The sequence below is a fragment of the Jaculus jaculus genome, chromosome X (genome assembly GCF_020740685.1).
Source record: "Jaculus jaculus isolate mJacJac1 chromosome X, mJacJac1.mat.Y.cur, whole genome shotgun sequence".
NCBI classification, from domain to species: Eukaryota; Metazoa; Chordata; class Mammalia; order Rodentia; family Dipodidae; genus Jaculus; species Jaculus jaculus.
The window spans coordinates 66,338,475-66,410,563 of record NC_059125.1 but is presented as its reverse complement, the minus strand read 5'-3'; the positions used below and the strand labels follow the sequence as shown (position 1 = coordinate 66,410,563).

At 41.5% G+C, this 72,089-nt stretch overlaps 1 protein-coding gene and 3 pseudogenes across 1 annotated transcript; 1 reads left to right on the top strand and 3 right to left on the bottom strand.

Moving 5' to 3' along the window:
* Positions 1 to 548: 548 nt before the first annotated feature.
* Positions 549 to 891, bottom strand: LOC123453225 (translation machinery-associated protein 7-like). Its single transcript, XM_045140065.1, has one exon. It carries the CDS (start codon positions 889 to 891, stop codon positions 697 to 699), a length of 195 nt encoding a protein of 64 aa, XP_044996000.1. The 3' UTR covers positions 549 to 696.
* A 17,256-nt stretch (positions 892 to 18,147) lies between these two features.
* On the top strand, positions 18,148 to 21,847 carry LOC123456533 (annotated as a pseudogene).
* A 7,411-nt stretch (positions 21,848 to 29,258) lies between these two features.
* Positions 29,259 to 30,390, bottom strand: LOC101604876 (annotated as a pseudogene).
* Positions 30,391 to 56,812: 26,422 nt separating this feature from the next.
* On the bottom strand, positions 56,813 to 57,926 carry LOC123456532 (annotated as a pseudogene).
* Positions 57,927 to 72,089: the final 14,163 nt, after the last annotated feature.

Genomic DNA, 72,089 nt, shown 5'->3' with positions numbered 1-72,089 from the left:
TTTTCTAGGTCGACTTTAACTTACATAGAGGATTATTGATAACAACAAAATTCTCTCTGAGGTGGTGACTTATAATTTGCCAGGTATTTTAACAAAGATTGTAATGTCCTGTTACTTAAAAGGAGGAGGCAACTGACCTGATTACTAGGCCAGCCTGCCTCAATAGAGAAACAAAATTTGCCTTAGTTACTCCTAATAAAATCATTTCCAAGTGTGTTACAGGTACTAATGCCATAAAATTGTCATTAACCTAAACTACTTGCCTGTCAGCGAATAACGGGAATAATCAATTTGGTGTAGTTTTTCTTAATAGTCTTATAAGAATGATGGTTAATTATGGGGTGAGATGAGTGGATTGAAGGAACTGGGAAGAAAATTTTCAACGTTGGTCATAGATTGCTCATTAAAAATGCTTTTTGAGTGGAACTTAGATCAAAATGTTAATGTACGTGGATAAAAGTATGTGTGTGTAGGAAAGAATTTTCAGGCATTGTAAACTTAAACACCATGCCTAAAGTAAAAGACTTTTTCAACTATTTACAATTTTTTAAAAAAGTTTATTGTAACGTGCACCAGACCCCAAGACAACACTTCATTCTAGTTACAGGTAGCAAAAGATGTTAACAATGACAGGAAATCCAGATGTTTAAATAGGAATGGATAAGGGGCACCATATTCTCAAGACTTTGGAACAGCTTACTTTTTGCCAGATTTCTTAATTCCACCTGTGGCCAGGGGTCCTTTCCCTGAAGCCTTTGCTTTCAGCTCCTCAAGTTTCTTCTGTTCCTCCTTCTGTTTCTGCTTGAAAGCCTTATCCTCCTCATCCATCTCCTTGGTCTGTTTCTTGGGATGTTTCAGGGGCTTCTTCTTGCCACATTCATGGCCCAACATGGCGCCACCCGTATTTACAAATTCTTAAAGATGCTTTAAGTAATTTAATTTCAGTCACTATAATGTTGACGCTCAAGTTAGGTAAAATATGCTGGGATAGCTTGCTTAAGCTTTATCAAATTTAAATTATGGGGAAAACATAAAATTGTTTTATGTTAATAAAAATTTCCCTGGTACATATAATCAATGACTATCAAGATTAAGCTAAAATCATTGGAGATGCAAAAAGTTACCAAAAATCTCCCAACTATAAAAAGTCCAGGCCCAGATGGATTCACTGATGAATTTTACCAGACCTTCAGGGAAGAACTAACACCATTACTTCTTAAGCTTTTCCATAAAATAGAAGAAGGAATCCTACCAAACTCCTTCTATGAAGCTAGCATCACCCTGATACCAAAACCAGGCAAAGATAGAACAAAAAAAGAAAATAACAGACCAATCTCACTCATGAACATAGATTTAAAAATTCTCCACAAAATATTGGCAAAAAGAATACAAGAATATATCAGAAAGATCATGCACAATGACCAAGTAAGCTTTATCCCAGAGATGCAGGGATGGATCAACATACTCAAATTGATAAATGTAATGCATTATATAAATGTACTGAAGGACAAAAATCACATGATTGTCTCATTAGATGCAGAGAAAGCATTTCACAAAATCCAACAAGGATAGGATGGGGGTACTTAATAGGATTGTATTGTATATATATACATAGAAGAATAGGTTGAAGGGGGTAAAAAGGCCTAAAGTGAGGTCAAGGGAAGAGATTGAGTAAAGGAAAGGTGGAAGGAGGGCTAATCAAAAGCTAAGAGGAAATTAAACAAAGATCAAATGGAATCCTCCATTTTTGGGCAATGGAACACTCAGGAGCTGTAGATTGTTGCTAGGAAATTTTCAGTGCCAGGGATGAGATACCTTCCAGTGAGTTGTTGGCCAGGGTGGTCCCTGATGCCCCCAAAACATTATAGGCCATTGCCGAGGCCCTTTGTTTCCCACCAGGAATAGATGGTCAGACCCCATTGCTGGAGACTCCACATACTTGGACTGCAAGGGCACTGAGAAATCCTGCTGGAACTGAGATGATAACCTTCTCCATGTAGACCAGCTGACAGAAAGCTGTAAGAAGCCATTCTACATGCAGTTCAATGGGAGAAAGAGATATCACCAGTGAAGATACTCAACAGTGGACACTGCAAGCCTTGTATTTGGCCAGCCAGGCCAAATGAGCCAACAGGGCTATAGTGGCACGTCTGTCATGGTGGGAAACAAATGCCCTCTAATTGTACTGGAGGCCCGCTCCATGGGAGGGAATACATCCCTGATACTGAAAACTTAAATCAGGGGTAGTCATGAGCCCTAGCGGTGTAATGTTTGCTACTGTCTAGCTAAATGTATATACTATGCTCACCAAATTGCCCAGTAAGCACTTCTCTTAATGTTCACACCCTTATATTAATGCTACTCTCACTTTTGGTAGAGAACCTTTTCTTTTTAGATGGCAGTGACCTTGGCATGACTCAGAAGGCATCATGGTGCTGGAAAGAAGTGACTGGAGTGCTAAGTACTGCAATATCTCTACCACACCTTCCAAGGCTCAGGGTCTAATGCAGAAGAGGTGGCAGAAAGAATGTAAGAGCCAAAGGAAGGGTAGGACTCCTTACAACGTGCTCCTCCAGAGACAAAATGGCATGGATACCCATGACCTCACAGTGCCTGACACTACCTACACAAGACCATCATAATAGGAGGAAAAGATCATGACATCAAAATAAAAGAGAGACTGATTGGGATGGGGAGGGGATATGATGGAGAATGGAATTTCAAAGGTGAAAGTGGGGAGAATGTGGGTATTACCTTGGTATATTTTTATAATCATGGAATATGTTAACAAAAATTGAGAAAAAAAAAAAGTGCTTGTTAGCAAAGCTGCTGACCCAGGTTCACTTCCCCAGCTACCCTTGTAAAACTGGACAGGCATTTGTATGCAGTAGAGACTTTCATATGCATGTGCCTGTGCACACACACACACAAACACACAGAAATGATTTTTTTTTTTTTTTAAATAGGGTTTCACTCTAGTTCAGTTTGACCTGGAATTCGTTGTGTATTCTAAGGGTGGCCTTGAACTCACAGCGATCCTACTACCTCTCCCTCTTGAGTGCTGGGACTAATGGTGTGTGTTCCCAAACCTGGATAAATAATTTTTAAAAATCAATAATAGCAAGTGCTGGAGAGATGGTTTAGTGGATAAGTCACTTGCCTGCAAAGCCAAAGGACCCAGGTTTTATTCCCAAGACCCCCCCGCCCAAAAAAAGAAAAGAAGGAAAGAAAATCAAGGAACCTTAAAAGAAAAGTCAAAAGCTTATAGCATGGCATCGCCATGTTGGGTACCATGGGCCCAGTTTCCTCACACCTACACATGGACATGGAAAAGGACGGATGAGGAAGTCTTTTTCTATAGAGTCATGCAGTATGCCTTGTGTCACATAAGTATTCTAGCTTTGTCTTTGGCATTTGGTAGTTATAGAAGTTGGACCACTTAAATCCTATGATTAAGACTTTCCAATGGCATCTCATCACAAAATAAAATCCTATCTCCCTTGGGCTGGAGAAATGGCTTAGTGGTTAAGTGCTTACCTGTGTAGCCTAAGGATCCTGTTTCGAGGCTTGATGCCCCAGGACCCATGTTAGCCAGATGCACAAGGGGGCACATGCATCTGGAGTTCATTTTCAGTGGCTGGAGGTCCTGGTGTGCCCATTCTCTCTTTCTCTCTCTGTTGCTCTCAAATAAATAAATAAAAACAAACGAAAAAAAAAATTTAAAAATCTTATCTCCTCTCTTTGCTTTATAAAAGTACATGGGTTGGCCCCTGGTTTAGCTCATACTGATTTTCCTCCTCAGTGTTGCTCATTTTACTCCTTGTAAATGAGGCAAGCTCATTCCCCAAGCCTGGAACGTTCTGCATCTGCCATTCAGTCATGTTTCAGTTTTTGTATTCTTCTCAAAAAAATTCTTAGTCACAATAATGTCAGTACAATTTATTATCTTACTTTCCTTGTAAGTATTCTCTATTGAAGAAAATGGTGTTGCTTTGTTGACTACAGTATTCTTTGTACCTGGGACAATGCTTAAGACATAGATTCCATTTTTTTCTAGTTATTTGAGCCAGGGATGTATATAGCCCAGGTTGGCCTAAACTCACTATTCATTCAAAGAATAACTTTGAACTCTTGATCCTCTTGACTCCACCTCCTAAGTCCTAGGATTATAGACATTCGCCACCATGCTTGGTTCCCAAATGGTTTTTGAATTATCAATAATGGAAGGGGGACATATAAATGTTACTTACCCTTTGAATTTATTCCTCTCATAAAAATGAAAATATTCACTTTTTTTTTTTTTGGAAGTAGGGTCTCACTCTGGTCCAGGCTGACCTGGAATTAACTCTGTCATCTCAGGATGGCCTTGAACTCATGGCAATCCTCCTACCTCTGCCTCCCGAGTGCTGGGATTAAAGGCGTGAGCCACCATGCCCGGCTAATATTCACTTGTTTCCCAATTGTTTTGAGTGCAAAATAAAATGACATATGTTGGGCTAGAGAGATGGTTCAGCATTTAAAGGATTTTGCTTGCAAAGCTGGAAGGCCTAGGTTTGATTCCCCTGTACCTATATCCAGTCAGATACACAAAATAGTACGTGCATCTGGAGTTCATTTGCCATGGCAAGAAGCCCTGGTGTACCCATTCTCATTCTCTCGGTCCTTGCAATCTTGCAAATACACATATATTTTTTAAAAAGACAAATTTAAAAAGGCCCAGTGGCTAAGAAATAAATATATAACACATATTGGGATATAGCCTACTCATATACTGTTGATCTCTCTGCCTGCCTCTCCCATTTGGAGCCATGCTGGAAGGGTATCTTAACATATTAATAGGATCAATATGCACGCACATACGCATGCAAGTGTGTGCATGTGTGTGTGTGTGTGTGTGTGTGTGTGTGTGTGTGTGTGTGTGTGTTGGGATGGTGATTGGAGAGGGTAGGTACTATAAATTATTCTACCTTGTTGCTTTGGATGACTCAGGAACGGTTTCTTTCCCATCAGACCAATAGGGAGAAGCTGCACTTCACTGCTCAGCTGTGAAGAATAATCCTAGGCAAGGCATGGTGGTACAGGTCTGTCATCCCAGAAATGGGGATGTTGAAGCAAGAGGATTATGAGTTCCAGGACAATCTGAGCTACTTAGCAAACCCTTGTTTCAGAAAAGCAAAACAAATCAGAAAGAACAGTCCTCAACCTTTAGGCTAGCAGAGGCTGACGCTATTCCACTCTTTTCCTTCTCCCAGTAGTGGGCAGGACCAAGGCAAAAAAGAATAAAGAAATTGTCCTTTACTTTCACCTTTGATCTAGAGAAGCTGCATCTAGGATTCTGGAAGAAAGCTAGGTGAACTAAAATAAACCTTTTCTCTTTAAAAATCTGGATGGTGTGCTCATCTGGCTACTTACAAGTGAGCAAATTCACATGGCAAGACATCAGAGTCACCTATGCTAGAAATGATCAATTTTCGACTACAAAGCCAGCTTCAAGATACTTAAAAGGCTACAGCAAAGGTTAGTTCTTTTTCTCGTAGAAAATATGAGTAAAGCCAAGGCAAATGAATAAGCTTTTTCCAAAGCCTCAACTTTGAAGGCTCTTTCTTCATAGGACTGTTAATGTTTCACTTCACGACACTAAACAAACCAAACTTTCAGCAATGGCAGAGATTTGGTGTTGGGAAACACTTGCATTCATCTGGTAGATTCTGATCTGGTAGATAGCCTTTATTTTCCTGTCATCTACTTTTCCCATTGCACCCCAGAAAGCCCATTTAATATATTATCACTAACAATAAGTGAAAACACATTGTAAATCCAGATTAGCTATTTCTAACAAATTTATAGACTGTTCAACCACAGCTATTCCAAATGAAATGATTGGAAATTATTGATATTAGGGAACTGAATTGAAAGTGTTTATATATATATATTTTTGGGTGCTTGTTTCTGCAGCAGCAGCTGCTATTTATTGGCTCCTATATCATGCTGTAGTCTAGACTGGGCAAAGTCTTTTGCTAATTCTCAACAAATGTTAAAGCTTTGGTAACCTCAATGAGGAGAGATTGAATGTGAGGTGCACACCTGTAATCCTAGCACTCAGGAGCTGGTGGTAGGAGGATCAGGACTTCAACATAATCTGCAGCTACAAAGCACCTTCAAGGCCAGCCTGGACTACTACAGGAGACTCTGTCTCAAATAAAGAACCGAAATGAGAATTATACATGGACTTCTGGGTAATATGGTGGCATAGGAGCCATGCCAAATCATCCCAGGGAGGGATTTTAGCAAAACCACAGCAAAATTCAGTTTTCTTCTGAAAATTGAAGGAGTATAGGCTATTCTTAGATACAGCAGAGAAGCAGGAGAGACCAAGATCCCCCAGAAAGAAGGAAAACGGCCAGAATCCCACTGAGGTGCTTTGCGGCCTGCCAGTCCATGTGATCCGCACACATCCCCTGCACTGCCCCGCCAGGCACACCAAGTGGCAGCAGCAGCAGAGACCAAACAAGGGGATTTTCCAACCTCATCAGCCTCCTTGCAAAGTCAAGAAATCAGAAGGAAAGACAGCTGAGATCAACTAAGGAGATACTGAAAGGGATACACACAGAACTGCATGAGCAACTCCAGGAGTCTGCACTCTCCTATCCCCCAAACATCAGAATCTCAAACCTCTGGCATTCAGCCCCCAGTGGGAGCACAGCCAGCACAGCTGACCAGAGCTCCAGCTCCACAGCACAACACAGAGGGATTGAGGTGGGCACTCAGCATTGATGCGATCGGAAGGCACACCAAAAGTAAATGAGGCTGACCGACAAAAAAAAAAAAAAAAAAATCAGGTACATAGGCCTGCATTGGATGAACTAATCACTCCTTCCATGTCAAGGCAGATTATGGGTTATATATTCTTGATTGGCTTTACCATTTTCAAATAAGCTGTACTTAGGGGTTGAATATTGTTGCCTTTGATGCTTTCACATTTATAGGGCCTTTGTCTTTTGCTTCTGTCAATATTGGGGGCAGGGTCTCATTCAGATCCAGGCTGAACTAGAACCAAATCCAGAACAGAAATCTCTACCACCCAGAAAACAAAATTAAGGGTATACAGCAACACACACCCTTAGGGATGTTGACATTATAAGATTGTTTTAATCCCTACAATTGCATACTCTGTGATGCTTTATTTATTTATTTAGTTTTATCTTTTATTTTTTTATTAACAACTTCCACGATTATAAACATCCCATAGCAATGCCCTCTTTCCCCCACTTTCCCCATTGAAACTCCATTCTCCATTATATGCTCCCCCCCCAGTCAGTCTCTCTTTTATTTTGATGTCATGATCTTTTCATACTGCTATGATGGTCTTGTGTAGGTAGTGTCAGGAACTGTGAGGTCATGGGTATCCAGGTCATTTTATGTCTGGAGGAGCACGTCTTAAAGAGTCTTACACTTCCATTGGCTTTATTTCTTTCTGCCACCTATTCTGCAATGGACCCTAAGCCTTGGAAGATGTGATAGAGATATTGAAGTGCTGAGCACTCCTGTCACTTCTTACCAGCACCATGATGCCTTCTCAGTCATACCAAGGTCACTGCCATTAGAAAAGAGAAGGGTCTCCACTGAAACTGAGAGGGGCATTAATATATTGGTGTGAACATTAAGAGAAGTGCTTACTGGGCAGTTTGATGAGCATAGTATATACATTTACCAAGACAGCAGAAGATGCTACACCACTAAGGCACATGAATACCCCTGTTTTAAGTTTTCAGTATCAGGGATGTATTCCCTCCCATGGAGTGGGCCTCCAGTCCAATTAGAGGGCAGTTGGTTTGCACCCTGACAGATCTGCCACTATTGTACCCATTGGCTCATTTGGCCTGGCTGGCCAAATATAAGGCTGTCCACTGTTGAGTATCTTCATTGGTGATTTCTCTCTCTCCAATTGAACTGCATGCAGAAAGGATTCTTCCAGCTTTGGTTTTGGTTGAAGGACCCAGAAACTGGACTGATGCCATGACAGGCTTCAATAGTGTGCTCACCTGGCTAGGTGTTATGAGCATGTAAGGACCAGCATATGGTCCAGGGCCAGTTTAGATAAATAAGTTTTTTTTTTGTGAGAGTAAAAATGCAAAGTCAAACCTTGTAAGCAAAAATTAAGACTAAGCTGTGTGTGGTGACATAGCGGAGATTAGCAGGTGTGTGTGTGGAACTCTAGATAAGTAGTGGAAAATATAAAAACCCCAGCTGCTCAGCAACCGTTGTCTCAGTCTTCCTGACACTATGACTGACTGAAAGGTTGCTCAGCAGTCCGGACCGAGACCTCCGCGAGACGCATCACTGATCCAAATTCATCTGCCCGACACGCTGTCCGAACGATCAAGACTCGGCTTGAAAGACCGCGAACTGAGAGAAAAGTTGCAGCCGGACTCCGCGTTGTTGCCAGGTCGTAAAGCGTCCGAGACGTCGCAGCCCGAATCTCGCGTTACTGCAGCCCAAGGCTCGCGATATCAGGTTGTATACATGTTAGACTCGTTAGAAATGTTCTTGTGTTAGTAGTGATGAATATAATTTGGTTATATATTATATTAGCTATAATATTAGTTGTGATAGTTTGGACTTGCTTGTGTGTGACTTTCATCCCAGGAAACTCCTTTGCAAGTATACCAGTGTCTCCGTATCATTGACCTTCATGGGCGGAATCCTCTCAACCAATTATCTTTGAGAGTGCTCGCGATACTAGGCCTGAGTTTTAAGGCAGGCCCTAGACATGCCCAGGACATGCCTGAGACTTGCCCAAGACTTGTCTGTTCTGCCTTTCTACCACAACCAATAAGAAGCATACAAATGTTACTGCTGCCCACATAGCCAATCATAATGAAGATTACCTAACCTGCCTGGAATTACCTTAGCCCCTCCTCACCAACTTTGCCCACCAATATCCTAAACCAATCAGAAGAATAAAAATACAGTTACTGTTTAAATCAACCAATCATGTACCCATCTCCTTCTTGTATGTTCAAATCCCTATAAAAACCCTACCCTGGGACGTCTGGTTAAGATGGCAGCATAGGAACCACGCAAAAGCAGCGTAGGGGAGAAAAAGCCAACGAAAATCCAGCAAAATACACACTTTTACTAAAAAGTGAGGTGAATAAGAAATTAAAATGGCAGCAGAGAAGTAGGAGAGATCCAGATCATACAGAGCCCACACAGGCAGGTTGAAGTGCCTCTGGCAGTGGCGGCTCCAGCAACAGCGGCTCTGGCTCTGGCATCAGCTTTGGTAGTGGCAGTGGTGGTTCCAGCAGTGGCAGATCCAGCAGCGGCAGCAGGAGCTCCAGCAGCAGCAGCGGCGACTCCAGTAGCAGCAGCAGTGGCTATAGCAACAGCGGATTCAGCAGGGGCAGCTCCAGCAGTGGTGGTGCCGGGTCTGCAGGGCCACAGCTGCCAGGCACAGCTTGATCCACAGGAAAAGCCAGTGCCCAGCTCCAGAAAACAGAACAGCAGCCCAGCAACCCAGCCAGCATACTTGAACACAAAGGGCACCAAAGAGGAACGCAAGCAGGAGTGCAACATAACTGAGACCAAAATTATGCCAAAAGGTAAATGGGATTAAACCATGGAAGGGTCTCACTTGGTCACAAACTGACTTGGAACCCGGAAAAGACGAGAAATCTCAACCTCTTTGTTGATACAGCATATGGCTGTTATAATACCTGCTCTTGCATAAGTACTTGGTGCTGTTTTTCATTGAATGTGTACACTGTTTAGTTAAATTTTAGAATCCATCTGTATTGTTCCACTCAGGCAACTTGAATACTCCAATAGCAAGCAAACCCAATCCCTAGTGACACTTTTGTAGATACTCTAAGAGTCAAAAGAGCCACACCTAACAACTTAAGCTCCTACCCTGAAGATATATACATCAGATTGATTGATACAGCTAATAATATACAGGCAAGTAGAAAATCCAAGCATTAACTTAATCCAAGATACAAAAATATATACATTATAACACAAGAAACACCAAAAATCAAGAAAATATGAATCCACCAAAAAGTATCACAAAAAGCATCAGGAATGACCTCCTGTGAGAATGAGTTACAGAAAATGCCTGAGAAAAATTTCAAAAGAATGATTATAAATATGTTCAAAGAAGTTATAGAAGAAGTCAAAAGAATCAAAGAGTAAATAAAAGGATTGAAAGAAGACACAGGACACCAATTTAATGAAATAAAGAAATCAATACAAAGACGTAAATAAGGAAATAGAAATAATAACGAAAAACTAGTCAGAATTACTAGCAATGAAGAACACAGTAAATGAAATGAAAAAAACTCTGTAGAAAATCTCAACAGTAGAATGGATGAAGGAGAGGACAGAATATATAAGCTAGAAGACCAGGTGGCAGATCTAATACAGTCCAATACGGAGAAAGACAAACTAATCAAAAGGTATGAATGGGAATTTCAAGATATTCAGGACGCTATGAAAAGATCAAACATAAGAATTCAGGACATAGTAGAATGAGAAGAATCTCACTCCAAAGGCATGTAAGCATCTTCAACAAAATCATGGAAGAATACTTCCCCCCAATTGGGAAAGAGGTGCCAATGGAGATACAGGAAGCCATTAGAACACCACCCAGACAAAACCTGGAAAGAACCTCTCCTTGCCATATTATAATCAAACTACCAAACACAGAAACAAACAAACAAACAAAAATTATTGAAAGCTGTTAGAAAAATCAAGTTACCTACAAAGGCAAGCCTATCAGGATTATGGTAGATTACTCAACACAAACTTTAAAAGCCAGAAGTGTTTGGAGTGATGTTTTCCAAGTTCTGAAAGATAACAATTTTAAACCAAGTTTACTTTATCCTGCAAACCTGGGGGAAAAAAAAATTCAAATGGAAGTTAACACAAGAGAACAAAGGTAGAACCAGAAATTAAAAAAAAAAACAAAAAACAGGCAAACATAAATACACACCTTTCAGTAATATCTCTTCATATCAGTGGCCTCAATACCCAACCAAAAGACATAAGTTTGCAGACTGGGTTAAAAAGCAGGATCCTGTAATTTGTTGTCTCCAAGAAACTCACCTTTCTACAAAGGATGGACATTATCTTAGGGTGAAAGGTTGGAAAACGGTGTTTCAAGCAAATGGACCTAGAAAACAAGCAAGGGTTGCTCTCCTAATATCTGACAAGGTAGATTTCAGTCCAACAATAGTCAAGAAAAATAAGGAAGGTCACTTTATATTGATTAAGGGCACACTCCAACAGGAGGACATTACAATCCTAAACATATATGCACCTAACATTGGGGCCCCAAAATTCATCAGGCAAATGCTATTAGAACTAAGGTCACAGATAACACCAAACACGGTGGCAGTGGGTGACTTCAACACCCCACTCTCATCAATTGACAGGTCATCCTGGGAAACAATAAACAGAGATGCATCTGGACTAAATGAGGTCTTAGAAGGAATGGAAATAACAGATAACTACAGGACATTTCATCCAAATGCTGCAGAATATACATTCTTTTCAGCAGCACATGGAACGTTCTCTAAAATAAACCATCTATTAGGACACAAAGCAAATATTAACAAATACACGAAAACTGAAATAAGTCCCTGCATTCTTTCTGACCACAATGGAATCAAACTACAAATCAAAAGCAAGAAAGGCTATAGTATAGAGCATACACAAAATCATGGAAATTAAACAATGCACTACTAAATGATGAATTGGTCAATGAAGAAATCAAAAAGGAAATCAAAAAATTTATAGAGTCAAATGATAATGAGAACACAACATACCAAAATCTCTGGGACACAATGAAGGCAGTCATAAGAGGTAAATTTATAGCTTTAAGTGCCTATATTAAGAAATTAGAAAGGCTGCAAGTAAACGACATAATGCTTCACCTTAAAGCTTTGGAAAAAGAAGAACAAGGAAACCAAAAATCAGTAGATGGGAAGAAATAATAAAGATTAGGGGAGAAATTAATGAAATAGAAACAAACAAACAAACAAACAAACAAAAAAAAAACAGTCCAAGGAATCAATGAAACAAAGAGTTGGTTCTTTGAAAGGATAAACAAGATTGATAAACCATTAGCAAATCTGACCAAAAGAGAGAAGAGACACAAATTAATAAAATTAGAGATGAAAAAGATAACATCACAACAGATGCCAGAGAAATTCAAAAAATCATAGGGACATACTATAAAAGCATATACTCCACAAAGTATGAAAATCTGAAAGAAATGGATGAGTTCCTTGATTTATGACCTACTTAAATTAAATCAAGGTCAGATTAATCACTTAAATAGACCTATAACAAGCATGGAGTTCCGAACAGTTATCAAAAATCCCCCAACAGAAAAAAAGCCCAGGCCCAGATGGATTCACTGCTGAATTTTACCAGACCATGAGGGAAGAACTAATGTCATTGCTTCTTAAGCTTTTCCATAAAATAGAAAAAGAAGGAATCCTACCAAATTCCTTCTTTGAAGCCAGCATCACGCTGATACCAAAACCAGGCAAGGGATGTGGAAAATGAGGAAACCTTTTACCCTGTTGGTGGGAATGTAATCTGGTCCAGCCATTGTGGAAATTGGGGTGGAGGTTCCTAAGACAGCTAAAAATTGATCTACCATATCACCCAGCTATAGCACTCCTAGGCATATATCCTAAGGATTCATCACATTTCCTTAGTAGTACATGCTCAGGCACCAGAAAGCCGCCAGACTCGGCTCCAGCCGCAGGAAAAGCCAGGTGTGGGAATTTTCCACTCACACCAGAGCTCTCTGCAACTCAGGAAACGTGAAGGGAGAGCGGCAGTGAGCAACGGAGGAGCAGACCATGAGGTAGAAGAACACGTGGAACAGCGAGAGAACCAGAGCAGCTGTGGCTCCCTCCCCTACCCCACTGCAGGAGCCGAGCTCCAGCGAAAAGAGCAGTGTCCTGGGATGCCAACTTGAGCCAACAGGGGGACCCAAGCAGGAGTAGAGTCCGGCAGCAACGTCAGTGGTTCCAGAGGCAGCAGATCCATTAGCAGCAGCAGATCCAGCAGCAGCAGCCTCAGTGGCAGCAGTGGCAGTGGACCCAGGAGCATCAGGTTCAGCAGCAGTGGTGGCTCCAGCAGTGGCAGCTACAGCAGCAGCAGCAGAGGAAGCACCAGCGACATACCCAGCAGAAGCAGCTTTAGCAGCAGCAGTTCCAGCAGGGGGTGTGCTGATCTGCAGGGCACCAGTTGCCAGGCTCGGTTTGCCTCACAGGAAAAGCCAGTGCCCAGCTCCAGAAATCAGAACAGCAACCTGATGACCAGGCAGGAAAGTTGACTGAGTCCAAGCTCATCCAAAGTAACTGGGATTGCACCAGGGAAGGGTCTCACTTGGTCACAAGCTGACTTGGATCCCTCAACAAACCAGAAATCGTACGCCTTTGTTGATAGAGGATCTGCTTGTTATAATACCTACTCTAGCATACATAATTGGGGCTGTTTTGGATTGAATGGGTACAGTGTTTAGTTAACTTTTAGAATCCACCTGTATTTTATTCCAATCAGCCTACTTGAATACTCCCATAGCAGGGAAACTCAACCCCTAGGAGCACCTTTGTAGATACTCTGAGAGTCTTAAGAGCCACACCTAACACCTTAAGCTCCTGCCCTGAAAATATATAACATCAAATCAATTGATACAGCTAAGAATACCCAGCTAGCTAGAAAATCCAAGCATTAACTTAATCCAAGATGCAAAATTATATACATTATAACACAAGAAACACTAAAATGTAAGATGATATAAATCCACCTAAAATTATTAATGCATCAGAAATGACCTCCAGTGAGAACGAGTTAGAGGAAAAGCCGAGAAAGATTTCAAAAGAATGATTGTAAAAATGTGCAAAGAAGTCAGAGAACAAATCAAAGGAATCAAAGAGGAAATCAAAGGAATCAAAGAAGACGCAGGACACCAATTTCATGAAATAAAGAAGGCAATACAAAGACGTAAATAAGGAAATAGAAATAATAGAGAAAAACCAGTCAGAATTACTAGCAAAGAAGAACACAGTTAATGAAATAAAAACCTCTGTAGGAAATCTCACCAGTAGAATGGATAAAGGAGAGGACAGAATATCTAAGCTAGAAGACCAGGTGGCAGATCTAATACAGTCCAACAAAGAGAAAGACAAACTTGCCGGGCGTGGTGGTGCACACCTTTAATCCCAGCACTCGGGAGGCAGAGGTAGGAGGATTGCCATAAGTTCAAGGTCACCCTGAGATGACAGAGTTAATTTCAGGTCAGCCTGGACCAGAGTGAGACCCTACCTCGAAAAACCAAAAAAAAAAAAAAAACCTTATAGAAAAGTATGAGTGGGAATTTCAAGATAATTGGGACACAATGAAAAGATCAAATATAAGAATTCAGGGCATACTATAAGGAGAAGAATTTCACTCCAATGGCATAGTAGGTGTCTTCAACAAAATCATGGAAGAAAATTTCCCCCAAATTGGGAAAGAGGTGCCAATGCAGATACAGGAAGCCTTTAGAACCCCAGCCAGACAAAACCTAGAAAGAACTTCTCCTCGCCATATTATAATCAAACTTCCAAGCACACAAACCAAAGAAAAAATATTGAAAGCGGTTAGAGAGAAAAATCAAGTTACCTACAAAAGCAAGCCCATCAGGATTACAGCAGATTATTCAACACAAACTTTAAAACCCAGAAAGGCTTGGAGTGATGTATTCCAAGTTCTGAAAGATAACAACTGTCAACCAAGGTTACTTTATCCTGCAAAGCTATCCATTCAAATAGACGGAGAAATAAGGACATTCCATGACAAAAGCAGGTTAAAGGAGTATTTGAAGACAAAACCAGCTCTACAGAAAATACTTGATAGAATCTGCCATGCTGAAGAAAAGGAATAGCACACATATATGGAACCTAGAAAAAACAAGCAATACAGAAATACTAGTAAACACATGAGAGCACAGGTAGAACCGGAACCACAAAAAAAAAAGTCAAACATAAATACACATCTTTCAATAATATTTCTTAATATCAATGGCCTCAATGCCCCAACGAAAAGACATAGGTTTGCAGACTGGGTTAAAAAGCAGGATCCTACAATTTGTTGTCTCCAACAAACTCACCTTTCTACAAAGGAGACATATTATCTTAGGGTGAAAGGATGGAAGATGGTGTATCAAGCAAATGGGCCTAGAAAACAAGCAGGGGTTGCTATTCTAATATCTGACAAGGTAGACTTTAGTCCAACGTTAGTCAAGAAAGATAAAGAAGGTCACTTTATATTGATTAAGGGCACAGTCCAACAGGAGGACATTACAATCCTAAACATATATGCACCTAACATGGTGGCTCCCAAATCATCAAACAAACACTATTAGAACTAAGGTCACAGATAACACCAAAAGTCCTATAGAGACTGGGAATAGAAGGAAAATATCTCAATATAACAATAGCTATTTATGACAAGCCTCCAGCCAACATTACTAAATGGGGAAAAACTGGAAGCTTTTCCACTAAAATCAGGAATAAGACAAGGGTGTTCACTGTCCCCACTTTTATTTAATACATTTCTGGAAGTCTTAGCCATAGCAATAAAGGAAGAGACACACAGAAAACTGATAGAAATTGAAAAGGAAGAGGTCAAGTTGTCATTATTTGCAGATGACATGATTCTATACATAAAGGACCCTAAAAACTCTACTAGCAAACTGTTAGAGCTGATCAAAACCTACAGCCATGTAGCAGGATACAAAATAAACACAAAGAAATCAGTAGCCTTCATATATGCTAACAAACACACAGAGGATGAAATCATAGAATCCTGCCATTCACAATTGCATCAAAAAGAATAAAGTACCTTGGAATAAACCTAACCAAGGAAGTAAAGAACCTTTAGAATGAGAACTTTAAAACACTCAAGCGAGAAATTGCAGAAGACACTAGAAAGTGGAGAAACATCCCCTGTTCCTGGATTGGAAGAATCAGTATTGTGAAAATGGCAATCTTACCAAAAGCAATCTACACATTTCCTGCAATCCCTATCAAAATTCCAAAAGCATTCTTCTGGGACCTCATGAAATTATAAAGATTTTGCTCTGCAAAGAACACAGTGAAAAAAGCAAAGAGGCAACCTACAGAATGGGAAAAAATCTTCACCAGTTATACCCTAATATTGAAAGGCCCAAGAATTCAGAATCCCAGAAATACTGTCACGCTCCAAAGGGAGCTTAAGTGGGCCCCTGCATACCTCAAACTCCAGGCTTTACTCTCTGTTGAAAGCAAGTAAAGAATCCCTCTTCTCATTATATCTGAGCCTGCTCCTAATATAAAACTAGGTAAAAAGGGCATGAGATAGCCCTCAAGAATGGGAAATGAATAATAAAGTAAACCACTTATTTGGTTTATGTAAATAGCCTGCACTGTAAGCCTTAGTAGCCCACACCATAAGCTGTAGGAGCCTGCTTCAGACCACCAAGGTCATAGGAGACTGATACCACACTCTGCTACCCCCACCCAAGGACCTGTGCAAATGCTGACCACCAAGGTCATAGGAGACTGATACCACACTCTGCTACCCCCACCCAAGGACCTGTGCAAATGTTGACCACCAAGGTCATAGGAGACTGATTGGTCCACGAGGGGTTAAACAAATTAAACTAATTGGCTTAGAAACTATGGAGTGGCACAAACTGACTGGCTCACACCCCACAGGCTCGTGATGTTAAAAAATTGATTGGTCTAATGCACAGGCGTTGTTAGAAACCCTATAAAAACTGTCCCATTCCTGCATTAGGGGCTCTGCAGTCCTCTAACCCTGTTAGACTGTGGGCCCCAGCGCGCTTGGAATAAAAATCCTCTTGCAGTTTGTATCAAGACCATTTCTTGTGAGTGATTTGGGGTGTTGCCATTTCCGGGCAGAGCGTGGGGTCCTCATTCTGGGGGTCTTACATTTGGGGGCTCATCCAGGATTCGTGACCACCCCTCACACCCAAGAACCGACTTGGAGGTAACGGGGATCCCCCTGGAGTGAATGTGTGCTGGCCAGTGTTTCTGTTCTGAGTATCTGTTTTCTGGGACGTCTGAGTACGTTTTCTGGGATGCACGCTTTCAGTTTTTGGTTTGCAGCCATCCTCTCGGGCCGTAAGGAACAGAAGACTGTGATCAGCAGACGTGCTAGGAGGATCACAGTCTGCCGCCCTGGGGGACGCCCCAGGAGGTGAGGAGAACCAGGGACGCCTGGTGGTCTCCTATTGTCGGTCAGAGGACTGAGTTCTGTTGTTGAGGTGGAGGCTTCCCCCTCCGTGGCCATCAGATCCTTTTGCCTGCTTGTGGAGGATGCGGAGGGGCCACTGATGTCTGAATCTGTTATTCTCAGTTGTGTGCATTGTTGTCCTATGTGTCTTTGTCTACAGTTTTTGTCATGTGATAGACAATGATAACTCCCCTTAGCTTGACTCTTGACCATTGGACTGATGTTAAATCTAGGGCCCATAATTTGTCAGTTAAGGTTAAAAAGAGACCCTGACAAATGTTTTGTGCCTCTGAGTGGCCAATTTATGAGGTCAGATGGCCATCAGAAGGAACCTTTAATTCCGAGACTATTCTGACTGTTAAAGATATTATTTTTCAGAATGGACCAGTCTCCCGTCCCGACCAAGAGGCTTATATCCTCACATGGAAGGATTTGATGGACAACACCCAACCGTGGGTCAGGCCGTACTTGAATAAACCAAGGAACTCAAGCTCCAGAGTCCTGACTCTTGAAAATGAAAAAAAGCCCTCTCCTGAGGGAGCCAGACCTCCCCCTCGCATCTATCCCAAGATTGAGGAGCCCCCGGCGTGGCTGGAGACTCATTCTGCCCCTCCCCCCCTTACCTAGTCACGGGAGCTGAGAGAGGGCCCCTTGCCCTTCCCGAAACTCTGCCCTCCACCCTTCCCAAGTCATTGCCCCCGTCCTCCCCAAGCCTCCGCCTTCCGGCTTACCCAAGCTTCCTCCCTCCACCCCTCCCGAGCCCCTGAAAATGGGAGGGCAAGCCACAAGGACATGGAGCCGGAGAGATGCTACTCTGGAGGGAGCACATGAAATTGTAACACTGCTGCTATGCGAGGCAGGTCCTCCCATGCCTGGGGGCCAACTACAACCCCTCCAATATTGGCCTTTTTCCTCTGCAGATCTTTATAACTGGAAAGCTAACCACCCCCCCCCTTTTCAGAGGAACCCCAACGTGTCATGGGGCTAATGGAATCTCTTATGTTTTCTCATCAGCCTACTTGGTACGATTGCCAACAGCTGTTGCAGACACTCTTCACAACCGAGGAAAAAGAGAAAATTTTAATAGAGGCCAGAAAAAATGTCCCTGGGGCCGACGGGCAGCCCACGCAGCTGCAGCATGGATAGACATGGGGTTCCCTCTGCCTCGCCCTGTTTGGGACCACAATACAGCTGAAGGTAGGGAGAGCTTAAAAATCTATCACCAGGCTCTGATGGCGGGTCTCTGAAGTGCCTCCAGAAGGCCCACCAATTTGGCCAAGGTGAGAGAGATAATGCAGGGGCCAATGGAGTCTCCCTCAATATTTCTTGAGAGGCTCATGGAAGCATTTAGGAGGTTCACACCCTTCGACCCCACCTCTGAGATTTAAAAAGGCTCAATAGCATTAGCTTTCATACGACAGTCAGCTCCTGATATCAGAAAGAAACTTCAGAGATTGGAGGGATTACAGAAAGCTGAGCTGCATGATTTAGTAAAAGAGGCAAAAAAGGTATATTACAAAAGGGAGACAGAAGAAGAAAAGGAACAAAGGAGAAAGAAAGAGAAATATTAAAAAATTTAGGACAGGCCCTAGGCAGATAGGGAACCTGGGCAACAGGACCCAACTTGATAGAAATCAATGTGCCTGTTGCAAAGAGAAAGGGCACTGGGCAAGAAACTGCCCCAAGAAGAGAGCAAAAGACCTAGGGTCCTAACCCTTGGAGAAGATGAAGACTAGGGAGGACAGGGCTCGGAGCCCCTCCCCGAGCCCAGGGTAACTCTGAAGGTGGAGGGGAAGCCAGTCAAATTCCTCGTGGATACTGGCGCTGAACATTCAGTACTCTTGCAACCACTGGGAGGGCTAAAAGATAAAAAATCCTGGGTTCTGGGTGCTACTGGACAACAGCAATATTCATGGACTACCCAAAGAACCATTGTCCTGGGAGTGGGACGGGTAACCCCCTCATTCTTAGTCTTTCTTGAATGTCCAGCGCCCCTCCTTGGTAAGGACCTATTAACCAAGATGGGTGTTCAAATTTCCTTCAAATCAGAAAAACCAGAAGTGTCTGCTGGAGGTCAACCCATCACCATGTTGACTCTCCAACTAGTTGATGAGTATTGATTATACTCTCCCACGGTAGAGCCTAATCAAGACCTAAAGCCCTGGTTAGAACAATTTCCCCAAGCCTGGGCAGAAACTGCGGGCATGGGCTTGGTGAAACAAGTACCCCCACAGGTCATTCAACTAAAAGCCAGTGCTACACCAGTATCAGTCAAACAATATCCCATGAGCCGAGAGGCCTGAGAAGGAATTCGGCCCCATATCCTAAGACTGATTCAACAAGGTATTCTGGTACCGGTTCAGTCCCCCTGGAACACTCCCTTATTGCCAGTTAGAAAACCCGTAACCAATGATTACCGCCCAGTACAGGATTTGAGAGAAGTCAATAAAAGAGTACAGGACATACATCCAACTGTCCCAAACCCTTACAACCTCCTTAGTGCCCTCCCACCAGAGCGGATTTGGTATACAGTGTTGGATCTAAAAGATGCTTTCTTCTGCCTAAGATTACATTTGGACAGCCAACCTCTTTTTGCCTTTGAATGGAAAGACCCAGACACAGGAGGGACTGGGCAGCTCACCTGGACGTGGTTGCCCCAGGGATTCAAGAACTCCCCAACCATCTTTGATGAAGCCCTACACAGGGACCTAACCAATTTTAGAGTTCAACACCCACAGGTAACCCTCCTTCAATATGTTGATGACTTACTCCTGGCAGGAGCTATCCAGCAGGACTGTCTAAAAGGTACAAAAGCATTACTACTGGAGCTGACTGACCTTGATTACTGAGCCTCAACTAAGAAGGGCCAAATATACAAAAGAGAGGTAACATATTTGGGGTACTCCTTGCTGGATGGACAAAGATGGCTGACGGAAGCACAAAAAGTTCCAACTACAGCCAGACAAGTTAGAGAGTTCCTGGGGACAGCTGGGTTCTGCAGACTATGGATCCCAGGGTTTTCAACCCTAGCAGCCCCCCTCTATCCACTAACTAAAGAGAAAGGAAAATTCACTTGGAACTCCGAACACCAGGGGATATTTGATGCCATCAAGAAGGCACTATTAAGTGCGCCTGCCCTAGCCCTCCCTGATGTGACTAAACCATTCACCCTTTACGTAGATAAGCGTAAGGGAAGCCCGGGGAGTCCTAACCCAATCCTTAGGGCCATGGAGAAGACCCATTGCCTACCTATCAAAGAAACTTGACCCTGTGGCTAGTGGATGGCCTATATGTCTAAAAGCCATAGCGGCAGTGTCCACGTTGATCAAAGATGCTGATAAACTAACTCTAGGGCAGAGGATAACTTTCATTACCCCCCATGCCCTGGAGAGCATTGTCCGGCAGCCCCCAGACCGATGGATGATTAACACCCGTATGACTCAGTACCAGAGTCTGCTCCTCACTGACAGGATAACTTTTGCCCCACCTGCCATCCTCAACCCCGCTACTCTTCTTCCTGTAGAAACTGATGAGCCAGTGACTCATGACTGTCATCAAGTGCTGGTTGAGGAAACTGGGATCCAAATGGATCTCACAGATGCCCCACTGACTGGAGGAACATTAACCTGGTACACAGATGGGAACAATTACATTGTAGACGGTAAGAAGTTGGCTGGGGCGGCGATAGTAGACGGAACGCGAACAGTCTCATGGCCCTCACACAGGCCTTACGACTAGCTGAAGAAAAGTCTGTGAATATCTACACGGACAGCAGGTACGCTTTTGCTACTGCACACGTACACGGGGCCATCTACAAACAGAGAGGGCTACTTACTTCAGCAGGAAAAAAAATTAAAAACAAAACAAAAATAATTCTAAGTTTGCTAGAAGCTCTACATCTACCCAAAAGACTGGCCATTATGCATTGCCCTGGCCACCAAAAAGCCAAAGATTTTATCTCCAAAAGGAACCAGACGGCTGACCAAGTGGCCAAGCAGGCTGCCCAGGGGGTTAGCCTTCTGCCCATAATAGAAAAGCCAAAGAACCAAAAACGTGAACAATGATATACCCCAGGTGATTGACAAAAAGGTGGAAAGTTAGGCCAGTTCTCTGAAACTCCGGAGGGGGCCTGTTTTACCTCAGAGGGAAAAGAGATTTGACCTCAAGCGAAGGGACTAGAGTACGTTCAACAAATACACCGCCTAACCCATCTGGGGGGCAAACATCTACAAAAACTGCTGCAGACGTTTCCTTACCATATTCTGAGGTAGCCAGAGATAGCTGGCTCAGTAGTCAAGCATTGTGTACCTTGCCAGATGGTCAATGCTAATCCCTCAAGAATGCCTCCTGGGAAGAGGCTAAAAGGAGACAGCCCCGGTGCTCACTGGGACGTGGACTTCACTGAGGTAAAGCCAGCTAAGTATGATAATAAGTATTTACTAATTTTTGTAGACACTTTTTCAGGATGGATAGAAGCTTATTCTACCAAGAAAGAAACCTCAACCGTGGTGGCTAAAAAAATACTGGAAGAAATTTTCCCAAGATTTGGGATACCCAAGGTAATAGGATCAGACAATGGTCCAGCCTTTGTTGCCCAGGTAAGTCAAGGACTGACCAAAATATTGGGGATTGATTGGAAATTACATCGTGCATACAGACCCCAAAGTTCAGGACAGATAAAAAAGATAAATAGAACCATTAAAGAGACCCTCACCAAATTGACCACAGAGACTGGCGCTAATGATTGGATAGCTCTCCTACCCCTTGTGCTCTTTAGGGTCAGAAACACACCAGGACAATTTGGACTGACCCCCTATAAATTGCTATACGGGGGGCCTCCTCCACTGGTAGAAATAACCTCTATACATAGTACTGATGTGCCGCTTTCCCAGCCTCTGTTCTCTAGGTTCAAGGCACTCAAGTGGGTGAGATGAGCGTGGAAGCGTCTCCAGGAGGCTTACTCAGGAGAAGGAGACTTACAGGTCCCACATCGCTTCCAGGTGGGAGATTCAGTCTATGTCAGACGCCACCACGCAGGAAACCTTGAGGCTCAGTGGAAGGGCCCCTACCTCCTCCTACTGACCACTCCAACGGCCGTGAAAGTTGAAGGAATACCCACCTGGATCCATGCATCTCACGTCAAGCCCGCTCCACCACCGGGCCCCGAAAGGCAAGCCGAGAGGACAGACAATCCCCTTAAACTTGGGCTTCGCCATGTGGCTTCTCCTTCTCCAGCTAGGTGATGCCTCCAATCCCCATGCCCCCCCAAAGTTGACTTGGCAAGTGCTTTCTCAAACGGGGGATATAATATGGACTACAACTAGGGAAGCGCCCCCCTGCACTTGATGGCCTGTCCTGACTCCATATATATATGCCCTGGTAGCTGGGGTAAAATTTTGGGATATACCAGAGCTCACCCCAGAGGAGGTCCCTAGAGAAGTCCACTCTCATGTGGCTAAGTGGGCACTCACACAAGGGGTCATCTCCCAAGGCCAATACATGGCAGACAACCCGGGGTGCAGCTCTGGGCCAGCCCAACGTAAGATGCAGCATACTCCATTTTATGTCTGCCCCCGAACTTCTAAATGAAGTCGTGGAGGGATAAAACACTTCTACTGTAAATACTGGCATTGTGAGACTACAGGCAATACCTACTGGCACCCAGTTTATTCCTGGGACCTGATTACTGTGAAGGAAATATTAGATGGGAAAAAAACCAGTTCCTCTCAGCATCTCTTTCACCCCCCCAAAGTCAAGAGTCCCAAGACTGGATAAAAGGAAAAACTTGGGGACTCAGGTTTTATATGACAGGATGGGATAAGGGCCTAACCTTTACTATACAACTTAAGATAGAGCCTCCCACCCCAAGACCAGTAGGACCTAATAAAGTTCTAGTAGAATAGGGACCCCTAAAGTGGCATTGCCCAAGCTCCCACCCACAGTGGCAGCCAAGACCCGTCGCATAACGACTGCTAGAACCCCTTTGACTAGCCCACTCTCGGAAGCCCAACATGGGACAAGACAGAGGCTCTTTAACCTTATCCAAGGGGCCTTCCTCACCATAAATGCCACCAACTCCAATGTTACCTCTGCCTGCTGGCTTTTTTTATCCTCAGGACCACCCTACTATGAGGGGATGGCAACTATGGGAGAGTTTAATATGACTAAAGAACATAATAGCCGGTGTTCATGGGGGACCATAAACAAGTTGACTCTCCCGGAGGTCTCAGGAAGGGGGGCATGTATAGGAAAGGCCCCCCCCCATCCCACCAACATCTTTGTAATGTTACTCTGACCTATAGTCAGACCTCAGACAACCAATATCTAGTGCCAGGGTATAACAGGTGGTGGGCATGTGATACTGGGCTAACTCCCTGTGTTTCTACCTCAGTTTTTAACCCATCCAAAACTTTCTGTATAATGGTCCAGCTTGTCCCCCGGGTTTACTACCATCCTGAGGAAGTAGTCATCGATGAATATGACTATCATCCCACCCGATCCAAAAGGGAGCCTGTGACCCTTACCCTAGCAGTCATGCTTGGCTTAGGGATAGCCGCCGGTGTGGGGATGGGGACCACAGCCCTGGTCACAGGACCACAACAATTAGAAAGAGGGCTTGGTGAACTACATGCTGTCATAAATGAGGAGCTCCAAGCTTTAGAGAAATCTGTTAGTAATCTAGAGGAGTCCCTGACCTCCTTATCTGAAGTGGTCCTACAAAACTGGAGAGGAGTAGACCTACTGTTCCTAAAAGAAGGCGGATTATGTGCAGCCTTAAAGGAAAATTGTTACTTTTATGTAGATCACTCAGGAGCTATCAGAGACTCCATGAGCAAACTCAGGGAAAGACTAAAACAAGTCAAAAGGAGAGGGAAACTAACCAAGGATGGTTTGAGGGGTGGTTCAACAAGTCCCCCTGGATGACTACTCTGCTTTCCACCCTGATGGGACCCTTAATGGTTTTGCTCCTGAGGCTTTCATTTGGGCCTTGCATACTTAATAAGATTTTTACTTTTGTTAGAGAACAAGTGAGCGTGGTCCAGATCGTGATACTTAGACAACAATACAAGGGCCTTCAGGGCAAAGAGAAAGCTTACATTTAGTCCTTCCAAGTTCTAGGATTAGAACTATTAACAAGAGAAAAAGTGGGAAATGAAAGGGCCATGAATTCAGAATTCTTACAATATTAACCCTGTTCTCACTTTGGGTAGAGAATCTTCTATTTTCAGATGTCAGTGACCTTGGCATGACTCAAAAGGTATCATTGTGCTGGAAAGAAGTGACTGGAGTTCTGAGTAACATCTGGATCACACCTTCCAAGGGTCAGGGCCTAATGCGGAAGAGGTGGTGGAAAGAATGTAAGAGCCAACAGAAGGGTAGAACTCCTTACAACGTGCTCCCTCCAGACATAAAATGGCTTGGAGATCCATGATCCCATAGTGCCTGACATTGCCAACACAAGACCATCATAAGAGGAGTAAAAGATCATAACATCAAAATAAAGGAGAGACTGATTGAGATGGGGAGGGGATATGACAGAGAATGGAATTTCAAGGGGAAAGGGGGGAGGCTATTACCATGGGATTTTTTTTTAATATTTTTTGTTCATTATTTATTTATTTATTTGAGAGCGACAGAGAGAGAAAGAGGCAGAAAGAGAGAGAGAATGGGCGCGCCAGGGCCTCCAGCCACTGCAGACGAACTCTATACACCTGTGCCCCCTTGTGCATCTGGCTATTGTGGGACCTGGGGAATCAAGCCTCCAACCGGGGTCCTTAGGCTTCGCAGGCAAGCGCTTAACCGCTAAGCCATCTCTCCAGCCCTACCATGGGATATTTTTTATAATCATGGAAAATGTTAATAAAAATTGAGAAAAAGAAATAAAAACTGAAAGAAAAAGAAATGGTCGATGTAACTAAATAGTTCACAAAAGAAGAAATAAAGATGGAGTATAAGCATCTAAAACATATTCTACATCCTTAGCCAACAGGGAAATACAATTTAAAACTACTTTTAGATTCCATCTCACTCCTGTCAGAATGGCTACCATCAAGAAAACAAATGAAAATAAATAAATGCAGGCGAGGATACAGCAAAAGAGGAACACTTCTACACTGTGGGATTGTAATCCTGTTCAGCCATTGTGGAAATTAGTGTGGAGGTTCCTGAGACACCTAAAAATAGATTTCTCATATGATCCACCTATACCCCTCCTAGGCATATACGCTAAGGACTCATCTCACTACCTTAAGTACATTTGCTCATCAATATTTACTTGCATTCTAGTCACAAAAGCTAGAAAATGGAAGTAGCCTAGATGTCCCTCAACTGATGAATGGATAATGAAGATGTGGTATATTTATATAATGGAGTTTTATTTAAGTGGTAAAGAAACATGAAATTATGAAATTTGCAGGCAAATGGATGGATCTGGAAAGGATTATACTAAATGAGGTAACCCAGGCCCAGGAAGCCAAACATCATGTGTTCTCTCTCATATGTGGATCATAGCTACAAATGTTTAGACTTATACATGAGTTGGAGTAAAAAATTGGTAGTAGCTCTCTCGCGGGTCGGGCTTACATGGCGGCGATTGCAGCAAAGCGAGAGCCTCGGAGATGCCGCTGCCGCCAGCACCGCCGGACACCAGAGGCGACCGTGGGGGCTGCTGACGGCCCCGCACTCCTTCGATGACTCGGAGAAGTCCCGTTGTATCCGAGTAAGATGGAAGGTAGCTTTGTTTGTGATTGTGGTGAGCTGGAGCCACTTGATCACTAACAAGACATCTGTCACCAGCAGTCACCAGGGCTTCCTGTTGAAATACATCAACAAAGGAAGAAAAGCAAAACGAAATAGTGCTTGCCAGCACTTTAGCATGCTGCTGCTCAGGGCCAGTCCAGCACTGAATGTATCTGCACTGTGAAGAAGATGTTCACGGAAACCTGTTTATTGACATTTTCTTAAATGTTAAGTTGTTTAGCACAGTAAATCTGAGTGCATAGTATGTCATTTCATTCCGTTTGAGTTTCTTGAGTGTTTTCTTTAAATGTCTGCGGAGTTGCTGCCCCCCTTTTGAACTATGAGTACTGCAATCTTTTTCATTCTCAGTATGAGTAGAGACTTTTGAGCTTTAATCCAAGGGGAACTCAACGGCCTGGCTGGCATATGCAATGAACATCAAGACACCATCTTGTTGCGGAAGCATAGTTAATTTTCCCTAGGCATCCCGCAGTTTCATAGTCCAGTGGGGTCACCCCTTAAATCAGTCCAGGCCTCTCTAACACCTTCCGCTATGAAATCGTCCCCTCAGATTCCTCATAAGACATATAGCAGCATTCTGAAACACCTGAACTAAACACTCAGCAGACATTTCTTTGTATTCTTCATGAAATGTGTTTTATCTTTTTTTTTTAATATTTTATTTATTCATTTATTTGAGAGCGACAGACAGAGAGAAAGACAGATAGAGGGAGAGAGAGAGAGAATGGGTGCGCCAGGGCTTCCAGCCTCTGCAAACGAACTCCAGACGCGTGCGCCCCCTTGTGTATCTGGCTAACGTGGGACCTGGGGAACCGAGCCTCGAACCGGGGTCCTTAGGCTTCACAGGCAAGCACTTAACCGCTAAGCCATCTCTCCAGCCCTGTTTTATCTTTTTTTATTACTAGTGTTTAAGTCACTTTTTACTTGAATCAGAAGGTGTCATTTAGTAAGGAGTTTATTCATTCTCAGTTTGTTAAATCCAAGCTTTTTTCTACATGTGTCGTTTGCACACACAAAAAAGAGTAGAGCAAAATAATGCAATGTAGGAGGAGACAAAAGAAATGCACTAAGACTAGAACAATCTCACAGAACAATGACTGCTTTACAGGAAACAAAAATCTTGCCTTGAAACTTACACAGCGAGACTGTACATAATTGCATGGAAATATCTATGTTTTATTCCTGAAACATTTTTCATTCACTAGTATTTTCAAGTTTTTCATACTGTACACATTTCTTAAAACACATGATACCAGCAGCAACTGAAAATGAATGCCGAGTTTGGTACACATGTGTTATCTACCTCAAGGTAACAGAAGTATGTAGCAAACATAAACCACCCATAATACGTCAGTGTGCACTTCTGTTTAGCCAGCATTTCTTGTAGTAAACTGTTCTTAAGACTCATTCATCACTATCAGTATTCTGGTGGTCATTCCTTATAGTGAACTGTTAATATATCACATCTTATTTATTTTAGAAAATCAGTATATTTCCTGTATTTAATTATAAAAGTTAACTTAGTTTAAAATTTTATTTGCAACAACCCTTTTTCCATTTGGCACCATGGTGTGCTGTCTGTCTAGCTGAAGGCATACCGTCAGCCTATCCCGAGGCAGTCACGTATGTTAAGTGTTCATTTTAAGTAAAGTACTCACTGTGTATATGAATACGTACTTTGGAGGTGCTTGATCTATTTACAAAGAAAATTAGGAATTACTTTATTATAAAATGCTCCTAGCAGTCTTAATTGTGTTGATTTTTCAAAACCTGTAATGTTAAACTTGTGTGCATGGAAGTAATTAAGGTACATCATTATTGTAGCTTAAAAGTTGTACATGATAAGACTTTTTTTTTTTGTTTTGCTTTTACTGTATGTTTTTATTGAATGATCTATTCCCCATCCCTAGGCAAACATGAATAAAAATTAGGTTAAATGTAAAAAAAAAAAAAATGGTAGTAGAGGCCAGTAACCTAGGAAGGGGCTATAAGGTAGGGAGGAGAGGGGAGGATTTCAGGAGGTGGTATTCCATATATTTAAGTAGATGAACAGATTACTGGGGTGTAATGGCCTAAGTGAGGTTGTGGGAAGAGAGTGAGTAAATGAAGGGTGGGGAAGGGTTAATCAAAATTCAAGATATTATGCATATGCTACCTTTTTGAATAATCACACACTCAGAAGACATAGATCCTTACTAGAAAAATGTCAGTGCCAGGGATGGGATATCTTTTTTTTTTTTTTTTTTCTTTTTTTTTTTTTTTTTTTTAATGGGAAACCAGCTCACATTTAATTGTGATATTTTAAAATTGTACAAGTTTTTGACATCAGACCTCCCACCTTCTATTTAGTCTTTTAAAATGACAGGGAAACATCATCAATCACAGGGGTTTAATAAGTTTACCCCTCTTCAGATCCTATTTGCAGTACCCAATATTCCTTTGAAATACCAATCAGACCCAGCAGTGGCCAATAGTAAATTTTCATCTTCCAGAGTTGAAAAGTTCAGATTCTCCAAGCATTCTGTATTCCAGTGGCACTTGTCCAGAATTGGTATATTCCCTAGCTGGGGAATTTTAAATGTACCAGTGAAAAAAAGCTTTTTCCCCTTCAAGGGGAAGAAAGAAAATTATTCCTCAGCAGCCAGCCAATCTGGCTGTGAGGTCTGTCCTGTCCCATCTCTTCAGGCTCTCTCTCTCTCTCTCTCTCTCTCTCTCTCTCTCTCTCTTTTTCTTTTTGCAATAGAGCAAGAGACCAAAACCTAACTTGAGTTACAAGAAACAAGACAGTGATGGCTAGTAAGGGAGTCAGCAGGAGTAACTGAGATACCCACATCCAATGTATGTGCTTCACAGAAAAACAATAACAACAAATTCACAAAATACAACAGTTGGGATTACAAAACCCATTCATCCGAGGGTGCTGGAAGGCAGCAAAGATAGGTGGAAGGGTAATGGCACAGGGAGAAAAACCAAGTATTCAAATCTGTCCAGGCACAGGGGCTGGTAAATGCTAGAAAAAAACTGGAAAACCTGTGGTCTTTTCAGACTCACGGTGGTGGTAAAACTCCACATACTGGTGTCAGGACGATACTCCCTTATGTGCACCAGAGACAAAGATTCCAATTCCTCAAGGAGAAGGGGATATGCAGAGGCCCTTGGCAGTGGGTCCCACCTTCCCTGGTAGGGAAGAACAGGAAAAAGAGCTGCCACAGCCTCCATCCAATCCCACCATCTCCTTTGGACAGCAGGAAACTCAGCGGCCTACAGCAGCCTTCAGTTTGGCAGGAGATGGACGCGGTGAGGGGAGCTTCTCTGTGGAGGTTGAGCTGCTTAGGGCTGACTGCAGGTAGACTGTCTTGTGGGATAGTCTGTTGCTTAAGAAGACCACCAAGGAGGAGAGGCACAGCTGGAAAAGGTATGCTTTCCCAGGAGTCTTTGCTTCATTGGCGCTGATGATGAATAAAGGAAACAGGACAGAGAAGAGGCAGCCACTGATGATGTAGGAGGACTGCATTGCTGTGAGGAACGCCAAGGGCAAGCCAAATTCAAAGTAATAAGGCCAATTCCTTTCTATGTTTGACAATCCCTGGTGCATTTCAATTCCTTTATTGAACCAACGACACTCAAAGCAGTACAGTGAGTAAAGAAGTGACATATGCAGCAGACTAACCAGCTGGCCAACGAGATGGATGGGGAAGAGACTCACAAACATCCCCTGGATAAGGAAAAGAGCCTGTAGCAGAAGGTTGAAGAGCATGTCAACAATTATTTTGCTGACACTGGGGAATGGATGAGGCTTCCTCCCTGATACCTCAAATGCCAGGTCAGCTATATCCTGAAACCAAATGGCATTCACAACTTTGCTAAGCACAAACAGGGGGAGCACCCAAAGAACACTGAAAATGGAGGTGAGAAAGAATTCCAGCCACGACCAGACATCTCCATGGAGCGATGAGTCACCAATGATCTGGGCTGTTACTGACTGAAGCGCAGGAATAAACACTCGGTAAAACAAGAGGAGACTGAACCAGAATACTCCACCATTCCAAGCACAACACTGGAAAATTCGACTAACAATGCGTGGCTCACTCTCTTGTTTTCGCTCTATGCTCTGGGCTCTCCTCTGTGCCAGGACACTACTTGCCCTTCTTCGATGCTGCTCTTCTCTCTTTTTTGCTGGATTCGGGCATCTAGCTTTGAGGTGGTGCAAATGCCCCAGATGGAGTCTTTGATTCCCCTGCCAAGGTCCTGGAGAAAGGTTTTAACACTTTCCACCATCTCCTCACCGCCCAGACTATCAATTACTCAGAGAGGGAAGTACCCCCGAAGTTCTCATCATAAAAGACCCCGCAGCCCCGCCGAGGCGCTGCTCAACCCCGCGGCCCCGTTTGGCAGCTCCTCGCTGGCGGCCCGCTCCGCCCCGGCGCTCCCAGGGCCCGGCGCTCCCAGGGCCAGGGCTGCGCCCCGGGATGGGATATCTTGCAGTGAGTTGTTGGCCAGGGAAGTCCCTGATGCCCTCAAAACATTGGCCATTGCCAAGGCTCTTGGTTTCCCATCAGAAATAGATGCAAGACCCTGTTGCTAATGACTCCACATGCTTGGGCTGTAAGGTCATTGTGAAATCAAGCTAGAGCTGAGCTGAAAATCTCCTCCTTGTAGACCAGCTGACACACTATGCTGCATCCAGCCCTATGGGGGAGAGATGTCATCAATGGAGCTAATCAACAGTAGACACTGTAAATCTTTAAGTATGGCCAGCCAGGCCAAATGAGCTAATAGGTGCAATAGTGGTATGTCTGTTATGAGGAAAACCAACCAATCTCTAATTGGACTGGAAGCCCACTCAACAGGAAGGAATACATGCCTCGTACTAAAAACCTAGTCAAAAGCCTGTAATGGAGAACATCATGAGCCCTAGAGTAAGTTTAAAGCCTGCTATTGTCTCGCTAAATGCATATACTATGCTCACCAAACTGCCCAGTATGTACTTCTGTTAATTTTCATACCCATATATTAATGCTACTATCATTTTTGGCTAGAGAAGCTTCTCTTTTCAGATGGCAGTGGCCACTGGGATGACTCAAAAGGTACCATAGTGCTGAGAAGAAGTGACAGAGGAGAACTCAGCACGGAAACATCTCTATCACACCATCCAAGGCTCAGAGTTCATCGTAGAAGAGGTGGTGGAAATAATGTAAGAGCCAAAGGTAGGAAAGGGCGCCTTACAATGAATTTTTCTAGACACAAAATCACCTAGATATCCATGACCTCACAATGCCTCTTACTATCTACATAGGACCATCATCATAGGAGGAAAAGATAATGACATCAAAATAAAAGGGAGAGTAATGGACAGGGAGAGGGGATATGATAGAGAGTGGATTTGTGAAGGGGAAAGTGGGAAAGGGCAGGAAATTATCATGATTTATTGTCTATAATTATGGAAGTGTTAATAAAGAAAGCTAAAAATTATAAGCTGGGTGTAATGGCGCACACCTTTAATCAAGCAACTGGGAGGCAGAGGAAGGAGGATTGCTGTGAGTTCAAGGCCACCCTGAGATTACATAGTAAATTCCAGGTCAGCCTGAGCTAGAGTGACCACAAGCTTTTAAATAAAAACACTTGAGTCTATTGGGGGACATTCAGTCTACAGTGCCTTTTCATTACCATATAAAAGGGTGCTAAGATTTTGATAGGGATTATTATACTGAATGTGTAAAACATTTTGGATTGTGCTGACATCTAAATGATAATTTAATACATGAACACAAGTTTTCTTCTTTTCTATTATATATACCCTCTTAAATTGCTTTCTGTAGCATTTTGCAATTTGCACAGAAAAGCACTCAGCCTTCCTATTTTATTCTTATTGATGGTGTTATGCATAGAAATGCTTTAATTTCACTGTCATATAACTAGTTTACAGAATTTTATTTTGAACTTGTACTCTATAATGTGGATTCCATTACATATGAAAGCTTTTTGGTAAACTTCATTACATTTACCATAAAAATGTCCATACCTCCTGAATATATGCAGAGTTTTTTTTTTAATTTTTGTTCATTTTTATTTATTTATTTGAGAGTGACAGAGAGAAAGAGGCAGATAGAGAGAGAAAGACAGAATGGGCGCGCCAGGGCTTCCAGCCACTACAAATGAACTCCAGATGCGTGCACCCCCTTATGCATCTGGCTAACATGGGTCTTGGGGAATTGAGCCTCGAACCGGGGTCCTTAGGCTTCATAGGCAAGCACTTAACCACTAAGCCATCTCTCCAGCCCCAGAGATTTTTTTTGTTTGTATGCTTGCAGTAATACGGATTGAGCTGAGGACTTCCCACATGCTAGATATATGCTTCAATACTGAGCTACATTCCCAGCCATCTTCTTACTTTATTTTTTCAAGATAGGGTTTCACTGTAGTCTAAGCTGACCTGATTCACTATGTAGTCTCAGGGTGGCTTCCAACTCATGACAATTTTCCTGTCTCTGCCTCCTGAGTACTGGGATAAAAGGCATGCCAGGCTTTTCTTTTTATTTTGAGACAGGGTCTTAGTTCGTTGGCCAGGTTGGCCCTAAACTTGTAATCCTCCTTCTTACCTTGCTGAATAGCTAGGATTATAGGCCCATAGATTTTTGCTTTTTCATATATATTAGTATATTTTATTTATTTGAGAGAGAGGTGGGGGGAAGAATGGTCATGCCAGGGACTTCAGCCACTGCAAATGAACTCCAAATGCGTACAACACCTTCTGCATCTGGCTTTATGTGCTTACTGGGGAATCAAACCTGGATCCTTTGGTTTTGCAGATTAATGCCTTAATCACTAAGCTATCTCTCCAGCCTGATTTTCACTTTTACTTTTCCAATGTGGATATCATCATTATTTTGTTCAGCTTACATAATGTAGCTATCGTATCAGAGTGTTAAGTAACAGTGGTAAAGTTAGACATCTTTTTCTTGTGACTAATTGTAGAAGAAAGACCTGTCTTTTTACATTAATGTTGAGAAGTGTGTTCTTCCAGAAATAATGCTCCATCATTTTGAGAGTTCTATCTATTTCCAGTTGCCTAACATTTTCTTTGCTTTTATTTTAATCTTGAAAGGCTTTTGTCAATTGCTGCTTATGTTTAAATTAAGATGACACTTTGGAGTTTTATCCCTCATATTAATGTGAGGTGTTAGCCATGTATTCTTGGGATTAATTCCACTCATTTGTAATGTGTAATGCTTTTATTGCACCTTTGGAATCTGTTTTATAGTTATTTTTTGTTGAGAATGGTGGCATTTATATACATAAAGGATACTGATGGAAATGGAACCATTACTTCAGGTGGACTTGCCTAGCTTTTTTGCCAAGGTGATACTGGCCTCATAGAGAAAATTCATGTTTCTTTCTCTTGTACCTGTTTTTCCATGCGTTTCAGTGATTACTGTTGATTTTTATTTAATATTTAGTAGAGTTTGCCAGTGCAGGTGTCTTAGGCATGACTTTGATCTGTTAATAGGTTTAGATATTGTATTCTTTTTTCCTTCTCTTTAGTTGTCGTACATCTGTTTCAATTTTCCAGTACTTGCACCTGGGTTTGTTATTTATTTTCTTCTTGGGATTTTTCATCTCAAGGTTTGTTTTTCTTTTAATTTAGTGGCATATACTTGTTCATATCATTTCCTAGTAACAATAGAATGTAGTAATTTATAGCTTCCCTTTATTCTTTTCATCATTTAAGATAAAGATTTTTCAATTTTGTTCAACTTTCCAAAAACACAATTTGGCTTAGGGGGTTGCATTTCCTCTTCTATTACATTTAGCAAATCTATAGTGTTTCCTTAGTTTTGAGTTATTTTCATCTTGTTTCCCCAGTTCTGAAAGGCATAAATTTGTTATTTATATTAACATTCTCTACATTTTTAATGAAAGGTTATATTTTTCTTTAGTGAATCTAAAAACCTTGGGCATGATGTTTAACTGCCATAGGTCTCTGTATAGATTCTAAGTTCCCCTTTTAAAAACTTTTGTTAAAAAAAAAGTATTTACTTGTGAGGAGAGAAAAAGAGTGAGAGAGAGAGAGAGAGAGAGGGTATCAGCAAGCCCCAGCAAGTCTCCTGCCTCAGGCCCCTTCAGCACTTGGGTAGCAGGAATGTGTGGACACATTTGGCTTTTTATGTGGATGCTGGGGATAGAACTGAGATCCTCATGCTTAATGTACCAAGCACTCTTTAACTGCTGAGCCATTTCAGAGCCCCTTCTTTTCTTCTCCTTCTTATTTTGATATACTGGGGCTTGAACCTAAGGCCTCATGAATGAGAGAAAAACACTCTACAACTGAGTTATAACTCCAGCCATCATATGTATTTATGAATCCTACAAGTTCCTGATGAATTAATGCTTTTACATTATAAAAAAGTCCATCTTTATTTCTGAAAATATTCTATCTTATGGGCTACTTTAAGATGATAATTGCACATGACTGCCAACACATGTATCCATACACATAAAAACACACACATACAAAAGTAAAATCAATGAATAAAATCAAACAAGTTTAAGATATGAAAAAAGATTTATTTATTTGTTTTTATTTATTTATTTAATTGAGAGTGACAGAGAAGGAAAGAGACAGAAAGATAATGGGTGCACCAGGGCCTTCAGCCACTGCAAACAAACTCCAAATGTATGTACCACCTTATGCATCTGGCTTAAGTGGGTACTGGGGAATCAAGCCTTAAGCCGGGGTCCTTAGGCTTTACAAGCAAGCACTTAACCGCTGAGCCATCTCTCCAGCTCCATGAATAAACATTTTTATGGAGCAAATTTATTCAACATATACACATTAAGAACATTATATGTTAACAAGAAAAATGGAATACTTCCTTTTTCACTTTGAAATATGCTTAAATGTGGGCTGAAGAGATGGCTTAGCGGTTAAGCACTTGCCTGTGAAGCCTAAGGAACCAGGTTTGAGGCTAGGTTCCCCAGGTCCCACATTAGCCAGATGCACAAGGGGGCGCACGCATCTGGAATTCGTTTGCAGTGGCTGGAGGCCCTGGCGCGTCCATTCTCTCTCTCTCTCTCTCTCTAACTGCTTCTTTCTCTCTGTCTATTGCTCTCAAATAAATAAATAAACATAAAAAAATAAAAAAAATATGCTTAAATGTTATGTTGGTAGTGCCAGAAATTATTAACAAAACAGGTGTTACATGAATTTTTTCTGGGGAGTTGTAAACAGAATTATTCATCCCAGATAGGGCACAAATGAAACAAACCAAAGTACAAATGCACCAAAGTCGAACTTGGTGAACCACTGAGTTCACTGGAATTACTACTTATAGGATTATGGGTGAGGAACTACTTACAGGAACATGGGTGACTCAAAGCCAGCTGAATCACCAGAGAGCTTACTCCAGCATAAGTAATGACTCATGAAAGCTGTATCCCTAGAGCGCAATTCACAACCTTCAGGCAGCTCTACTGGTGTAGAGCAGAAACCAAATAACACATGACAGACTTTAATTATATTAATATGTCTAAGTTTCTGTTTCCCTGCAGGGCCCAAATTACTGACACAGCATTTTGCAGTTACTGGGAAAAACAACCACAAACTGTTCAGTACCCCAAATAATCCCTGTAACTGGCCAATCAAAAAGGAACAAGTAAATGCTGTACATTCCTGTAGCTTTTGGGACTATAGAGAAGTTTGCTTAACGGCTCCCAGCTACAATGTAACCAATCAGCTTGCAATGTATATGCTCTTGCTAAATGTCAACCAATCATGTAACTGCTACATGGAAATTCCCCTTTTCTTTGTTTGAACCTAACATAAGCTCCTCCCAGATGCCATTTAGGGATATTGGACAGGCCCACTGCATTGGTAACATCTGGAGCCCAAGCTTAAGCCAGAAATAAAGCTCTTTGCTGTTGCATATGTGTCTGAAACTCTTGGTGGTCTTTGGGGACTCTGTGATCTGGGCATAACATTTGGGGGGTTGTACAGGATCCCCAAGACCCCTGAGGTCCCCGTCGAGTTGAACTGAACTGCTGGTGGGTAAGTGTCTATGTTTTGTCTTTCTTTCAGTCAGCATAGAAGCCAGCTCACCCTGTAATTCTGATTTTGCCCCCATGGTCTGGCGGATGTGCTGGCCACCACCCTGCCTGGACAGTGGGTCCTGGGTACCCCAGGGCCCCTGTAGGGGATTTAATCCCCTTTTAACGGATTTGCAGAGATGAAGCAGGTTGCTGCCATGGCACAGCAAGAGGCAGTCCTCTCACTTTCAGTTTTGCTTCAGCGGCCAGGAGGATTTTTTTCTTTTGTGTGTGTGTGTGTGTGTTCACTGTGCTTATTAGTTGTGTCGTGTTTGTGACTGTTTGTGACTAAAGAGATGAGAAGGACCCAGGTGACACCCTTTTCTCTTCTAGAGAACCATTTCAAGGAAATCAAAGAGCTGGACATAGAAATTAAAAAGGAAAAGTTAAAAGCTGGGCGTGGTGGTGCACACCTTTATTCCCAGCACTTGGTAAGAGGATTGTCACGAGTTCGAGGCTACCCTCAGACTACATAGTGAATTCCAGGTCAGCCTGGACCAGAGTGAGACCCTACGTAGAAAAAACAAAAACAAAAAAATATATAATAATAATAATAATGAAAAGTTAAATGTCTTTTGCAGGAACGAATGGCCGACCTTTAATGTTGGGCATCTGACTGAAGGCACGTTCGACCTACTGGCCATTAGCCAGATATTTGTTCTATATCAACTTCAACTTGGAGGATTATTTAAAACAACAGAATTCCCTCTAAAGAGGTAACTTATAATTTGTCAGGTATTTAAAAAAAAATGTAATGTCCTGTTACTTAAAAGGAGGCAGCTGACCTGACTTCTAGGCCAGCCTGCCTCAAGATAGTAACAAAGCTTCTCTTAACACAGAATTGCCTGGATATCCGTGACCTCACAGTTCCTAACACTACCTGCACACGACCATCATAAGAGGAGGAAAAGATCATGACGTCAAAATAAAAGACAGACTGATTGAGAAGGGGAGGAGATATGATGGAGAATGGAATTTCAAAGGGGAAAGGGGGAGATATTGCCATGGGATATTTTTTATAATCATGGAAAACATTAATAAAAAAATTGTCTTAGTTACTCCTAATAAAATCATTATCGAGTGTATTATTGGTATTAATGACATAAAATCACCTTTAGACTACTTTCTTGTTATAAGTAATAGGATTAACCAATTTGGTGTAATTTTTCTTAATAGCCTTATAAGAAAAATGGTTATTATGGGGTGAGAAGAATTGATTGAAGGAAAAGGGAAGGAATTTTTCAATGTTGGGACACAGAATGCTCATTAAATGCTTTTTGAGTGGTACTTAGATCAGAATGTTAAAGTATGTAAATAAAGGTGTGCGGATGTAAAAAAAAAAAAAAAATTTTCCGGTTAAAGCTAAACACCATGCCTAAAGTTAGAGATTTTTCAACTGTTTACAAACTTTTAAGAAACAAAAAAGTAATTTTCAGGCTCAAATATGTTGGGATAGCTTGCTTAAGCTTTATCAAAGTTAAGTCACGGTAAAACGTAAAATTGTTTTATGTTAATAAAAATTCGGTGGTACATGAAATCAATAGCTATCAAGTATAAGCCAAAATCATTGGTTGTCAAGTGATGTTTCTTCTTTCAAAAAGATTTGTCAAGGGTAATGTTAATTTTTAGCTAGCTTTTTTGTCTCAGAAGAGACCAGATTCTACTCTATCGTAAGTAACGTCACTGTATCATTTTTGGCATCTTAAGTCCAGTGCTTATAACAAAATTAACTCTTAAGACATATTTCCTACTTTAGGGTACAGCCTCATGTTCAAACAATGGTCCTCATCTGACAAAACTAATTTCAAGCTCCATGGTTCTGTTTCCAATGTTCTCTGGGTAATTGGTACCCACACAGGTATCTGAACTAATCAAAGATGTTTTCAAACACAAGTGCTATAACTTTATACTGCTTTATTGGTCCTTTTCTAACACTTTCTAGGTTAAATTAATTAATTTATAAATAAATTAGCATTGTTTTCAAGACTGGTAACAGGTTCTGCCTATATTTATAAATGTTATATATTAAAAATGTGAGATGTAGCATTCTTCATGGAAATAGACAAAACAATCCAAAAATTCATTTGGAATCACAAAAAACCTTGAATATCGAAAATAAAACTAAGGAACAAAAATAAGGCTGGTGGTATCACCATACCTGATTATAACCTATACTACAGAGCCATAGTAACAACAACAGCATGGTACTGGCATAAACACCGACATGTAGATCATTGGAACAAAATAGAGGACCCACATGTAAGCCCAAGTAGCTATAGCCACCTGATATTCGATAAAAATGCCCAAAATACTCATTGGAGAAAAGACAACGTCCTCAGCAAATGGAGTTGGGAAAACTGGATATATATCTGTAGCAGGATGAAAATAGATTCTTCTCTCTCGCCATGCACAAGAATTAAGTCCAAATGGATTAAAGACCGTAACATCAGACCGGAAACTGTGAAACTGCTAGAGGAAAAAGTAGGGGAAACCCTGCAACATATTGGTCTTGGCAAAGACTTTCTGAATACAACCCCAATTGCTCAGGCAATAAAACCATAGATTAATCACTGGGACCTCATGAAATTACAAAGATTTTGCTCTGCAAAGGACACAGTGAAAAAAGCAAAGAGGCAACGTACAGAATGAGAAAAAATCTTTGCCAGCTATATATCTGACAGAGGAAAAATATCTAAGATATACAAAGAACTCGAAAAGTTAAATAGGGCTGGAGAGATGGCTTAGCGGTTAACAGTTTGCCTGTGAAGCCTTAGGACCCCGGTTCGAGGCTTGGTTCCCCAGGTCCCACGTTAGCCAGATGCACAAGGGGGCGCACGCTTCTGGAGTTCCTTTGCAGAGGTGGAAGCCCTGGCGCGGCCATTCTCTCTCTCTCTTCCTCTATCTGTCTTTCTCTCTGTGTCTGTCACTCTCAATTAAAGAAATAAATAAAAAAATTTTTTTTAAAGGTTAAATAATAAGAAATCAAACAAGGCAATCAAAAAATGGGCTACGGAGCTAAATAGAACATTGTCAAAGGAAGAAATATGAATGACATATAAGTATCTAAAAAATGTTGTACGTCACTAGCCATCAGGGAAATGCAGATTAAAACTACATTGAGATACCATCACACTCCTGTCGGATTGGCCACCATCATGAAAACAAATGATCATAAATGTTGGCGGTTATGTGGAAAAAAAGGAACCCTTCTACACTGCTGGTGGGAATGCAATCTGGTCCAGCCATTGTGGAAATCAGTGTGGAGGTTCCTAAAACAGCTAAAGATTGATCTACCATATGACCCAGCTATACCACTCCTGGGCATATATCCAAAGGACTCATCTCATTTCCTTACAAGTACGTGCTCAACCATATTTATTTCTGCTGAATTTATAATAGCTGGGAAATGGAACCAGCCTAGATGTCCCTCAACAGATGAGTGGATAATGAAGATGTGGCACATTTATACAATGGAGTTCTCCTCAGCGGTAAAGAAAATGAAGTTATGAAATTTGCAGAAAAATGGATGGACCTGTAAAGGATTATATTAAGTGAGGTAACCCAGGCCCAGAAAGCCAAGCACCACATGTTCTCTTTCATATGTTGATACTACCTACAGACGATTTGCTTCTGCATGAGAATGAAAATACTTAGTAGCAGAGGCCAGTAAGTTAAAAAGGAGACATAAAGGGAAGAGGAAGTAAGGGAGGAGGGTACTTAATAGGTTGATATTGTATATATGTAAGTACATTGATTGTGATGGGGTGGTAATATGATGGAGAATGGAATTTCAAGGGGGAAAGTCCTGGATGGGGAGGGAGGGAATTACCATGGGATTTTTTTTTTTTATAATCATGGAAAAGGTTAATAAAAATTTAAAAAATTTTTTATAAATGTAAAGGTTATGTCTTTTGTCTTGGTGGTGACTTACTCTCCGTTGGAGATTCTGCTTTTCTTTTTCAGATAGTTGCAGATCCTAAGAAGAGAGCATCCCCATCATATCTCAAAAGGGCCACAACTGAAACTAAGGAAAATAGGCAAAACAAGCAAAGGCGCTCTTTTCCTGATGAACCAGATAGCAGCACAAGGGGGAAGGAGACCAACACAGAGACAAATCAACTGCTACCAAATCAGAGAGCCAGAGCCTCAGAGGCCCCCAACACCTCATCACTGAAGCAGACCAAAACTGAACCCAACATAGCTTGGGGAAATTTTGCGGAAGAGGGAGCAGAAAGTATATCAGAGCCATATGTTGGGTCATGATATGTAAGGACATTTATTGTACCAATAACTGTAGGCTAACTCCACAATGCACGACACATATACATCAATAAGGTGGGGCCGTTGGAGAGGGGGTTGGTCACAGATGAGCTTAATAATGGTACCAAACTGCCTGTATTTGCTGAATAGAAAACTAATAAAAACATTTTTAAAAAATGTGAGATGTGCCTACTTTCTATACCTTAGATATATGGCTTATGCTGCCCCAGTACAACAAAAAGTTTAAAAATTAGACAAAGTGATCTTAGAAGCCCTTGTGCCATTCTTTAACTAAATCCACTTCAGTAATCAAATGTGCTCTATATGTACATACATTCAAGCTGGTGTACCTTTCCTTTTAAGTATGTTAGTCACCTACATGGAAGCCAAAGCCAATTGGAATCATCGGAGAAAAATGTGCCAATATTTTGGCCTGTGCTCCCAGGTCATGAGGCCACTGGAGATGACGGGGCACTTGTACACTGGACCCCTGGTAAGTCACCTGTTTTCCTGAGCAGGGAGGATATGGAGACCCAAACAAAATTGGCGTACAGTCTGATAGATGAGAATCACATTTGAGGAGCAATCAGTCCTCCTGACTTCCCAAAGCAGGGAAATTACTTTTGCAGCACGGCCCTGAGTCATCCTGAGAGACAGCAAACACGGTAAGCTATAGGGCTACTCCTGGGGCCCTAACGTCTTTTTAGAGAGCCATTAATAACCTCCAAAATTAATCCCTAATTAACTTTTGGCTATCTGCATGGTCATAAATACTCAGAGAGAAATGTATAACCAAACATAAAAACTACTCTAAATATATAAATGGACTGCTAAGTAATACAACAAGAGCTTTCCAAGAGGGGAAAAAACAACATACATTAAGACATCTTTTCCCCATAGTTCTAATTCTATAATAAATAAAAACAAGTGTAGATTTCAAAAGCGTTATTTTCAAATCTAGAATATATAAATAAATTCTGAGACCAAAATAATATATTTATACGGCCTTTAATGATACCCAATAGCTCTCTATTATCAAGGTTAAATGTTACACATGTTTCTGATAACTCTCCTAAAATCTCATCTGTTTAGAAGCCATGTCAAATACTACTGTTCTATTTAATGAACAGTTCTGAAAGAAAATCTCAGCCAGCTCATCCTCAGATGGTCCTGAGATGATCCAAGACTGTCTACCTGAATTCCATCGACTTCCAAAAGGACCAGTGTAGTGTGTGCTCACTTCTCATTAACTCCTTACTTTTATTCTTTCTACCCAATGTTCTCTTCCAATAGTATCTTCCCACATTCTGGGGTCCATTATAATAGTTCCCCTCTCTGGGAGAGACTCTCACTGCAACATGTCCCCACTTTGAGTCCCGTTCAGCAGGAAATAGTAAATGATGTAATATCTTCATCCCAGTCCCCTACAAGCAAATGGAATGTCTTCTCATGAGAGGAAAAAATAAGGGAAAATAAAATTAGGGTGACTGGACCATCACCATCCCCAACACCCTACATCTACCAACCAGGTAATGGGTCTTCAGGCATTGCCACCTCCCCAAGACCCTCAAACTTCTTTGGAAAGGGCTAAGGCCAGGCACCAAAATCAAAATTGGTAACAACCTTGCTTTCAGCCCTGGCTGGAACCCTGGTTTTACTATTGTTACTATTAAACCTCGGATGCTGCATAATCAAAAAATTAATCTCCTTTGTCAGGAAAGAATCAACACAGTATACCTCAAGATGCTTAGGACACAGTACCATTCCTTCCATCTCTCTGCTAATAAGGACCTGAGATTGGACCCTCTTAAGTTACAAGCAGAGTGAGGAATGAATAGCCCAAACCAAAGTAACACCATGACAGACTTTAATTATATTAATATGATTAAGGTTCTGTTGCCCTGCACGGCCCAAATTACTGACACAGCATTTTGCAGTTTCTGCGGAAAACAACCACAAACTGCTCAGTACCCCAAATAATCCCTTTAACTGGCCAATCAAAAAGGTACAAGTAAATGTTGTACATTCCTGTGGCTCTTGTGACTATAGAGAAGTTTGCTTAATGTTTCTCATCTACAATGTAACCAATCAGCTTGCAACATATATGCTCTTGCTAAATGTCAACCAATCATGTAACTGCTACATGGAAATTCCCCTTTTCTTTGTTTGAACCTAATATAAGCTCCTTCCAGATGCCATTCAGGGATCTTTTACAGGCCCACTGCATTGGTGACATCTGGAGCCCGAGCTTAAGCCAGAAATAAAGCTGTTTGGTGTTGCATATGTGTCTGACTCTCTTGGTGGTCTTTGGGGACTCTGTGATCTGGGCATAACATTTGGGGGCTTCTCCAGGAACTCCATAGCCCCTGAGGTCCCCATCGAGTTGAGCTGAACTGCTGGTGGGCAAGTGTCCCTGTTTTGTCTTTCTTTTAGTCAGCATAGAAGCCAGCTCACCCTGTAATTCTGATTTTGCCCCAGTGGTCTGGCCAATGTGCTGGCCACCACCCTGCCTGGGCAGTGGGTCCTGGGTGCCCCAGGCCCACCTGGAGGGCATTTAATCCCCTTTTAACGGATTTGCAGAGATGAAGCGGGTTGCTGCCATGGCACAGCAAGAGGCAGTCCTCTCTCTTTCAGTTTTGCCTCCAGCGGCCAGGAGGATTTTTTCTTTTGTGTGTGTGTGTGTGTTCGTTGTGCTTGTTAGTTGTGTCGTGTTTGTGAATGTTTGTGACTATAGAGAAGAGACGGGCGCAGGTGACACCCTTTTCTCTTCTAGAGAACCATTTCAAGGAAATCAAAGACCTGGAAATAGAAATTAAAAAGGAAAAGTTAAAAGCTGGGCGTGGTGGTGCACACCTTTATTCCCAACAGTTGGGAGGCACTGGCAAGAGGATTGCCAGGAGTTCGAGGCTACCCTCAGACTACATAGTGAATTCCAGGTCAGCCTGGACCAGAGTGAGACCCTACCTAGAAAAAAAAAAATAATAATAATAGTAATAATGAAAATTTAAATGTCTTTTGCAGAAACGAATGGCCGACCTTTCAAGTTGGGCATCTGACTGAAGGCACTTTAGACCTACTGGCCATTAGCCAGATATTTGTTCTATATCAACTTCAACTTACATGGAGGATTATTAAAAACAACAGAATTCCTTCTGAAGAGGTACCTTTTAATTTGTCAGGTATTTAAAAAAAATTGTAATGTTCTGTTACTTAAAAGGAGGCAGCTGACCTGACTTCTAGGCCAGCCTGCCTCAAGATAGTAACAAAGCTTCTCTTAACACGGAATGGCCTGGATATCCATGACCTCACAGTTCCTGACACTACCTGCACAAGACCATCATAAGAGGAGGAAAAGATCATGACGTCAAAATAATAGACAGACTGATTGAGAAGGGGAGGAGATATGATGGAGAATGGAATTTCAAAGAGGAAAGGGGGAGGTATTGCCGTGGAATATTTTTTATAATCATGGAAAACATTAATAAAAAAATTGTCTTAGGGGCTGGAGAGATGGCTTAGTGGTTAAGCGCTTGCCTGTGAAGCCGAAGGACCCTGTTTCGTGACTCGGTTCCCCAAGTCCCATGTTAGCCAGATGCACAAGGGGGCGCACGCATCTGCAGTTCGTTTGCAGTGGCTGGAAGCCCTGGTAAGCTCATTCTCTCTCACTCCCTCTATCTGTCTTTCTGTCTGTGTCTGTCACTCTCAAATAAATAAATAAAAAATTTTAAAAAAATTTAAAAACAAAATTTTCTTAATTACTCCTAATAAAAACATTATCAAGTGTGTTATTGGTATTAATGACATAAAATTGTCTTTAGTCTACTTTCTTGTTATGAGTAAAAGGATTAATCAATTTGGTGTAATTTTTCTTAATAGCCTTATAAGAAAGATGGTTATTATGTGGTGAGATGAATTGATTAAAGAAACTGGGAAGGAAATTTTTCAATGTTGGGGCATCAAATGCTCATTAAATGCTTTTTGAGTGGTACTTAGATCAGAATGTTAAAGTATGTAAATAAAGGTGTGTGGATGTAAAAAAAAAAAATTTCCGGTTAAACCTAAACACCATGCCTAAAGTTAGAGATTTTTTAACTGTTTACAAACTTTTAAGAAACAAAAAACTAATTTTTAGGCTCAAATATGTTGGGATAGCTTGCTTAAGCTTTATCAAAGTTAAGTCACGGTAAAACATAAAATTGTTTTAAGTTAATAAAAATTCGGTGGTACATGAAATCAATAGCTATCAAGTTTAAGCCAAAATCATTGGTTGTCAAGTGATGTTTCTTCTTTCAAAAAGATTTGTCAAGGGTTATGTTAATATTTAGCTAGCTTTTTTGTCTCAGAAGAGACCAGATTCTACTCTAACGTAGGTAACGTCACTATCTCATTTTTGGCATCTTAAGTCCAGTGCTTATAACAAAATTAACTCTTAAGACATATATCCTACTTTAAGGTACAGCCTCATGCTCAAACAATGGTCCTCATCTGACAAAGCTAATTTCAAGCTCCATGGTCTTTTTCCAGAGTTCTCTGGATCATTGGTACCCACACAGGTATCTGAACTAATCAAAGATGTTTTCAAACACAAGTACTATAACTTTATACCATTATATTTGTCATTTTCTAACAATTTCTAGGTTAAATTAATTAATTTATAAAATAATTAGTATTGTTTTCAAGACTGGTAACATGTAGGGCCTATATTTATAAATGTTAGATATTAAAAATGTGAGATGTAGCATTCTTCATGGAAATAGAAAAAACAATCCAAAAATTCATTTGGGATCACAAAAAACCTCGAATATCTAAAATAATACTAAGCAACAAAAATAAGGCTGGTGGTATCACGATACCTGATTATAACCTATACTACAGAGCCATAGTAACAACAACAGCATGGTACTGGCATAAAAACCGCCATGTAGATCATTGGAACAGAATAGAGGACCCAGATGTAAGCCCAAGTAGCTATAGCCACCTGATATTCGATAAAAATGCCCAAAATACCCATTGGAGAAAAGACAGCCTCTTCAGCAAATGGTGTTGGGAACACTGGATATATATCTGCAGAAGGATGAAAATAGATTCTTCTCTCTTGCCATGCACAAGAATTAAGTCCAAATGGAGTAAAGACCTTAACATCAGACCTGAAACTGTGAAACTGCTAGAGAAAAAAGTAGGGGAAACCCTGCAACATATTGGCTTGGCAAAAATTTTCTGAATACAACCCCAATTGCTCATGCAATAAAACCACAGATTAATCACTGGGACCTCATGAAATTACAAAGATTATGCTCTGCAAAGGACACAGTGAAAAAAGCAAAGAGGCAACCTACAGAATGAGAAAAAATCTTTGCCAGCTATATATCTGACAGAGGATAAATATCTAAGATATACAAAGAACTCGAAAAGTTAAATAGGGCTGGAGAGATGGCTTAGCGGTTAACCGCTTGCCTGTGAAGCCTAAGGAACCCGGTTCGAGGCTTGCTTCCCCAGGTCCCACGTTAGCCAGATGCACAAGGGGGCGCACGCATCTGGAGTTCCTTTGCAGGGCTGGAAGCCCTGGCAAGCCTATTCCCTCTCTCTCTCTCTCTATCTGTCTTTCTCTCTGTGTCTGTAGCTCTCAAATAAATAAATAAATGAAAAAATTTTTTCAAAAAGTTAAATAATAAGGAATAAAACATGGCAATCAAAAAATGGGCTACAGAGCTAAATAGAGCATTCTCAAAGGAAGAAATACGAATGACTTATAAGTATTAAAAAAATGTTCTACATCACTAGCCATCAGGGAAATACAGATTAAAACTACATTGAGATACCATCACACTCCTGTCAGATTGGCCACCATCATGAAAACAAATGATCATAAATGTTGGCGGTTATGTGGAAAAAAAGGAACCCTTCTGCACTGCTGGTGGGAATGCAATCTGGTCCAGCCATTGTGGAAATCAGTGTGGAGGTTCCTAAAACAGCTAAAGATTGATCTACCATATGATCCAGCTATAGCACTCCTCCCCTTCTCAATCAGTCTGTCTTTTATTTTGACGTCATGATCTTTTCCGCCTCTTATGATGGTCTTGTGCAGGTATTGTCAGGAACTGTGAGGTCACGGATATCCAGGCCATTCTATGTAAGACAAGCTTTGTTACTATCTTGAGGCAGGCTGGCCTAGAAGTCAGGTCAGCTGCCTCCTTTTAAGTAACAGGACATTACATTTTTTTTTAAAATACCTGACAAATTATAAGTTACCTCTTCAGAGGGAATTCTGTTTTTTATTTTTATTTATTTAATTTTTTCATGTGAGAGAGAGAATGGGCATGCCAGGGCCTCCGGCCACTGGCAATAAACTTCAGATGCATGCACCACCTTGTTCATTTGGCTTATGTGGGTCCTGGGGAATCAAACCTGGGTCCTTTGGCTTTGCAGGCAAGCACCTTAACCACCAAGCCAGCTCTTTAGCCCTAATTCTTTTTTTGGGGGGGGTTTCAAGGTAGTGTCTCACTCTAGCCCAGGCTGATCTGGAATTCACTATGTAGTCTCAGACTGACCTCAAACTCACGGAATCCTCCTACCTCTGCCTCCTGAATGCTGGGATTAAGAGTGTGCATCACCACACCCAGCAAAACTGATATTTTAATCAGGTGTTTTGTCCAGGCAAAGAGAAAGGTTAACGAACACAAAGTCCAAGTAGTGGAGAAAAATAAACATCTCAGAAATTAAGCATAAATTCTCTCCAAGTCATATTTCACTGAATATACCTCACAAAATACAGAAAATGTAATCGGCCAACTATTCAATAGAAATTTCTATTGAACATGAGCAGCCTAATTGAGAATCATGTACCTCAGGTTAGGACAAGCTTTTTTTTTTTTCTTTAAACCCCTAATTATTTTGGACCCAGCAACCATGTTACTTATAACCACTCTACTGTTCCACTGTAAGACAAGAGCAGTCAAAGCAACACAGAAATAAAAAAGCATATTGAATTCCAATTATTAAAAACCTGAGGTGAGTTCAATCTGAATTTCAACACATCAAAGGTTCTATATAGGCAGACAACACTCCAGAGGAAAACTGGCTCAGTCAGGTGATTCCTACATATGCACACAATGTAGTTCAAAGCCTTATTCAAAGTCAATGAAGACAATGATATACAGAAGCCTGATTGGATATAGTCAGCACTTGAGTACATGATCATGTGTTAGCAGCCTGGAGCCTGACTGGTGGGAGGTTTAGCTGCTTGATTACAATTTGCTTATAATATACATTATTATTATAAGGTAAGATATACGGAAGCCACTTTGGAGCAAACTTAGCTATCAAGTATGGAGAGACTTGGACCAAAGTTAATTTATAACAACTAAAATGATGGACCATTCAATTTGATTTTCTTTTTTTTTTTTTTTCGTTCTTTTCAAGGTAGGGTCTCACTCTAGTCCAGGCTGTATGTAGTCTCCGAGTAGCCTCCAACTCTCCGCGATCCTCCTACCTCTGCCTCCCAAATGCTGGGATTAAAGGCGTGTGCCACCACTATTTTCACGTGTCACAAAATATAATTTTTTTCACCAATCATTTACAAACCAAGACCTGATTCAAAACAAAATCAGGTTGAGACAGCTTATTGGTTAAGGCATTTGCACAAGGTGGCACGTGCGTATAGAGTTCATTTGCAATGGCTGCATCTTTCTCTCAAAATAATTTTCAAAAAAAAAAAAATCAGGCGAGAGGCCTCATTTAGTCTGTTACCATGATCAACCTAACAGACAATTTCTCATCATTGATGGTGCCTGTATATCCAAATGTCATAAAACTTACCCCACCCCCAAATAATTTCTCTATCCTTTCTTAGAAGACAAACCTTGTTATTGCCCTTCTGGGGAGTGGAGAGACTAAATATCTTACTCTTTTTCCATAACCAGAAAAACATGCAATTTAAAGGTATACAGGGGCTGAAAGGATGTCTCAACGATTAAACGCCCTTGCTTACAAAGCCTGTCGGCCTGGGTTCGATTCCAGAGTCCCTGCATAAAGCCAGATTCACAAAGTGGTGCGTGCATCTAGAATTCGTTTGCAGCGACTGCTGGGCCCATGGTCATTTTTTTTTCTCTCCACCCCTTTGCAAATAACAAGTATTTTTAAATTAACTTTAAAGGTATACAGAACGCAGCGTGCAAGGTTTCAGAAAAAAATGAAGAAAGGTATAACATCAGAGGACACTAGTCTCCTAGGTCTCTTTAAGGCTTAGGCTGTCAAAACAAGGGCCTTAAGAACCAGGTTCTCTTCCAAAGATGTTCTGGTGCAGATTCCAGTTCGGACAAGGCTACTATTCTAAAGCAAAGAGCTGCAGACTCGACGGGGAGAGGGTTCTGAGCTCGGAAATCCCAGGGCCTGAAACAGCTGGCACAACGCACCGACCATCTACCCTTCCGGGAACCCGCCGGCGCTCCTGCTCCAAGCAAGCCCAGGGCGCAACAGTAAAAGCCGCCTCTGCATCTCCTCCCAGGCGGTGCGCTGTGCCATCGCGATGCCCTCTTCAGTGAAGAGCGCAAAGACAAGCAATCAGGTGAAGCGTCAAAGTGAAAAAAAAAAAAAAAAAAAAAAAACAACCTCGTTTCTAAGCACCCACCCCCACCATCATTCAGCCTGTCACGTGGAGCAGTATGGACCACGCGTTTCTCACGGCAAGTTACAGCCAGAATCTCGGGAATTCTGTTATTAATAATCCTCCATTTAAGTTGAAGTTGACGTAGAACAAATATCTGGCTAATGGCCAGTAGGTCGAACGTGCCTTCGTGAGATGCCCAACATTTAAGGTCGGCCATTCGTTCCTGCAAAAGACATTTAACTTTTCTTTTTATTATTATTATTATTATTTTGGTTTTTCTATGTAGGGTCTCACTCTGGTCCAGGCTGACCTGGAATTCACTATGTAGTCTGAGGATAGCCTCGAACTCTTGACAATCCTCTTGCCAGTGCCTCCCAAGTGCTGGGAATAAAGGTGTGCACCACCATGCCCAGCTTTTAACTTTTCCCTTTTAATTTCTATGTCCAGCTCTTTGATTTCCTTGAAATGGTTCTCTAGAAGTGAAAAGGGTGTCACCTGGGTCCTTCTCATCTCTTTAGTCACAAACAGTCACAAACATGACACAACTAACAAGCACAATGAACACACACACGCACCAAAGAAAAAAATCCTTCCGGCCGCTGGAGGCAAAACAGAAAGTGAGAGGACTGCCTCTTGCTGTGCCATGGCAGCAACCCGCTTCATCTCTGCAAATCCGTTAAAAGGGGATTAAATCCCCTCCAGGTGTGCCTGGGGCACCCAGGACCCACTGTCCAGGCAGGGTGGTGGCCAGCACATCCGCCAGACCACGGGGGCAAAATCAGAATTACAGGGTGAGCTGGCTTCTATGCTGACTGAACGAAAGACAAAGCATAGACACTTACCCACCAGAAGTTCAGCTCAACTCGACGGGGACCTCAGGGGTCTTGGGGATCCTGGACGACCCCCCAAATGTTATGCCCAGATCACAGAGTCCCCAAAGATCACCAAGAGTTTCAGACACATATGCAATACCAAAGAGCGTTATTTCTGGGTTAAGCTCTGGCTCCAGATGTTACCAATGCAGTGGGCCTGTCCAAGATCCCTAAGTGGCATCTGGGAGGTGCTTATGTTAGGTTCAAACAAGGAAAAGGGGAATTTCCATGTAGCAGTTACATGATTGGTTGACAGTTAGCAAGAGCATATATGTTGCAAGCTGATTGGCTACATTGCTGCTGAGAAACGTTAAACAAAGTTATCTATAGTCACAAGAACCACAGGAACATATAACATTTACTTGTTCCTTTTTGATTGGCCAGTTACACGGATTATTTGGGGTACTGAGCAGTATGTGGTTGTTTTTCCCAGTAACTGCAAAATGCTGTGTCAGTAATTTGGGCCCTGCAGGGCAACAGAAACTTAATCATATTAATATAATTGAAGTCTGGGCTGGAGAGATGGCTTAGCGGTTAAGCGCTAGCCTGTGAAGCCTAAGGACCCCGGTTAGAGGCTCAGTTCCCCAGGTCCCACATTAGCCAGATGCACAAGGGGCCACACGCGTCTGGAGTTCGTTTGCAGAAGCTGGAAGCCCTGGCGCACCCATTCTCTCTCTCCCTCTATCTGTCTTTTTCTCTGTGTCTGTCGCTCTCAAATAAATAAATAAATAAATAAATAAATAAATAAATAAATATTTTAATATAATTAAAGTCTGTAGTGGTGTTACTTTGGTTTGGGCTATTCATTCCCCACTGTGCTTGTAACTCTAAAAGGGTCCAATCTCGGGTCCTTATTAGGGCAGTGATGGAAGGGATGGTACTGTGTCCTAAGCATCATGAGTTTACTGTGTTGATTCATTCCTTGACAAAGGAGATAAATTTTTTGATTATGCAGCATCCGAGGTTTAATAGTAACAATAGTAAAACCAGGGTTCCAGCCAGGGCTGAAAGCAAGGTTGTTACCAATTTTGATTTTGTTGCCTAGCCTTAGCCCTTTCCAAAAAGTTTGAGGGTTTTGCTGCGGTGGCAATGCATGAAGGCCCATTTCCCTGGTTGGTAGTTGTGGGGTGTTGGTGATGGTGATGGTCCAGTCACCCTAATTTTATTTTCCCTTATTTTTTCCTCTCATGGGAAGACATTTCAATTGCTTTTACGGGACCGGGATGAAGACATCAGATCATTTACTATTTCCTGCTGAACGGGACACAAAGTGGGTACACGTTGCAGTTAGAGAGTCTCTCCCAGAGAGGGGAACTATTATAATGGACCCCAGAATGTAGGAAGATAGTCTTGAAAGAGAACATTGGGTAGAAAGAATAAAAGTAAGGAGTTAATGAGAAGTGAGCACACAGTACACTGGTTCTTTTGGAAGTCGATGGAATTCAGGTAGACAGGCTTGGACCATCTCAGGACCATCTGAGGATGAGCTGGCTGAGATTTTCTTTCAGAACTGTTCATTAAATGGCACAGTAGTATTTGACATGGCTTCTAAACAGATGAGATATTAGCAGAGTTATCAGAAACATATATATAACATTTAACCTTGATAATAGAGAGCTATTGGGTGTCATTTAAGGCTGTATAAAGGCTGATTGGGTATAGTCAGCACTTGAGTACATGATCATGTGTTAGCAGCCTGGAGCCTGACTGGTGGGAGGTTTAGCTGCTTGATGACAAATTGCTTATAATATACATTATTATTTTTATTTATTTATTTATTTATTTATTTTTGGTTTTTCGAGGTAAGGTCTCACTCTGGCTCAGGCTGACCTGGAATTCACTCTGTAGTCTCAGGGTGGCCTCGAACTCTCGGCGATCCTCCTACCTCGGCCTCCCGAGTGCTGGGATTAAAGGCGTGCGCCACCACGCCCAGCAGTATACATTATTATTATAAGGTAAGATATACAGAAGCCACTTTGGAGCAAACTTAGCTATCATTATGGAGGGTCTTGGACCAAAGTTAATTTATAACAACTAAAATAATGGACCATTAAATTTGATTTTTTTTTTTTTTTTTGGTTCGTTTCAAGGTAGGGTCTCACTCTAGCCCAGGCTGTATGTAGTCTCAAAGTGGCCTCCAACTCTCCGCGATCCTCCTACCATTGCCTCCCAAATGGTGGGATTAAAGGCGTGTGCCACCACGCCTAGCTTGAATTCTATTTTCATGTGTCACAAAATATTTTTTCACCAATTATTTACAAGCCAAGAACCTGATTCATAACAAAATCATGTTGAGACAGCGTATTGTTGTTGTACGTCAACTTACATGGAGGATTATTAAAAACAACAGAATTCCCAAGATTCTGGCTGTAACGTTCCCTGAGAATCGCGTGGTCCATACTGCTCCACGAGACAGGCTGAGTGATGGTGCGGGTGGGTGGTTAGAAACGAGGTGGGTTTTTTTTTTTTTTTTTTTCGTTGTTTTTTTTTTTTTTACACTTTGAGGCTTCACCTGATTGCTTGTCTTTGCGCTCTGTGCTGAAAAGGGCATCACGATGTCACAGCGCAGCGCCTGGGAGGAGATGGAGAGGTGGCCTTTACTGTCGCGCCCTGGGCTTGCTTGGAGCAGGAGCGCCAGCCGGGAGGGTAGATGGTAGGTACCTTGTGCCAGCTGCTTGCAGGCCCTGGGGTTTCCGAGCTCAGAACCCTCTCCCCCTCGAGTCTGCAGCTCTTTGCTTTAGAATAGTAGCCTTCTCCGAACTGGAATCTGCACCAGAACAGCTTTGGAAGAGAACCCGGTTCTTAGGGCCTTTGTTTTGACAGCCTTAGCCTTAAAGAGACCTCTGATGTTATTCCCTTCTTCATTTTTTTCTGAAACCTTGCACGCTGCGTTCTGTATACCTTTAAACTTAATTTAAAAATACTTTTTATTTGCAAATGGGTGGAGAGAAAAAAAAAATGACGATGGGCCCAGCAGTCGCTGCAAACAAATTCTAGATGCACACACCACTTTGTGAATCTGGCTTTATGCAGGGACTCGGGAATCGAACAAAGGCCATAGGCTTTGTAAGCAAGTGCCTTTAATCGTTGAGACAACCTTTCAGCCCCTGTATACCTTTAAATTGCATGTTTTTCCGGTTATGGCAAAAAAGTAAGATATTTAGTCTCTTCACTCCCCAGAAGGGCAATAACAAGGTTTGTCTTCTAAGAAAGCATAGAGAAATTATTTGGGGGGGGGGTAAGTTTTATGAGATTTGGATATTCAGGCACCATCAATGATGAGAAATTGTCTGTTAGGTTGATCATGGTGACAGACTAAATGAGGTCTCTCGCCTGAGTTTTTTTTTTTTGAAAATTATTTTGAGAGAAAGATGCAGCCATTGCAAACGATCTCTATAAGCACGTGCCACCTTGTGCAAATGCCTTAACCAATAAGCTGTCTCAACCTGATTTTGTTATTGAATCAGGTTCTTGGTTTGTTAATGATTGGTGAAAAAAATTATATTTTGTGACACATGAAAATAGAATTCAAGCTAGGCGTGGTGGCACACGCCTTTAATCCCAGCATTTGGGAGGCAGAGGTAGGAGGATCGCGGAGAGTTGGAGGCCACTCTGAGACTACATACAGCCTGGGCTAGAGTGAGACCCTACCTTGAAAAAAACCAAAAAAAATAAAAAATAAAAAAAAATAAAATTTAATGGTCCATCATTTTAGTTGTTATATATTAACTTTGGTCCAAGTCTCTCCATACTTGATAGCTAAATTGCTCCAAAGTGGCTTCTGTATATCTTACCTTATAATAATAATGTATATTATAAGCAAATTGTAATCAAGCAGCTAAACCTCCCACCAGTCAGGCTCCAGGCTGCTAACACATGATCATGTACTCAAGTGCTGACTATATCCAATCAGGCTTCTGTATATCATTGTCTTCATTGACTTTGAATAAGGCTTTGAACTACATTGTGTGCATATGTAGGAATCACCTGACTGAGCCAGTTTTCCTCTGGAGTGTTGTCTGCCTATATAGAACCTTTGATGTGTTGAAATTCAGATTGAACTCACCTCAGGTTTTTAATAATTGGAATTCAATATGCTTTTTTATTTCTGTGTTGCTTTGACTGCTCTTGTCTTACAGTGGAACAGTAGAGTGGTTATAAGTAACATGGTTGCAGGGTCCAAAATAATTAGGGGTTTAAAGAAAAAAAAAAAAAAAAAGCTTGTCCTAACCTGAGGTACATGATTCTCAATTAGGCTGCTCATGTTCAATAGAAATTTCTATTGAATAGTTGGCCGATTACATTTTCTGTATTTTGTGAGGTATATTCAGTGAAATATGACTTGGAGAGAATTTATGCTTAATTTCTGAGATGTTTATTTTTCTCCACTACTTGGACTTTGTGTTCGTTAACCTTTCTCTTTGCTGGGACAAAACACCTGATTAAAAAATCAGTTTTGCTGGGTGTGGTGATGCACACTCTTAATCCCAGCATTCAGGAGGCAGAGCTAGGAGGATTCCGTGAGTTTGAGGTCAGTCTGAGACTACATAGTGAATTCCAGATCAGCCTGGGCTAGAGTGAGACAGTACCTTGAAACCCCCCCCAAAAAAAAATTAGGGCTAAAGAGCTGGCTTGGTGGTTAAGGTGCTTGCCTGCAAAGCCAAAGGACCCAGGTTTGATTCCCCAGGACCCACATAAGCCAAATGAACAAGGTGGTGCATGCATCTGAAGTTTATTGGCAGTGGCCGGAGGCCCTGGCATGCCCATTCTCTCTCTCACATGAAAAAATTAAATAAATAAAAATAAAAAACAGAATTCCCTCTGAAGAGGTAACTTATAATTTGTCAGGTATTTTAAAAAAAATGTAATGTCCTGTTACTTAAAAGGAGGCAGCTGACCTGACTTCTAGGCCAGCCTGCCTCAAGATAGTAACAAAGCTTGTCTTACATAGAATGGCCTGGATATCCGTGACCTCACAGTTCCTGACAATACCTGCACAAGACCATCATAAGAGGCGGAAAAGATCATGACGTCAAAATAAAAGACAGACTGATTGAGAAGGGGAGGAGATATGATGGAGAATGGAATTTCAAAGGGGAAAGGGGGGGAGGGTATTGCCATGGGATATTTTTTATAATCATTGAAAACATTAATAAAAAAATTGTCTTAGTTACTACTAATAAAATCATTATCAAGTGTGTTATTGGTATTAATGGCATAAAATTGTCTTTATACTACATTCTTGTTATGAGTAATAGGATTAATCAATTTGGTGTAATTTTTCTTAATAGCCTTATAAGAAAGATGATTATCATGGGGTAAGATGAATTGATTGAAGGAACTTGGAAGGGATTTTTCAATATTGGGACACAGAATGCTCATTAAATGCTTTTTTCTTTTTTTTTTGACGGGGCGGGGCATGTTTATTATGATAGGAAAGACTACTCCCTAGGAATTTTAACAAACAAGAACATTTTGCTGGGAGAACAAGACACTAGAATACAAAATTACAAGTGTTTTAACTCCAGGTCTGTCCCCACCTCCGCCAAGAAGCAAGTGGAAAGACAGTTGAAGCAAACAGGCAATTCTGTAAAACTAGACTTAGAAACCCTACAAATCTGATTAAAATATAAAAGTTGTTTTGCTTTAAAAAATTTAATATATCCAGAGCTGGAGGGATGGCTTAGTGGTTAAGGAACTTGCCTGCAAAGCCAAAGGACCCAGGTTTGATTCCCCAGGACCCACATAGGTCAGATGCACAAGGAGGCACATGTGTCTGGAGTTCATTTGCAGTGGCCAGAGGCCCTGGTGCGCCCATTCTCTCTCTCTCTCTCTCCCTGCCTATTTCTGTATCTCTCTTTCTCAAATAAATAAAAATAAAATATTTAAAAAAAAATAAATAAAAAATAAAAATAAAAAATATTTTAATATATCCAAAGGCCTGCTTTAGTGACATGCTAAAATCCCACCAAAAAATAATCCCAACACCCCCTTGTCAGTAACAAAGTTGACCAGCCAACTCATACTTCTAAACCCACGTGTGGACAAGTGCGTGTGTGTCTTCCAGAGTTAGACACGGGGCTCAGAGACTGCAAGTAATGTGTACCTATCGCCTGCAAAAAATGGGCAAGGAAATCCTGGTAAAATGAGGAACAGTCCCAAATAACCAATTTTTCTAGTACTATGCTCCCCACTGCTACTTCCTTTACTTACAAAGGGGACCCTTGAACCAAATAATTTACCTCACATTTGGCACCCAGTGACCAGGATGTTTGTTTTCTTTAGAAAAACACACATATCCACAACCCTTATATAATTTTTTTGTTTTTACATTTAAATATAAAAATACTACTTTACTTTGTGTTATACATGGAGGACCAAGCAGTAAAGACCTTTTCTTCTCTTAAGGTAGGACGGCCATCTCTTGTCGCTAGCTGCTGTTTGTGAAGGGTGTGGGTGGCTCCAAGCAAGAGAAACACAAGAGGTAAACTAACCCCCAGTTCTTGCTCTTCTTCTAACCTCCACTAGTGAGAGTTGGTTTAATTTTAAGAACTGAAGGAGACATGCCATCCTAAGTAGTCAGGCCTGCCCTTCCAGCTGTCTTTTAGAGGAAGTTCTCCCCTCCTTCAAACACTGCTTTGTGCGGAGGTGACATCTACCAGACAAGGACACCTCCAGAGAGAAGCGGTCACCACCTTTCCCTGCGCCCACCCACACATTAGAAAGGAAGAAAACGGGGGCTGGGTACATGGGGGATTAAGAACTTGACCCCTCTATCCTGACCAAGGAAAAGCAAGGTTCACTGGGCATGAGGAATAAAAAGACCTTGAAATCCCACTTTTGAGTAATGAGGATAATTAAGACACCAGGGAGAGGGAGAGTTGCAGTGGGATGAAGAGCTGGGAAGGGCTCAGTCGCTGGAAGCATCGTTCCCTTAGGTTTTGTACCGGAAGGGCTCGTCGCCAGTCTCGTTGAGAAGACACGTACGGATGATGGCCTCTGTCACTGCAAAGGGGTCGCAGTTGGCAGAAGGCGCCGGTCTTCGAAATACCCCTCTTCTCCTGGACGACAGATGAGGGAATGCGGATGCTGGCGCTGCGGTTGGCAACACCGGCTGAAAAGTCGTTGATGTTGGAGGTCTCGTGGAAGCCAGTCAGGCGGCGGGCATTGTCCAGGCCTCCCTTGGGATCGTAGGCACGGATGTGGTACTGCTGTCGCTTGCTGAGTTTCTCAATGGCCTCCTCAATGTACTTCAGGCCATTCTCCTCCCGCATGGCCTTTGTGCTGAAGTTGGTATGGCAGCCTGCGCCGTTCCAGTTCCCAGGAATGGGCTTAGGGTCAAAGATTGCTATCACGCTAAAGTCTTCACATACACGATGTAATATAAAGCGGGCCACCCACAGGTGATCTCCCATGCGGATTCCTTCACAGGGTCCAATTTGGAATTCCCACTGGGCAGGCATGACCTCAGCATTTGTTCCTGTGATCTTGACTCCAGCATACAAGCAGGCCCGGTAGTGAGCCTCCACGATGTCTCTGGCATAGGCTTTGTCAGCTCCCACACCACAGTAATACAGGCCTTGGGGCCCAGGGAAGCCACTGAATGGCCAACCAAAGGGGTGCCCATCCGTCCCCATGAGAGTGTATTCCTACTCCATTCCAAACCAGAGGTGCTGGTTGCTGACCATGTCCATGATCCGCTTACTGGTGTGCCTTAAATTGGTCTCGGCAGGCTTCCGATTATACTTGAAAACTTCACAGATCACCAGCTTGTTGGGATCCTTGCGGAAAGGGTCACGAAACATGGCAACTGGGAGGAGGTACATGTCACTGTTGGAGCCTTCAGACTTGAAAGTGCTAGAGCCATCAAAATTCCATTCTGGCAACTCTTCTACACACTTGGGCTCACAGTCCAGGCTGCGGGTCTTGCAGCGCAGCCCTGATACGGTACCATCCATCCAGACATACATGGCTTGGACTTTCTCGCCATGAGGCTGGACCATGTACATCTGCTTGATGCCTTTGTTCAAGTTGGTACTTGCTGAGGTGGCCAAGGTGGAAGGCATTCTGGGCAGCCGCGGGCCAGCGGGAAGGAAGGTGGGCAGGCGGCGAGAGTGAGGTGGAGAGAGAGCGCGGAGAAGAGATCGGTGTATGGATCAGATGCTGCGCTCGGCTCCCATTCTCAGCTCTGCCTCATCTGGCCATTAGCCAGATATTTGTTCTATATCAACTTCAACTTACATGGAGGATTATTTAAAACAACAGAATTTCCTCTAAAGAGGTACCTTATAATTTGTCAGGTATTTAAATAAAAATGTAATGTCCTGTTACTTAAAAGGAGGCAGCTGACCTGACTTCTAGTCCAGCCTGCCTCAAGATAGTAAGAAAGATTCTCTTAACACGGAATGGCCTGGATATCCGTGACCTCACAGTTCCTGACACTACCCGCACAAGCCCATCATAAGAGGAGGAAAAGATCATGACGTCAAAATAAAAGACAGACTGATTGAGAAGGGGAGGAGATATGATGGAGAATGGAATTTCAAAGGGGAAAGGGGGAGGTATGGCCATGGAATATTTTTTATAATCATGGAAAACATTAATAAAAAAAATTGTCTTAGGGGCTGGAGAGATGGCTTAGCGGTTAAGCGCTTGCCTGTGAAGCCTAAGGACCCTGTTTCGAGGCTCGGTTCCCCAGTTCCCATGTTAGCCAGATGCACAAGGGGGCACACACATCTGGAGTTCTTTTGCAGTGGCTGGAAGCCCTGGTACGCTCATTCTCTCTCCCTCCCTCTATCTGTATTTCTCTCTGTGTCTGTCACTCTCAAATAAATAAATAAAAAATTAAAAAAAATTTTAAAAACAAAATTGTCTTAGTTACTCCTAATAAAATCATTATCTAGTGTGTTATTGGTATTAATGACATAGAATTGTCTTTAGTCTACTTTCTTGTTATGAGTAATAGGATTAACCATTTTGGTGTAATTTTTCTTAATAGCCTTATAAGAAAGATAGTTATTATGAGGGCAGATGAATTGATTGAAGGAACTGGGAAGGAATTTTTCAATGTTGGGACATAGAATGCTCATTAAATGCTTTTTGAGTGGTAGTTAGATCAGAATGTTAACGTATGTAAATAAAGGTGTACGGATCTAAAAAAAAAAAAAAAATTCAGGCTAAACCAAAACACCATGCCTAAAGTTAGAGATTTTCAACTGTTTGCAAACTTTTAAGAAACAAAAAACTAATTTTCAGGCTCAAATATGTTGGGATTGCTTGCTTAAGCTTTATCAAAGTTAAGTCGTGGTAAAACATAAAATTGTTTTATGTTAATAAAAAATTCGGTGGTACATGAAATCAATACCTATCAAGTTTAAGCCAAAATTATTGGTTGTCAAGTGATGTTTCTTCTTTCAAAAAGATTTGTCAAGGGTTATACTAACATTTAGCTAGCTGTTTTGTCTCAGAAGAGTCCAGATTCTACTCTATCGTATGTGATGTCACTGTCTCATTTTTGGCATCTTAAGTCCAGTGCTTATAAAAAAATTAACTCTTAAGACATTTCCTACTTTAGGGTACAGCCTCATGCTCAAACAATGGTCCTCATCTGACAAAACTAATTTCAAGCTCCATGGTTTTGTTTCCAACGTTCTCTGGGTAATTGGTACCCACACAGGTATCTGAACTAATCAAAGATGTTTTCAAACACAAGTGCTATAACTTTATACTGTTTCATTTGTCCTTTTGGATCAATTTCTAGGTTAAACTAATTAATTTGTAAATTAATTAGTATTGTTTTCAAGACTGGTAACATGTTCTGCCTATATTTATAAATGTTCGATATTAAAAATGTAAGATGTAGCATTCTTCGTGGAAAGAGAAAAAACAATCCAAAAATTCATTGGGAATCACAAAAAACCTCGAATATCTAAAATATTACTGAGCAACAAAAATCAGGCTGGTGGTATCACCATACCTGATTTTAACCGATACTACAGAGCCATGGTAACAAAAACAGCATGGTACTGGCACAAAAACAGACATGAAGATCAGTGCAACAGAATAGAGGACTCAGATGTAAGCCCAAGTAGCTGTAGCCACCTGATATTCAATATAAATGCCCAAAATACTCATTGGAGAAAAGACAGCCTCTTCAGCAAATGGTGTTGGGAAAACTGGATATATCTGCAGAAGGATGAAAATAGATTCTTCTCTCTCGCCATGCACAAGAATTAAGTCTAAATGGATTAAAGACCGTAACATCAGACCTGAAACTCTGAAACTGTTAGAGGAAAAAGTAGGGGAAGCCCTGCAACATATTGGTCTTGGCAAAAACTTTCTAAATACAACCCCAATTGGTCAGGCAATAAAACCACAGATTAATCACTGGGACCTCATGGAATTACAAAGATTTTGCTCTGCAAACTACACAGTGAAAAAAGCAAAGAGGCAACCTAAAGAATGGGAAAAAATCTTCGCCAGCTATATATCTGATAGAGGATTAATATCTAGGATATACAAAGAACTCGAAAAGATAATAGGGCTGGAGAGATGGCTTAGCGGTTAACCGCTTGCCTGTGAAGCCTAAGGACGCTGGTTCGAGGCTCCTTTCCCCAAGTCCCACGTTAGCCAGATGCACAAGGGGGCGCACGAATCTGGAGTTCCTTTGCAGAGGCTGGAAGCCCTGGCGATCCCATTCTCTCTCTCTCCCTCTATCTGTCTTTCTCTCTGTGTCTGTCGCTCTCAATTAAAGAAATAAATAAAAAAAATTTTAAAAAGAAGTTAAATAATGAGGAATCAAACAACCCAATCAAAAAATGGGCTACGGAGCTAAATAGAACATTCTCAAAGGAAGAAACACGAATGACATATAAGTATCTAAAAAAATGTTCTACGTCACTATCCATCAGGGAAATACAGATTAAAACTACATTGAGATACCATCACACTCCTGTCAGATTGGCCCCCATCATGAAAACAAATGATCATAAATCTTCGCGGGGATGTGGAAAAAGAGGATCCCTTCTACACTGCTGGTGGGAATGCAATCTGGTCCAACATTGTGGAAATCAGTGTGGAGGTTCCTAAAACAGCTAAAGATTGATCTACCATATGACCCAGCTATAGCGCTCCTAGGCATATATCCAAGGACGTATTTCATTTCCTTAGAAGTACGTGCTCAACCATGTATATTGCTGCTCAATTTATAATAGCTAGGAAATGGAACCAGCCTAGATTTCACTCAACAAATGAGTGGATAATGAAGATGTGGCACATTTATACAACGGAGTTCTACTCAGCGGTAAAGAAAAATGAAGTTATGAATTTTGCAGAAAACTAGATGGACCTGGAAAGGATTATATTAAGTGAGGTAACCCAGGCCCACAAAGCCAAGCGCCACTTGTTCTCTTTCATATGTTGATACTAGCTACAGACGATTAGGCTTCTGCATGAGAATGAAAATACTTAGTAGCAGAGGCCAGTAAGTTACAAAGGAGACATAAAGGGAAGAGGGACTAAGGGAGGAGGGTACCTAATAGATTGATATTGTATATATGTAAGTACATTGATTGTGATGGGGAGGTAATATGATGGAGAATGGAATTTCAAGGGGGAAAGTGTTGGATGGGGAGGGAGGGAATTACCAAGGGATTTTTTTTTTATAATCATGGAAAAGGTTAATAAAAATTTAACAATTTTTTTATAAATGTAAGGGTTATGTCTTTTGTCCTGGTGGTAACTTACTCTCCGTTGGAGATTTTGCTTCTCTTTTTCAGATAGTTGCAAATCCTAAGAAGAGAGCATCCCCATCATATCTCAAAAAGGCCACAACTGAAACTAAGGAAAATTGGCAAAACAAGCAACGTCGCTGTTTTCCTGATGAACCAGATAGCAGCACAAGGGGGAAGGAGACCAACACAGAGAAAAATCAACTGCCACCAAATCAGAGAGCCAGAGCCTCAGAGGCCGCCAACACCTCAGCACTGAAGCAGACCAAAACTGAACCCAACATAGCTCAGGGAAATTTTGCGGAACAGGGAGCAGAAAGTATGTCAGAGCCACATGTTGGGTCATGATATGTAAAGACATTTATTGTACCAATAACTGAGGGCTAACTCCACAATGCACGACACATATACATCAACAAGGAGGGGCCGTTGGAGAGGGGTTTGGTCACAGATGAGCTTAATAATGGTACCAAAGTGCCTGTATTTGCTGAATAGAAAAGTAATAAAAACATTTAAAAAAATGTGAGATGTGCCTACTTTCTATACCTTAGATATATGGCTTATGCTGCCACAGTACAACAAAAACTTTAAAAATGACACAAAATGATCTTAGAAGCCCTTGTGCCATTCTTTAACTAAATCCACTTCAGTAACCAAATGTGCTCTATATGTACATACATTCAAGCTGGTGTACCTTTCCTTTTAAGTGTGTTAGTCACCTACATGGAAGCCAAAGCCAATTGGAATCATCGGAGAAAAATGTGCCAATATTTTGGCCTGTGCTCCCAGGTAATAAGGCCACTGGAGATGACGGGACACTTGTACACTGGACCCTGGTAAGTCACCTGTTTTCCTGAGCAGGGAGGATATGGAGACCCAAACAAAATTGGTGTACAGTCTGATAGACGAGAATCACATTTGAGGAGCAATCAGTCCTCCTGACTTCCCAAAGCAGGGAAAATTACTTTTGCAGCATGGCCCTGAGTCATCCTGAGAGACAGCAAACACAGTAAGCTATAGGGCTACTCCTGGGGCCCTACAGTCTTTTTGGAGAGCCATTAATAACCTCCAAAATTAATCCTTAAATAAATTTTGGCTATCTCCATGGTCATAAATACTCAGAGAGAAATGTATAACCAAAAATAAAAACTACATTAAATATATAAATGTACTGCTAAGTAATACAACAAGAGATTTCCAAGAGGGGAAAAAACAACATACATTAAGACATCTTTTCCCCATAGTACTAATTCTATAATAAATAAAAACAAGTGTACATTTCAAAAGGGTTATTTTCAAATCTAGAATATATAAATAAATTCTGAGACCAAAATAATATATTTATACGGCCTTTAATGATACCCAGTAGCTCTCTATTATCAAGGTTAAATGTTACATATGTTTCTGATAACTCTCCTAAAATCTCCTCTGTTTGGAAGCCATGTCAAATACTACCGTGCTATTTAATGAACAGTTCTGAAAGAAAATCTCAGCTAGCTCCTCCTCAGATGGTCCTGAGATGATCCAAGCCTGTCTACCTGAATTCCATCGACTTCCAAAAGAACCAGTGTACTGTGTGCTCACTTCTCATTAACTCCTTAGTTTTATTCTTTCTACCCAATGTTCTCTTCCAAGACTATCTTCCCACATTCTGGGGTCCATTATAATAGTTCCCCTCTCGGGGAGAGACTCTCTAACTGCAACATGTCCCAACTTTGTGTCCCGTTCAGCAGGAAATAGTAAATGATGTAATGTCTTCATCCCGGTCCCCTAAAAGCAATTGGAATGTCTCCTCATGAGAGGAAAACATAAGGGAAAATAAAATTTAGGGTGACTGGACCATCACCATCCCCAACACCCCACAACTACCAACCAGGGAAGTGGGTCTTCATGCATTGCCACCGCCGCAAGACCCTCAAACTTCTTTGGACAGGGCTAAGGCTAGGCACCATAATCAAAATTGGTAACAACCTTGCTTTCAGCCCTGGCTGGAACCCTGGTTTTACTATTGTTACTAATAAATCTCGGATGCTGCATAATCAAAAAATTAATCTCCTTTGTCAGGGAAAGAATCAAAACAGTACACCTCATGATGCTTAGGACACAGTACCTTCCCTTCCATCACTCCGCTAATAAGGACCCGAGATTGGACCCTCTTAAGTTACAAGCAGAGTGGGGAATGAATAGCCCAAACCCAAGTAACACCATGACAGACATTAATTATATTAATATGATTAAGTTTCTGTTGCCCTGCAGGGCCCAAATTACTGACACAGCAATTTGCAGTTACTGGGAAAAACAATCACAAACTGCAACCATGTTATTTATTAACCACTCAACTCTGCCACTGTAAGACAAAAGCAGCCAAAGCAACACAGAAATAAAAAAGCATATTGAATTCCAATTATTAAAAACCTGAGGTGAGTTCAATCTGGATTTCAACACATCAAAGGTTCTATATAGGCAGACAACACTCCAGAGGAACCCAGGCCGTAGGCTTTGTAAGCAAGTGCCTTTAATCGTTGAGACATCCTTTCAGCCCCTGTATACCTTTAAATTGCATGTTTTTCTGGTTATGGCAAGAGTAATATATTTACTCTCTTCAATCCCCAGAAGGGCAATAACAAGGTTTGTCTTCTAAGAAAGGATAGAGAAATTATTTGGGGGGGGGTAAGTTTTATGAGATTTGGATATTCAGGCATCATCAATGACGAGAAATTGTCTGTTAGGTTGATCATGGTGACAGACTAAATGAGGCCTCTCGCCTGATTTTTTTTTTTGAAAATCATTTTGAGAGAAAGGTGCAGTCATTGCAAACGAACTCTATACGCATGTGCCACCTTGTGCAAATGCCTTAACTAATAAGCTGTCTCAACATGATTTTGTTATGAATCAGGTTCCTGGCTTGTAAATGATTGGTGAAAAAAATATTTTGTGACACATGAAAATAGAATTCAAGCTAGGCGTGGTGGCACACGCCTTTAATCCCAGCATTTGGGAGGCAGAGGTAGGAGGATCGCGGAGAGTTGGAGGCCACTCTGAGACTACATACAGCCTGGGCTAGAGTGAGACCCTACCTTGAAAAAATCCAAAAAAAATCAAATTTAATGGTCCATTATTTTAGTTGTTATAAATTAACTTTGGTCCAAGTCTCTCCATAATTGATAGCTAAGTTTGCTCCAAAGTGGCTTCTGTATATCTTACCTTATAATAATAATGTATATTATAAGCAATTTGTCATCAAGAAGCTAAACCTCCCATCAGTCAGGCTCCAGGCTGCTAACACATGATCATGTACTCAAGTGCTGACTATATCCAATCAGGCTTCTGTATATCATTGTCTTCATTGACTTTGAATAAGGCTTTGAACTACATTGTGTGCATATGTAGGAATCACCTGACTGAGCCAGTTTTCCTCTGGAGTGTTGTCTGCCTATATAGAACCTTTGATGTGTTGAAATCCAGATTGAACTCACCTCAGGTTTTTAATAATTGGAATTCAATATGCTTTTTTATTTCTGTGTTGCTTTGGCTGCTTTTGTCTTACAGTGGCAGTGTTGAGTGGTTATAAATAACATGGTTGCAGGCTCCAAAATACTTAGCGGTTTGCAGAAAAAAAAAAAAAGCTTGTCCTAACCTGAGGTACATGATTCTCAATTAGGCTGCTCATGTTCAATAGAAATTTCTATTGAATAGTTGGCCGATTACATTTTCTGTATTTTGTGAGGTATATTCAGTGAAATATTACTTGGAGAGAATTTATATTTATTTTCTGAGTAGTTTATTTTTCTCCACTACTTGGCTTTTATGTTCGTTAACCTTTCTCTTTGCTGGGACAAAACACCTGATTAAAAAATCAGTTTTTCTGAGTGTGGTGGTGCACACTTTTAATCCCAGCATTCAGTAGGCAGAGGTAGGAGGATTCCGTGAGTTTGAGGTCAGCCTGAGACTACATAGAGAATACCAGATCAGCCTGGGCTAGAGAGAGACCCTACCTTGAAATCCTTCCCCCCAAAAAAAATTAGGGCTGAAGAGCTGGCTTGGTGGTTAAGGTGCTTGCCTGCAAAGCCAAAGGACCCAGGTTTCATTCCCCAGGACCCACATAAGCCAAATGCACAAGGTGTTGCATGCATCTGAAGTTTATTGGCAGTGTGGCAGGCCCATTCTCTCTCTCTCTCAAATGAAAATAAATAAATAAAAAAATAAATAAAAAACAGAATTCCCTCTGAAGAGGTAACTTATAATTTGTCAGGTATTATAAAAAAAAAATGTAATGTCCTGTTACTTAAAAGGAGGCAGCTGACCTGACTTCTAGGCCAGCCTGCCTCAAGATAGTAACAAAGCTTCTCTTACATAGAATGGCCTGGATATCCGTGACCTCACAGTTACTGACACTACCTGCACAAGACCATCATAAGAGGAGGAAAAGATCATGACGTCAAAATAAAAGACGGAATGATTGAGAAGGGGAGGGGATATAATGGAGAATGGAATTTCAAAGGGGAAAAGGGGGGAGGGTATTGCCATGGGATATTTTTTATAATCATGGAAAACATTAATAAAAATTTGTCTTAGTTACTCCTAATAAAATCATTGTAACGTGTGTTATTGGTATTAATGGCATAAAACTGCCTTTAGACTACTTTCTTGTTATGAGTAATAGGGTTAATCAATTTGGTGTAATTTTTCTTTTTTTTTATTTTTATTTTTATTTTTTTATTTATTTGAGAGCGACAGACACAGAGAGAAAGACAGATAGAGGGAGAGAGAGAGAATGGGCGAGCAGGGCTTCCAGCCTCCGCAAACGAACTCCAGACGCGTACGCCCCTTGTGCATCTGGCTAACGTGGGACCTGGGGAACCAAGCCTCGAACCGGGGTCCTTAGGCTTCACAGGCAAGCGCTTAACCGCTAAGCCATCTCTCCAGCCCTGGTGTAATTTTTCTTAATAGCCTTATAAGAAAGATGGGTATCATGGGGTGAGATAAATTGATTGAAGGAACTGGGAAGGGATTTTTCAATGTTGGGACATAGAATGCTCATTAAATGCTTTTTGAGTGGTACTTAGATCAGAATGTTAAAGTATGTAAATAAAGGTGTGCGGATGTAAAAAAAAAAAAAAAAAAAAAAAAAAATCCAGGCTAAACTTAAACACCAAGCCTAAAGTTAGAGATTTTTCAACTGTTTGCAAACTTTTAAGAAACAAAAAACTAATTTTCAGGCTCAAATATATTGTGATAGCTTGCTTAAGCTTTATCAAAGTTAAGTCATGGTAAAACATAAAATTGTTTTATGTTAATAAAAAATTCGGTGGTACATGAAATCAATAGCTATCAAGTTTAAGCCAAAATCATTTGGTGTCAAGTGATGTTTCTTCTTTCAAAAAGATTTGTCAAGGGTTATATTAATATTTAGCTGGCTGTTTTGTCTCAGAAGAGTCCAGATTCTACTCTATCATATGTGATGTCACTGTCTCATTTTAGGCATCTTAAGTCCAGTGCTTATAACAAAATTAACTCTTAAGACATTTCCTACTTTAGGGTACAGCCTCATGCTCAAACAATGGTCCTCATCTGACAAAACTATTTTCAAGCTCCATGGTTCAGTTTCCAATGTTCTCTGGGTAATTGGTACCCACACAGGTATCTGAACTAATCAAAGATGTTTTCAAACACAAGTGCTATAACTTTATACTGTTTTATTTGTCCTTTTCTAACAATTTCTAGGTTAAACTAATTAATTTATAAATTAATTGGTATTGTTTTCAAGACTGGTAACAGGTTCTGCCTATATTTATAAATGTTAGATATTAAAAATGTGAGATGTAGCATTCTTTGTGAAAGAGAAAAAAAAATCCAAAAATTCATTGGGAATCACAAAAAACCTCGAATATCTAAAATATTACTGAGCAACAAAAATCAGGCTGGTGGTATCACCATACCTGATTTTAACCTATACTACAGAGCCATAGTAACAAAAACAGCATGGTACTGGCACAACAACAGACATGAAGATCAGTGCAACAGAATAGAGGACTCAGATGTAAGCCCAAGTAGCTATAGCCACCTGATATTTGATAAAAAATGCCCAAAATACTCATTGGAGAAAAGACAGCCTCTTTAGCAAATGGTGTTGGGAAAACTGGATATGTATCTGCAGAAGGATGAAAATAGATTCTTCTCTCTCACAATGCAAAAGAATTAAGTCCAAATGGATTAAAGACCTTAACATCAGACCTGAAACTCTGAAACTGCTAGAGGAAAAAGTAGGGGAAGCCCTGCAACATATTGGTCTTGGCAAAAACTTTCTGAATACAACCTCAATTGGTCAGGCAATAAAACCACAGATTAATCACTGGGACCTCATGGAATTACAAAGATTTTACTCTGCAAAAGACACAGTGAAAAAAGCAAAGAGGCAACCAACAGAATGGGAAAAAATCTTCGCCAGCTTATATCTGATAGAGGATTAATATCTAGGATATACAAAGAACTCGAAAAGTTAAATAGGGCTGGAGAGATGGCTTAGCGGTTAACCGCTTGCCTGTGAAGCCTAAGGACCCCGGTTCGAGGCTCGTTTCCCCAGGTCCCATGTTAGCCAGATGCACAAGGGGGCGCACGCGTCTGGAGTTCGTTTGCAGAGGCCAGAAGCCCTGGCGTGCCCATTCTCTCTCTCTCTCTCCCTCTATCTGTCTTTCTCTCTGTGTCTGTCGCTCTCAAATAAATAAATAAATGAAAAAATTTTATAAAAAGTTAAATAATAAGGAATCAAACAAGCCAATTAAAAAATGGGCTACGGGGCTAAATAGAACATTCTCAAAGGAAGAAATACGAATGACATATAAGTATCTAAAAAAATGTTCTATGTCACTAGCCATCAGGGAAATACAATTGAGATACCATCTCACTCCTGTCAGATTGGCCCCCATCATGAAAACAAATGAGCATAAATGTTTGCGGGGATGTGGAAAAAGAGGAACCCTTCTACGCTGCTGGTGGGAATGCAATCTGGTCCAGCCATTGTGGAAATCACTGTGGAGGTTCCTAAAACAGCTAAAGATTGATCTACCATATGACCCAGCTATAGCGCTCCTAGGCATATATCCAAGGACTTATTTCATTTCCTTAGAAGTACGTGCTCAACCATGTTTATTGCTGCTCAATTTATAATAGCTGGGAAATGGAACCAGCCTAGATGTCCCTCAACTGATGAGTGGATAATGAAGATGTGGCACATTTATACAATGGAGTTCTACTCAGCGGTAAAGAAAAATGAAGTTATGAAATTTGCAGAAAAATGGATGGACCTGGAAAGAATTATACTAAGTGAGGTAACCCAGGCCCAGAAAGCCAAGCACCACATGTTCTCTCTCATATGTGGATACTAGCTATAGACGATTGGGCTTCTGCATGAGAATGAAAATACTTAGTAGCAGAAGCCAGTAAGTTAAAAAAGAGACATAAAGGGTGGAGAAAGGAAAGGAGGAGGGTACTTAATAGGTTGATATTGTATATATGTAATTACAATGATTGTAATGGGGAGGTAATATGATGGAGACTGGAATTTCAAATGGGAAAGTGTGGGGGTGGGGAGGGAGGGAATTACCATGGGATATATTTTATAATCATGGAAAATGTTAATAAAAATTAAAAAAAAAAGGAGACATAAAGGGTAGAGAAAGGAAGGGAGGAGGATACTTAATAGGTTGATATTGTATATATGTAATTACAATGATTGTAATGGGGAGGTAATATGATGGAGAATGGAATTTCAAATGGGAAAGTGTGGGGGTGGGGAGGGAGGGAATTACCATGTGATATATTTTATAATCATGGAAAATGTTAATAAAAATTTATAAAAAAAAAAAAGAAGAAGAAGAAGAAAGAAAAGAAAAAATTCACTCACAGAATGCCACACAGACATAAGAGGCCAATGAGGTTAGTTGGCCTTAGGGTCACTTCTGTAAGTGAAGGAGGGTAGGAGAAAGCTAGCTTTTTAAAGGCAGTTTCAGTTAGAGATTGAGGCTCAAATTGAACCAAGAGATACCACCCTACAAGCCACCTCATCCTGACAGAAGAACAGAGCTCAGAACTCTTGACAAAAATGGAACTTGTGCTGGGGATGGTGGCGCACGCCTTTAATTCCAGCAGTTGGAGGATCACTGTGAGTTCAAGGCTTCCCTGAGACTACAGAGTGAATTACAGGTCAGCCTAGGCTAGAGCGATACCCTACCTCAACCCCACCCCCCAAAAAGAAACAAATGGAACTCATGCCTGACTGAAACTGATCCACAGCACTTCTTGCTCCCCACAGTCAAAGGGAAACAGCTCAGCGTGGGCTGGCTCTGAGATCCACCGATGGAATTTACTAGCTGATCAGGTCTTCCCCTTACATACCTGAATCTGATGCTATAAAGGCCGCAATTTTCCAGCCCCTTCCCGTCTTCTTTTTTGGTGCGACCCCAGGTGTGTGGGGGTCTTTCCAACTCTTACCCTGTGCTGGTCAAATACACATCAGTCTGGCCTCTACCCCCTCCCAGCCTGGCTGGATGGGGATGGGGGAACATAGCGTTGTTTCTTGATATAAACGTTTCTGCTTGCCTCTGCTTTATAGTCTGGGGTAACTTCTTACTTTGATCACACATACTATTTTCCTCTGGTCTCCAAGTACTATGATCACAGGCATGTTGCCATGCCCAACTAGGATGCAGTTTTTAAATCTTGGATATTTGAGGTCACTATTTTAAATGTTGTTATTGAGCCCTCACATTGGTAGATGCTCCTTACAAATATATTATATGTGCCAAAAATGACTGATAATTTCACAGTAAAATGACCAAAAGTCTACTGTAATCCCACCGTGAAACAGACTTCTGCAGATTGCCTTAGGTCCTGGGGAGACCACAGGCCTGGGCAAGAGTACATTCACTTAGAGGCTCCCAGCAAAATCACGGATGCTCCCTCCCCCAGAAAAGGGAATGGTGAGGGTATTACAAGGCAGCCTGAGGTCAACTCTGAATGGCAAGGTCCAACTCTACCCTCCTAGGTCTTTGGGGCATGTGGGTACCAGGGTCCTGGCATGGATGCTAAGTGGCCATAAATGGTCATATCTGTTCTCCTTGGGAGCGAGGAGAGGTGAGTGTGTTTCCTTGGCTCACTGTTCATTCAGGGAATGGCTCCAAATGAGTCATTTACCATCTGTGAACTTGGCCTTCCTAAGTCATTGAGGGACAGGAGGATGACAAGGATCCCCTTTGCATAACAGGATCACCAGAAGGGGGAAAGGCCGGTTAATCACCGCATGGTGCTGACATTACTTGCTCCTCACAAGCAGCCTCTCCAAGTCATCGCTGTTTGAAATAACTCCCCCTTGCCCCCTCCTTGCTTCTCCAGCTCGGAGAAAAATGTCATCATTTGGTCAGTCCCGGCCTCGATTCCTAAGGGCTCTACGATAAATGTGACTGGTGGCAAATACATCCTGGGCCCTAGGGACTGTAAGCCCTGGACGAATCGAACAAGTGAAACAAGACGAAAATAATGCTTAACGAAGGTACAAGCCATTCAAGCACTGCTAAGGTGACAAAAGAACCAACCAAATCTGCCACAAAGCCCGTGACACTTCTGTCACATCAAGCCAAAACCACGCAGGCAATCCCAGCACTGCGGCGACGCAAAACCCGGCCGGCTCACCTGGAATGGGTATTTATTTTGACAGGGAATGACACCTTCATCGCTCTTCACTATCTCCACACACTTGATTTTTGAAATACCAATAAACTCTTTTCTGTATTTTTTCTGTGAAAAGAAAAAAAAAAAAAGGAAGGAGAGGTGTTACAATAAGACAACAAGAAAGGTGTCTGAACGGTCATTATTTGCTAATGAAATTACTGATGCAAGGGCTGGGGCCATGGCTCAGTGGTTAAAGGCACTTGCTTACAAAGCCTGCCAGCCCGAGTTCAATATTCCGGTACCCAAGTAAAGCCAGATATACACACACACACACACACACACACACACACACACACACACACACACACAAAATACTTAGTAGCAGAAGCCAGTAAGTTAAAAAGGACACATAAAGGGAAGACAAAGGAAGGGAGGAGGGTACTTAATATGATGGAGAATGCAATTTCAAGGGGGAAAGTGTTGGATGGGGAGGGAGGGAATTACCATGGGATTTTTTTTTAATAATCATGGAACATAAATTTTTTTTTTTTAAAAAAAGTAAGGCTTATCTCTTTTGTCCTGGTGCTAGCTTACTCTCCGTTGGAGATTCTGCTTTTCCTTTCAGATAGAAGCAAATCCTAAAAAGAGAGCATCCCCATCATATCTCAAAAAGGCCACAGCTGAAACTAAGGAAAATTGGCAAAACAAGCAAAGGTGCTCTTTTCCTGATGAACCAGACAGCAGCACAAGGGGGAAGGAGACCAACACAGAGAAAAATCAACTGCTACCAAATCAGAGAGCCAGAGACTCAGAGGC

Excerpts from the sequence above, each read along its gene's own strand:
- LOC123453225 (XM_045140065.1), bottom strand. The coding sequence starts at position 891 with ATGTTGGGCCATGAATGTGGCAAGAAGAAGCCCCTGAAACATCCCAAG.